The following is a 71,138-nucleotide window of genomic DNA, read 5'->3' on the forward strand; positions in this document are numbered from 1 at the left end:
TGTGAGGTCAGGAGGTGTACACGGTAGCCATGCTGTCTTCTAGCGCAGTAATATGAGATTGTATTTGCAGGCGGCCCTGATGCCAGAGCGGATGCAGTGCGAGAAATGATGGAGAGAATTAAGAGCGGAGTGATACTGCGGCCAGCGAATGACAGAAAGGTTCATCGCATCGTTACTCTTCTCCCCCCAATCCCAGAATCGTAGTATTTAGTCTCATTAACGTCTCAGTCTCACATTCCCAGAGCGGCAGCAGTTCATCAATGTTGCCAGACATTTGGCCTAGTGGTAACAGAATTTTTTGGGAATGGCTTCTCTTCTGCTCTAATTGGGCTAAATCTGCAAGAAAGAGCGAGACCGCTGAGCAGCTACAGGCCTTTCTATGGGTTGGCGGCTCTGTCCTATTGCCTTAGTAATCAGATTTTTGTACAACAAAAGCATGGTAAAATTCCTTTAAAGGGGATCTCCGGGAATAAGATATTAATGGCCTTTCCTCGGGATAGGACATTAATATCGGACCCTCGCGGATCAGCTGTTTGAGGAAACTACAGCACCTTCCAGAACTCTGGAGAGCACGGTCACCTCCTCACAGTTTACCAAGCACAGCGCCATACACTGTATAGTGGCTGTGCTTGGTATTGCAGCTGAGCCCCATTCACTTCAATAGGAATGAACTGCGCCTAGGCAATGTGACTGATGAACATGATTTCACTGGCCTAGGAAGAGGTATTCTGCTCCCGCTCTACGCGTGAGAAGTCTCTGATGAGTGTGAGTGGCCATCTCTTAATCATACCCCTAGCAACACCATTGCATGTAGAATTCCAATGAGGGAGATGCAATGAATATATTTACTGAATAAACCTTGAGAGGTGATAGAGGTTAAAGGAAAATCCACTCTCCAGCTCAGTCTTGAATGTCCGACAGGCAAACAAACAGGAAAAGACTGCAGGACACAGGATGTGAGCTCACAGAAGAGGAAGAGCTACAAGATGAATAACATAATGAAATACAACCATAGCTAACTTCATAAAACCAAACATAACAATGGCCACTAGATGGCAGCAAAGTAAAATAAATATAGATTACAATTATTAAGAATTCTACTTTCAGAAGCCATTAGCTGGGACAGCACCAGAGGCCTGAGCGCTCATGAGGTGCCACTGCCTCTTCCTACAGCTGATCAACGGGAGTGTCAGGAGTTGGACACCTGCTGAGCTTAGATACACTAATGACCTATCCTAAGGGTATAAAAATCCTGGAAAAACCCTTTCCATACTTAAAAGGCTATGAACACCTTTTGGGAGAAAATTTTCTATTACTGTATTTTACTCATGTTTTCAATTGTTTTTTTATTTAAAAAATTCCAACAGTTTTTCCTCTATGTTGTTCATTTTCTCTATTGCACTCAGCTTTACAGTGAATCCGTCAGAGAACTGATCTGTGGCCCTCATCTCTGAACTCCTGACAGCTCATAAACACTCTAAAATTCTTATCAAACTGATATAAGTACAGAAAAGGGCTACAGGTGCAGCCATCAGAGCAGCTCTCTGACGGATTCAGTGTGAGGTAGAGAGCAAGAGTCTGTAGAAGCTCTAGAGGAAAAACTGTAGGAAATTGTTAATAAAGATTACTAGACGAATGCATTACAGATTAAAGGAAATTACCATAATTTGGGAATTATTAAACTGACGATGAAAAAAAAAATCTATTTAATTTTGTTTTTTAAATTTTTATGGTTTCACCAGGACCAGGCTGCAATGACCAGCAAACGTAAGAGCGCCATCAGTGAGCTCCAAGGAATATTATTGGTAAGTGTCAGTAGAATGTGTCTGATCTGTGGTATGGTGATGGCGGCACACAGCCCTCTATAAACTATCACTATATCACCACATAAACACCATACAAACACTATATGCACCAGATTACACTGCATAGACACACTAAACAAGCTGTGGTAAGAGGTGACGTAACTAAGATTGACAGCAGAATTCTGAATACAGCTCTGGATGTGACTGAAGTATTAAAAATGTCACCGATTTCCTGAAAAATCTGCCACTTCTAAAGCTCATTCTCCCTTTAGCACACAGTGAGAAAACCAGCACGGAGAGCAAGCCGCCACCGAATGAGCCGCAAAGCCAAAGATGGCGAATTGGAGTCAGTTCTACAGAGGCGTCGGCGAATAGTAGATACTCCTCAAAAGACGGAGAGCGCCCCAAAGACAGGAAAAAACTCAGGGAGTTTGGGAAAAAGTAAGTCTGATACCAGCAGCGCCTGTCCAAATGTTTTAGGAAGCAGAGACTCTGCCCTTGCTCTGCTAATCTATATTATTGTACATAAGAGCAGTATTATAGTAGTTATATTCTTGTACATAGGAGCAGTATTATAGTAGTTATATTCTTGTACATAGAAGCAGTATTATAGTAGTTATATTCTTGCACATAGGAGGAGTATTATAGTAGTTATATTCTTGTACATAGGAGCAGTATTATAGTAGTTATATTCTTGTATATAGGAGCAGTATTATAGTAGTTATATTCTTGTACATAGGAGCAGTATTATAGTAGTTATATTCCTGTACATAGGAGCAGTATTATAGTAGTTATATTCTTGTACATAGGAGCAGTATTATAGTAGTTATATTCTTGTACATAGGAGCAGTATAATAGTAGTTATATTCCTGTACATAGGAGCAGTATTATAGTAGTTATATTCTTGTACATAGGAACAGTATTATAGTAGTTATATTCTTGTACATAGGAGCAGTATTATAGTAGTTATATTCTTGTACATAGGAGGCAGTATTATAGTAGTTATATTCTTGTACATAGGAGGCAGTATTATAGTAGTTATATTCCTGTACATAGGAGCAGTATTATAGTAGTTATATTCCTGTACATAGGAGCAGTATTATAGTAGTTATATTCTTGTACATAGGAGCAGTATTATAGTAGTTATATTCTTGTACACAGGAGCAGTATTATAGTAGTTATATTCTTGTACATAGGAGCAGTATTATAGTAGTTATATTCTTGTACATAGGAGCAGTATTATAGTAGTTATATTCCTGTACATAGGAGCAGTATTATAGTAGTTATATTCTTGTACATAGAAGGCAGTATTATAGTAGTTATATTCTTGTACATAGGAGGCAGTATTATAGCAGTTATATTCTTGTACATAGGAGCAGTATTATAGTAGTTATATTCTTGTACATAGGAGCAGTATTATAGTAGTTATATTCTTGTACATAGGAGGCAGTATTATAGTAGTTATATTCTTGTACATAGGAGCAGTATTATAGTAGTTATATCCCTGTACATAGGAGCAGTATTATAGTAGTTATATTCTTGTACATAGGAGGCAGTATTATAGTAGTTATATTCTTGTACATAGGAGAAGTATTATAGTAGTTATATTCTTGTACATAGGAGGCAGTATTATAGTAGTTATATTCTTGTACATAGGAGCAGTATTATAGTAGTTATATTCTTGTACATGGGAGTAGTATTATAGTAGTTATATTCTTGTACATAGGAGGCAGTATTATAGTAGTTATATTTCTGTACATAGGAGCAGTATTATAGTAGTTATATTCTTGTACATAGGAGCAGTATTATAGTAGTTATATTCTTGTACATAGGAGCAGTATTATAGTAGTTATATTCCTGTACATAGGAGCAGTATTATAGTAGTTATATTCTTGTACATAGAAGGCAGTATTATAGTAGTTATATTCTTGTACATAGGAGGCAGTATTATAGCAGTTATATTCTTGTACATAGGAGCAGTATTATAGTAGTTATATTCTTGTACATAGGAGCAGTATTATAGTAGTTATATTCTTGTACATAGGAGGCAGTATTATAGTAGTTATATTCTTGTACATAGGAGCAGTATTATAGTAGTTATATCCCTGTACATAGGAGCAGTATTATAGTAGTTATATTCTTGTACATAGGAGGCAGTATTATAGTAGTTATATTCTTGTACATAGGAGAAGTATTATAGTAGTTATATTCCTGTACATAGGAGCAGTATTATAGTAGTTATATTCTTGTACATAGGAGCAGTATTATAGTAGGTATATTCTTGTACATAGGAGGCAGTATTATAGTAGTTATATTATTGTACACAGGAGGCAGTATTATAGTAGTTATTTTCTTGTACATAGGAGCAGTATTATAGTAGTTATATTCTTGTACATAGGAGGCAGTATTATAGTAGTTATATTCTTGTACATAGGAGGCAGTATTATAGTAGTTATATTCTTGTACATAGGAGCAGTATTATAGTAGTTATATTCCTGTACATAGCAGCAGTATTATAGTAGTTATATTATTGTACATAGCAGCAGTATTATAGTAGTTATATTCTTGTACATAGGAGCAGTATTATAGTAGTTATATTCTTGTACATAGGAGCAGTATTATAGTAGTTATATTCCTGTACATAGGAGGCAGTATTATAGTAGTTATATTCTTGTACATAGGAGGCAGTATTATAGTAGTTATATTCCTGTACATAGGAGCAGTATTATAGTAGTTATATTCTTGCACATAGGAGCAGTATTATAGTAGTTATATTCTTGTATATAGGAGCAGTATTATAGTAGTTATATTCTTGTACATAGGAGGCAGTATTATAGTAGTTATATTCCTGTACATAGGAGCAGTATTATAGTAGTTATATTCTTGTACATAGGACAGTATTATAGTAGTTATATTCCTGTACATAGGAGCAGTATTATAGTAGTTATATTCCTGTACATAGCAGCAGTATTATAGTAGTTATATTATTGTACATATCAGCAGTATTATAGTAGTTATATTCTTGTACATAGGAGGCAGTATTATAGTAGTTATATTCCTGTACATAGGAGGCAGTATTATAGCAGTTACATTCTTGTACATATGAGGCAGTATTATAGTAGTTATATTCCTGTACATAGGAGCAGTATTATAGTAGTTATATTCTTGTACATAGGAGGCAGTATTATAGTAGTTATATCCTTGTACATAGGAGGCAGTATTATAGTAGTTATATTCTTGTACATAGGAGCAGTATTATAGTAGTTATATTCTTGTACATAGGAGGCAGTATTATAGTAGTTATATTCTTGTACATAGGAGCAGTATTATAGTAGTTATATTCTTGTACATAGGAGCAGTATTATAGTAGTTATATTCCTGTACATAGGAGCAGTATTATAGTAGTAATATTCTTGTACATAGGAGCAGTATTATAGTAGTAATATTCTTGTGCATTATCTGCAGTTACAATGCTGTTTTGTTTGCAGGCAATTTTCTGCCTCCATTGGTGACAACATTGCAGCATGAGGATAAGCTCAGTCCTGAGACACAAATGAAGAAAACGTTCGACCAACAGAATAGCCAGAGATATGACAAGCAATATGGCAGTAATATAACCACAGATTTGATGTGATCTTTGAAAAGTTGTAAATTTGAACTGAGATAAGAGGCTGCAGAATGCCAGGATCTGGTGCATCCAACCAAGAAGACATAGGCAACATAACCTGGCCCAGCACCAAGGGATCTGCTAGGGAAGCGCTGCCATGAGGGAGATGCAGGATAAGACGCCACACAGTGATGTCCACCTGAATGACATGAACATACAACTTCTGCTCCTTTCATGTAAAATGGGAACATAATGTAAAATAAACCTTGTAATTCTCAACCAGTAATGATGTTGTGTCTGCAGTGTATGTGGCTAAGGACCATCCAAGGTCACAGTAACATATCTGATAAGGTCCATCAAGTATTGATGCAGAGGAAGGCAAATGTCAAAGATAAATGCCCCATATTAGAGGAAATATTCCATCCTGACTCCAGATCTGGCAATTAGAATAAATCCCTGGATCTACGATCCCATCTCCTGACCATGACTTGTAGATGCTGCCCTCTTCTCATGATTAGAAAGATCTCTGTACATATTTGATATGCCTTGACTACAGCTTCCTGGCACTGGTCCATAAAGTTGACTATCTACCAAGTCAGTTTCTATGGCATTTTTCCTATAGATCTTTATACTATTATCATAGACCACTTATTAGTGGGGGTCCAACCTCTGGGATCTCACCCGGGGCTTCTGGAGTCAAAATGTCCCATTGTCTTCAATGGTGAGTGTTCAACCACTTGTATGTCACGTAGGGGGACCAAGCACCCGATTCTTGAGAGGACTGACCCCCAGAGCTAACATATCAAGTTAAACCTTTAGGATAATGGTGTTTATTTTTCTCATTTATCAGCTTCTTTTTTTAACCCCTTGTTGACCACCAATACAAATTCTTACGACGGCCCAGTCTAAGAGCTGCAGCGGAGTGTGGGGGATAGCCTTCTTCTCTAATGGCCACACTGGAAGGAGCACCGATCCAAGCCATTTTATCCTTAGAATTGCCGCGGTCATTAGTAGTTGCGGGGTCTCAGCGGTTACAGAGGGAGATCTCATTGGCACCCCACGAATGAGATCAGAAGGTGCCGATGTCTTGGCATATCAGCCTAGGGCCTTCTGAAGGCCCCAAGTTCTGTATTCCTAGCTGGCCGTGCCTCTCTGGGACAGCCTGCTGGTGGATGTCGGTATAGCACTGACAGAATAATACATTGCATTGCATAAGCAATCCAATGTGTTAGAAAAGTGCCTGTTGATGTCCTCTAGTAACTAGTAAACAGTTAAACAAAAAGTAAAAACATTTTTTATTAAACAAAAACAAATGACAAGTAAAAAAATTGCCACAATAAAATTCCCTCCACTTGTTTGGCATCACCGCCTCTGTAACGACCCGCACTACACAATTATCGTTGCATTTTTCCCATACTGTAAACGCTGTAAAATTGCTGTTTTTTGCTTTATTCGCAAAAAGCATTCAAAAAATTTTATGTACCCCAAAGTGATACAAATAAAAAGTCCAAGTTTTCCCACAAAAATCAAGCCCTCGCTCAGCTTGACAGCAGGAAAATAAAAAGTTATGGGTTTTGGGAGTTCTAGCTTATGGAAGGCGAAGACGAAAAAATGCAAACAATTACTTGGTCACTAAGGCCCAAAACAGGCTGGTCACTAAGAGGTTAAAGGAACAGATTCAAGAAATTGTCCTAAACATGCTTCTACAAAAGTCAGGAATGTATGTAGGAGACCTGCGGGTAACCTTTAGGCAGTAAATGGACCAACTCTGTATACCGAATTTCGAGTGAAATGGTGAGGGCATCTCAGATGTAATGTCTTCGCTCTTCATTTAGTGGTCAATGTCCTGTGGAGCATGAAATGCGTGGTTACCACCATAGCAAAAGCCTGGAAGATGTGGAGTGACATGCAGCAGATATTGTATATTGTTCACAGTGCGGTGGATCGATGAAGTACATAGGTCCCTGGGATTGATGGTGACGGATCAATAGCAGAAACACAAGCCAGGAACATCTCTCCTTACGCTCCCCGGTCACTTGTTCTCACAAGTAATAAGGGATCACGATGAATAACCATCACAACGTGCTCATCCTCCACCTTGTCAATAATGAAGGCATCACTCAGATTCAGGGTGGCAGGTTCTCTGACATTTCCTCCTGGCGCAACGGGTTTCACAGATATTTTTACTGATGCTCAAATATTGAGGGGTTTAAATGCCATCCTCGTGTCGCCAGGTAGACAGGACAGGAAGGAGAAGTCAATGAGGTCACTGAAGGAAAGCTATGATGAAGTATCCAGCCAAGTTCTCAGGTTGTTTCTTAGTTTTATCTCTTCCTGGGAAAGCTGGGTCATTACTGGCAGCACATGGATGGCATCCTTAAAATCTTATAATGCAGGCTGCATAAACTGTCACAGCAACAACAGGCAGTGGTGGAACGATGGACGTAGGAGACACAGCTATCCAAGGGGTTTTTGGTAGATCCAATGGTGAATATCTATGTGTACTACTTTCCCATTCTTCTAGATTTTCCAGGAGTCTCCTAAAACAGGTGACATCTCCTGAACTTCCTACAGAACCAGTGGAGATCTCCTGGAAGAGCCTGCATATCTCCCAGATCCCTCACATAATTTCAATACTTATCCCAGATCTTCCCTCTGCATCCAAGTTCTGCCGCAAAATCCTGACATTGCTTGCAGCAGTGACTGGGAGGGAAAGAGAAGGAACTGGGAGAAGTGTGCATCTGAACATCTGGTCTGAGCTTTGTAAAGGGCTCGTTTGTGGTCTGCTCAGAGATCTGTAGACATGGAGTTCTGAGGTCTGCACACTGCAGCATCTGGTCTGGGGTCTGTGAATAGGGGCTTCTGGTCAGGGGTCTGCAACAAGGGAGAGGTCTGGTTTGGGGTCTGTATAGAGAGTCTTAGGGGGTTTGCAAACTGGGGGGGGGGGGGGTTCTGGTCTGGGGTCTGTATTTAGGGGATCTCTGAGAATATTTATGTGCCTGTATTTTGCTGGGAGTCAGTTCCAAGGTCTTAAACTGGATGAGGGGGAAGTGTCTGGTACTGTGTCTGTATACAGAGGGGGCCGCTCTGGGGTCTGTATACAGAGGACGCTGCTCTGGGGACTGTATACAGAGGGTGCCGCTCTGGGGCCTGTATACAGAGGGTGCCGCTCTGGGGCCTGTATACAGAGGGTGCTGCTCTGGGGTCTGTATACAGAGGGTGCCGCTCTGGGGTCTGTATACAGAGGACGCCGCTCTGGGGTCTGTATACAGAGGACGCCGCTCTGGGGTCTGTATACAGAGGACGCCGCTCTGGGGCCTGTATACAGAGGGCGCCGCTCTGGGGTCTGTATACAGAGGGCGCTGCTCTAGGGTCTGTATACAGAGGGCGCCGCTCTGGGGTCTGTATACAGAGGACGCTGCTCTGGGGACTGTATACAGAGGGTGCCGCTCTGGGGACTGTATACAGAGGGTGCCGCTCTGGGGCCTGTATACAGAGGGTGCTGCTCTGGGGTCTGTATACAGAGGGTGCCGCTCTGGGGTCTGTATACAGAGGACGCCGCTCTGGGGTCTGTATACAGAGGACGCCGCTCTGGGGCCTGTATACAGAGGGCGCCGCTCTGGGGTCTGTATACAGAGGGCGCCGCTCTAGGGTCTGTATACAGAGGGCGCCGCTCTGGGGTCTGTATACATAGGGTGCCGCTCTGGGGCCTGTATACAGAGGGTGCCGCTCTGGGGTCTGTATACAGAGGGCGCTGCTCTAGGGTCTGTATACAGAGGGCGCCGCTCTGGGGTCTGTATACAGAGGGTGCCGCTCTGGGGCCTGTATACAGAGGGTGCTGCTCTGGGGTCTGTATACAGAGGGTGCCGCTCTGGGGTCTGTATACAGAGGGCGACGCTCTGGGGTCTGTATACAGAGGGCGACGCTCTGGGGCCTGTATACAGAGGGCGACGCTCTGGGGTCTGTATACAGAGGGCGACGCTCTGGGGCCTGTATACAGAGGCCGACGCTCTGGGGCCTGTATACAGAGGGCGACGCTCTGGGGCCTGTATACAGAGGGCGACGCTCTGAGGCCTGTATACAGAGGGCGACGCTCTGGGGCCTGTATACAGAGGGCGACGCTCTGGGGTCTGTATACAGAGGGCGACGCTCTGGGGCCTGTATACAGAGGCCGACGCTCTGGGGCCTGTATACAGAGGGCGACGCTCTGGGGCCTGTATACAGAGGGCGACGCTCTGGGGCCTGTATACAGAGGGCGACGCTCTGGGGCCTGTATACAGAGGGCGACGCTCTGAGGCCTGTATATATGTGTGAAGCATACGGAAATCTTCTTGTTGACTTTTATCAAAAGTCAGCATGTCTGACATTATGGGGAGACGTCTGCGCTGGTGCGGAGTGTATGATGGATGTGTATATGACTGATGTATATGGTATATGTGTACAGGATGTATATGGTATATGTGTATGGTATATGTGTACAGGGTATATACGGTTTACGTGTTCATTGTATGTGTACAGTATCCTACCTCCCGGTGGGACAGTCCCGGATGTCGCTGTACGGTATATGTGTCTGTTTTATATATTTGTATACCAGATTGTACAGCAGGTGTGTTAGCGTGTGCACGGTGTGTCCATACATCTTGTGTCTGACATTATATGTGTAAGAGGCGCTGTGTGATCACCGGTCACTTACCTGTGCAGTCTCTACACATCACGCCTGGCTGTCTCTGTGTAATCACGACACAGGCTGTTGCTTGGTGACTGTTGTGTAGTGGTCAGGGCTGCTGTCTCTTCTGCTGTAACTGCTCAGGGCTGCTGTCTCTTGTGCTGTAACTGCTCAGGGCTGCTGTCTCTTGTGCTGTAACTGCTCAGGGCTGCTGTCTCTTGTGCTGTCACCGCTCAGGACTGCTGTCTCTTCTGCTGCAGGGCTGCTGTCTCTTCTGCTGCCTCCGCTCAGGGCTGCTGTCTCTTGTGCTGTCACGCTCAGGGCTGCTGTCTCTTGTGCTGTCAGCGCTCAGGGCTGCTGTCTCTTGTGCTGTCACGCTCAGGGCTGCTGTCTCTTGTGCTGTCAGCGCTCAGGGCTGCTGTCTCTTGTGCTGTCTCTGCTCAGGGCTGCTGTCTCTTGTGCTGTCACGCTCAGGGCTGCTGTTTCTTGTGCTGTCACGCTCAGGGCTGCTGTCTCTTGTACTGTCTCTGCTCAGGGCTGCTGTCTCTTGTGCTGTCACGCTCAGGGCTGCTGTCTCTTGTGCTGTCTCTCCTGCATATAGAGGTTATGGAGTGAGACGCGGCTGCCATGTCCTAGAGGTAAGTCTGGCTCCAGCAGAGTCTGGGTGTGAACACGGCTCAAAACTATGCATTTAGTGTGGGAGGGAAATGTTACTGTAACTGGCGCCGGATTATAGGAATGTTATGGTAAGCGGTGCCGGATTATAGGAATGTTATGGTAACTGGCGCCGGATTATAGGAATGTTATGGTAAGCGGTGCCGGATTATAGGAATGTTATGGTAAGCGGTGCCGGATTATAGGAATGTTATGGTAACTGGCGCCGGATTATAGGAATGTTATGGTAAGCGGTGCCGGATTATAGGAATGTTATGGTAAGCGGTGCCGGATTATAGGAATGTTATGGTAAGCGGCGCCGGATTATAGGAATGTTATGGTAAGCGGTGCCGGATTATAGGAATGTTATGGTAAGCGGTGCCGGATTATAGGAATGTTATGGTAAGCGGTGCCGGATTATAGGAATGTTATGGTAAGCGGCGCCGGATTATAGGAATGTTATGGTAAGCGGTGCCGGATTATAGGAATGTTATGGTAAGCGGTGCCGGATTATAGGAATGTTATGGTAAGCGGCGCCGGATTATAGGAATGTTATGGTAAGCGGTGCCGGATTATAGGAATGTTATGGTAAGCGGCGCCGGATTATAGGAATGTTATGGTAAGCGGTGCCGGATTATAGGAATGTTATGGTAACTGGCGCCGGATTATAGGAATGTTATGGTAAGCGGTGCCGGATTATAGGAATGTTATGGTGACCGGTGCCGGATTATAGGAATGTTATGGTAAGCGGTGCCGGATTATAGGAATGTTATGGTAAGCGGTGCCGGATTATAGGAATGTTATGGTAAGCGGCGCCGGATTATAGGAATGTTATGGTAAGCGGTGCCGGATTATAGGAATGTTATGGTAACTGGCGCCGGATTATAGGAATGTTATGGTAAGCGGTGTCGGATTATAGGAATGTTATGGTGACCGGTGCCGGATTATAGGAATGTTATGGTAAGCGGTGCCGGATTATAGGAATGTTATGGTAAGCGGTGCCGGATTATAGGAATGTTATGGTAAGCAGTGCCGGATTATAGGAATGTTACTGTAACTGGTGTCGAATTATAGGAATATTAATAAGCGGTGCCGGATTATAGGAATGTTATGGTGACCGGTGCCGGATTATTTGAATGTTATGGTGACCGGTGCCGGATTATAGGAATATTAATAAGCAGTGCCAGATTATAGGAATGTTATGGTGACCGGTGCCGGATTATAGGAATGTTATGGTGACCGGTGCCGGATTATAGGAATGTTATGGTGACCGATGCCAGATTATAGGAATGTTATGGTGACCGATGCCAGATTATAGGAATGTTATGGTGACCGATGCCGGATTATAGGAATGTTGTGGTGACCGGTGCCGGATTATAGGAATATTAATAAGCGGTGCCGGATTAGAGGAATGTTATGGTGACTGGTGCCGGATTATAGGAATGTTGTGGTGACCGGTGCCGGATTATAGGAATATTAATAAGCGGTGCCGGATTATAGGAATATTAATAAGCGGTGCCGGTTCCGGGGTCATGTGATAACGCTCTCGCACACATCTGTCAGGAATAGTCCATTAGGCTGTACACACAGCTGACCCCCCGGTGACCGGGTAATCTCCGGCTCTACCAGGATTACAGGGGAATAATTTAATGAAACCATCTAGAGGATTACTGGATCCACACGATTCCTCCGCACTGCGGTCACTGCTGCATCGTATCCCCTGGACGGATTGTAAGCTCTTCAGGACAGGACGGTGCTTCCATAGATGCTGTCACCAGGATGTCCCTAATAGTCTGGATACCAGAAAGCAGGGCTGCCTCACCCCAATGGACGCACAGTAACGGGGCGTCCTGGATACTGGTGCCGTCCAAAAGACTTGCATTGACCGCGTCGGTCCACTGTTTTAGCGCCACTCCAAATTAGATTTACTGTAGAAAGAGTTAAACAATGCCAATAAGTTACTGCTCTATGGGACATCGGTACCGTTATAAAAGCGTGGAGGAGCACAGGAAGAAATGGATATATACATCAAGGAAGAAGTGCCCAAAACAGAGCCCCCCGGCCGGTAATGATGGCGGCTGCCAGAAGTCCAGCGTCTGGTCAATATTCTGTAATTCAATGGACACACAGCACTCAACACGTTTTGGGGGTCAAAAGCAGTGCCCCCTTCCTCAGGAGTAATACAATATACACATGAAGGCTAGTATTTATACCCTCTAATGGGGCTGTACCTATGTCCTCAACCCAATGTATTCAGAGAGGCCACGTCCCCAACCAGGCTCGGACTGGCTCACAGGGGAATCCCCCGGTGGACCCCTGAGAAAGGTGGGCCCCCAGCACAGCATCTCATATAATCTACATCAATATAAAAAACTAGGTAGACAATCCAGTTTTACAGAAGGTTAAGATGGCCTCTAGGAACAGAGGGAGGCCAGCCATTATCTTCTCTTCCCTAGGACCCACCTTTTGAAGTTGTTGCAGGGACCCCCGTAGTCAATCATTTAGTTGCGTCTTGTTGCTGTCTGCCTCTGTTTGGGCAGGTAATATTTGCATGTTGTTGTACAGTGGGCCCCCAGAATGTGTTTTACTGGTGGTCCCCAGGCATCCCAGTCCGACACTGCCCCCAACCATGTGCCATGTTCTCAATAACTGACCCCTCCTAGAAATGCCTGCCATCAGAAGACGGTCTACAGAAATATGGCCGCTCCTACCTGTACATGGCGCACATCTAATAGGAGTCTACAGAAATATGGCCGCTCCTATCTGTACATGGCGCACATCTAATAGGAGTCTACAGAAATATGGCCGCTCCTATCTGTACATGGCGCACATCTAATAGGAGTCTACAGAAATATGGCCGCTCCTATATGTACATGGCACACTTCTGATAGGAGTCTACAGAAATATGGCCGCTCCTATCTGTACATGGCACACTTCTGATAGGAGTCTACAGAAATATGGCCGCTCCTATCTGTACATGGCGCACGTCTGAGATTGGTCTACAGAAATATGGCCGCTCCTATCTGTACATGGCGCACGTCTGAGATTGGTCTACAGAAATATGGCCGCTCCTATCTGTACATGGTGCACGTCTGAGATTAGTCCACAGAAATATGGCAGCTCCTATCTGTACATGGCGCACGTCTGAGATTAGTCTACAGAAATATGGCAGCTCCTATCTGTACATGGCGCATGTCTGAGATTGGTCTACAGAAATATAGCCGCTCCTATCTGTACATGGCGCACGTCTGAGATTGGTCTACAGAAATATGGCCGCTCCTATCTGTACATGGCGCACGTCTGAGATTAGTCTACAGAAATATGGCCGCTCTTATCTGTACATAGTACTAACAGGCTCAGGCAAGGCACTAACAGGCTCAGGTGAGGCACTAAAAGGCTCAGGCGAGGCACTAACAGGCTCAGACAAGGCACTAAAAGGCTCAGACGAGGCACTAACAGGCTCAGGCGAGGCAATAACAGGCTCAGGCAAGGCACTAACAGGCTCAGGCAAGGCACTAACAGTCTCAGGCGAGGCACTAACAGGTTCAGGCAAGGCACTAACAGGCTCAGGCAAGGCACTAACAGGTTCAGGCAAGGCACTAACAGGCTCAGGCAAGGCACTAACAGGCTCAGGCAAGGCACTAACAGTCTCAGGCGAGGCACTAACAGGCTCAGGCAAGGCACTAACAGGCTCAGGCAAGGCACTAACAGGCTCAGGCAAGGCACTAACAGTCTCAGGCGAGGCACTAACAGGCTCAGGCGAGGCACTAACAGGCTCAGGCCAAGTTCACATAGCGTTTTCCCGTCCGTTTAACATATACAAAAAACGTATACGTTAAACGGATGCCTCAGACTGATGCTGTACGACGTGATCCATCATAGAGTTCCATTGTATAAAAAACAAATACTTTTTTTTACCAGACTCTGCAGGATACAATGAGGTGCGCTGCATTTTTGCATCTTTTTTTCTAACGTATACGTCAAACGGAGGCACAAAATGTGATGTGAACCCCCTTGCCCCTTTTTGTGGATCTAACCGGCCTCCATGTGCTGGTATGAGAATCCTCTATCTGTACTCACTGATCCACGTCCTAACAGCCCGGTACTGATATCATATAATCTTACTTTGTTTTCTACAACCTACAGGGTGGTCTCCCTAGCGGCAGGCATCCATCTTCTGCTCCATTCTTTGTACTGGTTTCCATCAGAAATGGTTCCACACTGTCCATAGAGGAATGTGGTGACAACTAGTGACGGACAAACATCGGCCGGGACGGTTCGCGAACACGAAAGCGCGTTCGCGATCAAATGGCAGGCGAACCTGAAAGACCTTCAGGTCATATTTGCAGCCACCAAATACTTACTAGAAGTGCACAAATAGTCCCACAACATGGACAGTGACATACCAGAGGGGGATCAATGGCAAAAATTTCAGTCCATTTTTATGCGTCTTAAAGGGAAACTCTCAAAAATGTGCCCTGCTGGAGCCTAGAAGTTTTTTATTTTAGGCCACAGGAATACAGGCCTCAAAAATTAGGCATTCACCTGACAGAAAAGAAATTGTGATTATGTGGCTGGAGGTACATTAGGCGGTCACTGGATAAAAATTTTACTGTAGGCCACTGGAGTAGAGGCCCCAAAAATTAGGCATTCACCTGACAGAAAAGCCCTTTTATGCCACTGTATATACATAAGACAAGGACAATTCTTTGTTCTGGGTGGTGGCGGATATGTGTGGGCTGGCATGAGGAAATTCAATTACATGTGGTCATCACAGGTGTTGAATTCCTCCGAGATCTATGCCTCGTGATGTAGTCCACACTGTCGTGAGCTAGGCGAGTGCGCTTATCGGTCACGATCCCCACTGCTGCGTTAAATGTCCTTTCGGACAGGACACTCGACGAGGGGCAAGCCAAGAGTTTCATGGCAAATTGTTCCAGCTCTGGCCACAGGTCAAGCCTGCACACCCAGAAGTCCAGGGGTTCCTTGCTTCTCAGAGTGTCCACATCGGCCGTTAACCCAATGTAGTCGGACACCTGTCGGTCTAGGCGTTCCCTGAGGCTCGATCTGGAGGGCGGCTGTTGATGGGTTGGATGCAAGAATGATCTCATATCCAAAGTGACCAACACATCTTCAAACCACCCTCTTCTTAAAGGCGCGGTAGGATTGGTACCCGCACGTGTTTCGCTGTGGGTGGAAATTCCTCTGCCAGCACCCGCAACACTGCAGCATCTCTCGCAGCAAGACCTGGAAATGCTGCATTCTGCCAGCCCTCTGTGATGCTGGTAACATGTCCGCCATTTTGAGTTTGTACCGGGGGTCTAAGTACGTTGCCACCCAGTACTGGTCCTTGCCCTTTATGCTTTTTATACGGGGTCCCTCTTCAAACACTGGAGCATGAAGGCCCCATTTGCACTAAATTGAAAGCGGTGAAGCGCCCTGGCTCCTGCTTATTGCCCAGGAGAATTTCGTCCTCTGTCTCCTCCCCCCAGCCACGGACAACACCAGGGGTCCCCAAAAAGTTTAAAGTCCTACTCTAAGCCTGCTCTTCTTGCTCCTCCTCCACCTCCCCCCAGCCACCATCCTCCTCTGACTCCTCTTCAGACTCCTGTTGACTTGTCTCAGATGGAGTAGCCCCCCCAGGAACTAATTCAGCATTGCGATTTCCTCATCTTCCTGCTCCTCGACGGCTTGATCAATGACACGATGCAATGCATGCTCCAGAAATAAGGTGTAAGGTACGATGTCACTGATGGTGCCCTGGCTGCAACTGACCAGTTTGGTGATCTCATCAAATAGCCGCAGAAGTCTGCATGTGTCGCACATGAGCAGCCACTGGCGCGGTGAAAAGAAACCAAGCTCCCCAGAACCTGTCCTGCTGCAGAGTTCGTACAGGTAGTTGGTAATGGCACATTTCTGCTGGAGCAGCCTATCAAGCATATACAAGGTGGAGTTCCAGCGCGTCGGGCGGTTACAAATCAGACGTCTGACGGGCAAGTGGTGTTGCCGCTGAATGTCAGCAAGGCGAGCCATGGCCGTGTAAGATCTTCTAAAATGGCCAGAGATTTTCCTGGCCTGCCGCAAGACATCCTGGACCCCGGGGTATTTGGCAACGAATCGCTGCACGATTAAGTTCAGGACGTGTGCCATGCTGTGTCATTTTGCCCTGTTTCAGCACGCTCAGCAGATTGGCACCGTTGTCGCACACCACTTTACCAACTGTCAAATTGAGCGGGGATAGCAACTGATCGGCCTGTGACCGCAGAGCTGAAAGCAGTGCAGGACCGGTGTGGCTCTTGGCTTCCAGGCACAACGGCCGCAGTACAGCATGGCAATTTGTCACCTGGCACATCAAATAGGTTCTGGGGAACTTGGGGGTCGCAGCTGAAGAGGCGGTAGCAGTGGAAAAGGAGGAGTCAGCCGAGGAGGAGACGGAGGATGGAGTAGGAGGAGGAGAAGAATAGGCAGGCCTGCATGCAATCTCTGGCGGTAACACCAAATCCACACGGGTGCCACGGGTTGCATGCTTGACGGCCGTCAGAAGGTTCACCCAGGGGGCAGTAAAAGTTATGTACCTTCCCTGCCCGTGTTTACTAGATCACGTGTCTGTGGTCAGATGTATCTTGGCAACGACACTGTGTGCCAGAGATATATTCACTTGCCGCTGAACGTGGCCATATAGCTCTCGGATGCCCTTCTGGGAGAATCCATTGCGGTGTGCCAATAACCAAAAATCCGTCGTCCCTAGGTGAGTGTTGGGCTTACCGCGACTTATGCATTAACAGCACAGGCTGCAGATGGCAACACTATTGTCAGCAGATGACACGTTAAAAAAGCCCACACTGTGGATGACCGTGGATGGTGGATGGCTCACTCCAGATACATTTGAAGTCTGCTTTTTGCCTCCTGTGCGCTGCAAACTCTGCCTGCTTCTCCTCTCTCTTCTCCCTCTCTGCTGCTCCGTCTCTCCCTCTGAACTCCCCTCCTCTTCCTCTCTTGTGGGCACCCACGTGATGTCCATCGACACATCATCATGGTCACCTTCACCACCATGACATTTGAGATCTCAGAGTAGGCAGCAACAGCGGAGACCTCCCTCCTTGGGCTGATCTGGGTACTGTCGTCAGACAGCTGGGTGGCAGCGCATCGGTAAGGTCTGGGAATGGATGTAAAAATAATTCCTCTGACTCGAGTGGAGGGGCTATGGTGGTGGTGGTGTATTTGGGGGTGCACAAAGCAGAGAGTGAGGAGGGTGCAGATAGAGAGGATGAGGAGGGTGCAGAAGCGGAAGGGTGAGTGAGCCACTCAACCGACTCTGGTGCGCCCTTTGAAGTAATCGCACAAGCCTTCTCCAACTTCCCACTTAGGCTCTGGCTTGGTGCACCTGCCCGACCCCTACCACCCCTGCGGAACAGCCTGCCTCTTCCTCTGTCTGTCATTTTCAAAACGACCCTGTGCCTAAGTCCCTAGAGAAGAGCAGTATTTGTGGAAGCAGGTATATTGCACACCTCAATCAATATTTGGTGGAAACAGGTATATCGAACCCCTTAATCGGTACTTTGTGGAAGCAGGTATATCCCAGCCCTCAATCAATATTTCGTGGAAACAGGTATATTAATCCCCTCAATCAGTATTTTGTGGAAGCAGGTATATCGCAGGCCTCAATCAGTATTTTGTGGAAGCAGGTATATTGAACCCCTTAATCAGTATTTTGTGGAAGCAGGTATATCGCACCCCTCAATCAGTATTTTTTGGAAACAGGTATATGGAACCCCTTAATCAGTATTGTGTGGAAGCAGGTATCTAGCAGGCCTCAATCAATATTTGGTGGAAACAGGTATATCAAACCCCTTTATCAGTATTTTGTGGAAGCAGGTATATCACAGCTCGTAATCAATATTTGGTGGAAGCAGGTATATCACAGCCCTCAATCAGAATTTTGTGGAAGAAGGTATATCACACCCCTCAATCCGTTTTTTGGGGGGCAACAGGTATATCACACCCATTGCAAATAGTTGTTCCAATAGGGCTTGTCCCTCTATATCGCAGCAGAACCGCACACAACTGCTGCACAATACAAATGCACTATATACTATGTTAGAAAGTATATTATTAGTATATCACACCCCTCAGTATGTCACACCTATCGATAGCAGACCTATACCAGTCCTTAATGACTTCTGTGGCCCTATTAGCTAGCGTTTGGTGTCCCTAACAGCCTGTCCCTGCTCCACACAGCAACCTCTCCCTACACTGGCAAAACACTGAATTTAAAATGGCTGCCAGATCGGGTTCTTTGATAGGGTGGGGGGTGTCCATGTGCTGAAACTTCTCAATTGGCTGTCCTGTCCCACCTAATGGATGTGTCATGGGTCAAAGTTCGGCGCAATGCAAGAGAATATGGCGCCGGCGGACATCGCCATATGTTTGGCAAACTCGCAAACCGTTAGGCCATTTCTAGTGACAACTTTGCACCTAGTTGTCTAGCTGTGTCCAGCTGCTGGAGGCTTCTCCTGGTCACCGGTGCTGTGGAGTCCATAAGCTGAGACTTTCCCTATATCCATGGTTATTCTGGTCTGTGCTAGGTAGCTTCTGATAACTTCTCCAAACTCCCTCCGCCTGGCCAGATCCACGGGGGCTAAAGTGGTGGCTTCATGGTGGACATGTCTGACTCTCCTCTTCTCACTGTACTATTAACTAACTTCCTATGTCTAGCCTGACCGTTATATATGGAATGGACCTGCACCACCTAGTGGTGACTAATGTGTAGTGCTGTTTACCAGCCTGTTAAAGGAGCTGTCTCATCACAGACAATGGGGGCATATTGCTAGGATAGGCCCCCATTGTCTAATAGGTGCAGGTCCCACCGCTGAGACCCGCACCTATATCGAGAACGGATCCCCGGAAGTTTTGGAGGGCGCAGTGCACATGTGCAGCCGCCCTCCATTTTCTATGGGGCTGCCAAAAATAACCGAGCTGTCTCATAGAAGTGAATGAGAGCTGTGACTGGTCATGCGCAGTGCCCTCCCATTCACTTTTATGGGGAGAGCGCTTGGTGGTGGATGGACCACCTTGCGGGGCTCCATTCCTGATATAGGTGCCGGTCCCAGCGATATGCCCCCATTGTCTGTGATGAGAGAACCCCTTTAAAAAGGAATTTACAGCTACATATACATAAAGCATGCAAAGACATTCTTAAAGGTACAGGCCCCACTACTAATACCGAGTAGGACACTGCACCATCTGTACATGGCTTACATCTGAGAGGAGTCTACGCAAATATGGCCGCTCCTATCTGTACATGGCTTACATCTGAGAGGAGTCTACGCAAATATGGCTGCCTCTATCTGTACATGGCTCACTTCTGAGAGGAATCTACGCAAATATGGCCGCTCCTATCTGTATATGGCTTACATCTGAGAGGAGGCTACGCAAATATGGCCGCTCCTATCTGTACATGGCTCACGTCTGAGAGCAGTCTATACAAATATGTCCGCTCCTATCTGTACATGGCTTACATCTGAGAGGAGTCTACACAAATATGGCCGCTCCTATCTGTACATGGCTTACATCTAAAAGAGGAGTCTACACAAATATGGCTGCTCCTATCTGTACATGGCTTACATCTAAAAGAGGAGTCTACACAAATATGGCCGCTCCTCTCTGTACATGGCTTACATCTGAGAGGAGTCTACACAAATATGGCCGCTCCTCTCTGTACATGGCTTACATCTGAGAGGAGTCTACACAAATATGGCCGCTCATATCTGTACATGGCTCACTGCTGCAGGTGTGATTGGCTGAGGCAGGTCACTTCTGCAGGTGTGATTGGCTGAGGCGGGTCACTGCTGCAGGTGTGATTGGCTGAGGCGGGTCACTGCTGCAGGTGTGATTGGCTGAGGCGGGTCACTGCTGCAGGTGTCATTGGCTGAGGCGGGTCACTGCTGCAGGTGTCATTGGCTGAGGCGGGTCACTGCTGCTGGTGTGATTGGCTGAGGAGGGTCACTGCTGCAGGTGTGATTGGCTGAGACGGGTCACTGCTGCTGGTGTAATTGGCTGAGGCGGGTCACTGCTGCAGGTGTGATTGGCTGAGGCGGGTCACTGCTGCAGGTGTGATTGGCTGAGGCGGGTCACTGCTGCAGGTGTGATTGGCTGAGGCGGGTCACTGCTGCAGGTGTGATTGGTTGAGGCGGGTCACTGCTGCAGGTGTGATTGGCTGAGGCGGGTCACTGCTGCAGGTGTGATTGGCTGAGGCGAGTCACTGCTGCAGGTGTGATTGGCTGAGGTGGGTCACTGCTGCAGGTGTGATTGGCTGAGGCGGGTCACTGCTGCAGGTGTGATTGGCTGAGGCGGGTCACTGCTGCTGGTGTGATTGGCTGAGGAGGGTCACTGCTGCAGGTGTGATTGGCTGAGGCGGGTCACTGCTGCTGGTGTGATTGGCTGAGGCGGGTCACTGCTGCAGGTGTGATTGGCTGAGGCGGGTCACTGCTGCAGGTGTGATTGGCTGAGGCGGGTCACTGCTGCAGGTGTGATTGGTTGAGATGGATCATTGCTGCAGGTGTGATTGGCTGAGGCGGGTCACTGCTGCAGGTGTGATTGGCTGAGGCGGGTCACTGCTGCAGGTGTGATTGGCTGAGATGGATCATTGCTGCAGGTGTGATTGGTTGAGGCGGGTCACTGCTGCAGGTGTGATTGGCTGAGGCGGGTCACTGCTGCAGGTGTGATTGGCTGAGGCGGGTCACTGCTGCTGGTGTGATTGGCTGAGGCGGGTCACTGCTGCAGGTGTGATTGGCTGAGGCAGGTCACTGCTGCTGGTGTGATTGGCTGAGGCGGGTCACTGCTGCTGGTGTGATTGGCTGAGGCGGGTCACTGCTGCTGGTGTGATTGGCTGAGGCGGGTCACTGCTGCTGGTGTGATTGGCTGAGGCGGGTCACTGCTGCAGGTGTGATTGGCTGAGGCGGGTCACTGCTGCAGGTGTGATTGGCTGAGGCGGGTCACTGCTGCAGGTGTGATTGGCTGAGATGGATCATTGCTGCAGGTGTGATTGGCTGAGGCGGGTCACTGCTGCAGGTGTGATTGGCTGAGGCGGGTCACTGCTGCAGGTGTGATTGGCTGAGATGGATCATTGCTGCAGGTGTGATTGGTTGAGGCGGGTCACTGCTGCAGGTGTGATTGGCTGAGGCGGGTCACTGCTGCAGGTGTGATTGGCTGAGGCGGGTCACTGCTGCAGGTGTGATTGGCTGAGGCGGGTCACTGCTGCAGGTGTGATTGGCTGAGGCGGGTCACTGCTGCAGGTGTGATTGGCTGAGGCAGGTCACTGATGCAGGTGTGATTGGCTGAGATGGATCATTGCTGCAGGTGTGATTGGCTGAGGCGGGTCACTGCTGCAGGTGTGATTGGCTGAGGCGGGTCACTGCTGCAGGTGTGATTGGCTGAGGCGGGTCACTGCTGCAGGTGTGATTGGCTGAGGCGGGTCACTGCTGCAGGTGTGATTGGCTGAGGCGGGTCACTGCTGCTGGTGTGATTGGCTGAGGCGGGTCACTGCTGCAGGTGTGATTGGCTGAGGTGGGTCACTGCTGCTGATGTGATTGGCTGAGGCGGGTCACCCTTGAGGGTATTGGCTGAGGTGGGTCATGGATGCAGGTACTGATTGGCTAATAAGTGGTCACATTTCCTGTGGACAGGAACCAGGAAGGAGGACTTGAGAAGAATCGGAGCAGTAGTGGCGAGGCATCGGTTAGAAGAGATTTTCACAACAGTCTTTTTTTTACAGCTCCCAAAAACATACTTAAAGTATATGGACACCTTTGTAAAAATATATATATTTTTACACTAATTAGTTTATTTTGTGGAGAAAATAATTTCCCCAATTGGTTCTGTTCATCTGACAGATTCTCTGTAACCACCTCTTGCTCCACCCGGGAGTACGCATTGTCTCTCTCTCCCTCCTCCCCTTCAGGATGGCAGAGCTGACAGTCTGCTTCAAACTGCAGACATAACCCCTTCAATGCCACGGTCCTTAGGGACCGCTGTATGGAAGGGACTAACCATCGGGCAGCTGCTCTGCTGTGGCAGCGGCCCAATGCCGTCACAATTCTCTCCCCCCCTCCCCACCCAGCACTAAAAGGTAACCCACCAGCCCTAAGGGCTAACCATTGGCCACTGTTTTGCCCCCTTCCCCCTCACGATGGCTGAGCAGTGTGGCACAAATCTAGCCCGCCCTGTTCAGGATGGCAGAGCGGCACAAGCTTCCCCTACCCCCCCCCTTTCAGGGTGGCAGATTGGTAGCTGACATTGTACAGTGCTTAAAACGGGTTTGAGCCCTTAGGGACCGCTGTATGGAGGGGCTAAGCATCAGGCCGCTGCTCTGCTGTGGCAGCGGTCCGATGCTTGAAGGGTAAACTGAGGTAAGGAGGTCAATCCCCCATCGGGCTGCTGCGCTGCTGTGGCAGCATCCCGATGGTTACCATAGCAACCAGATCCGGCTAGCCATGGTATAGCTAAGCCTGATCACACTGTGAATGACAATACACTGCAGTACACTATATAGTGTACTGCAGTGCATTGTAGAGGCATCAGACCCACTGGATCTTCAAGAACCAAGTGGGTCTGGGACAAAAAAGTGTAAAAGAAAAGTAAAAAAAATATCTAACTTCTTCCTATCCGCACATACAGTGCTGCCCATAATTATTCATGCCCCTGCCAAATTTTTACTTAAAGTTACTGTTATTCAACCAGAAAGTAATTTTTTGACGGAAAATGACATAGGTGTCTCCCAAAAGATAATAAGACGACGTACAAGAGGCATTATTGTGGGGGAAAAAAAAAAAACATTTCTCAGCTTTTATTTACATCTGAGCAAAAAGTGTCCAGTCCAAAAATATTCATACCCTTCTCAATAATCAATAGAAAAGCCTTTTTGGCTAGTACAGCGATCAAACGCTTCCTATAATTGCAGACCAGCTTTTTGCAGGTCTCCACAGGTATTTTTGCCCATTCGTCTTTAGCAATGAGCTCCACATCTTTCAGGTTGGAGGGTCTTCTTGCCATCACCCTGATCTTTAGCTCCCTCCACAGATTCTCCATTGGATTCCAGTCTGGACTCTGGCTGGGCCTCTCCAAAACGTTCATGTTGTTGTCTGCTAACCATTTCTTCACCACTTTTGCTGTGTGTTTTGGGTCATTGTCATGCTGAAATGTCCACTGGTGCCCAAGGCCAAGTTCCTCTGCAGACTGCCTGATGTTGTCGGTGAGAATCCTCATGTATTGCTCTTTTTTCATGGTGCCGTTTACGGTGATTAGGTTCCCTGGTCCATTGGCTGAAAAACACCCCCAAAGCATTAGGTTCCCACCACCATGTTTGACAGTGGGGATGGTGTTCTTTGGGTTGAAGGCTTCTCCTGTTTTACGCAAAATGAAGGAAACATCATTGTGACCAAACAATTCAATTTTTGTTTCATCTGACCATAACACAGAAGACCAGAAGTCTTCTTCTTTGTCCAGATGAGCTTTTGCAAAGGCCAAGCGAGCTTTTGTGTGCCTTATCTGGAGAAGTGGCGTCCTCCTTGGTCTTCATGCGTGGAACCCAGCAGTGTGCAGTGTCTGTTGTATTGTCTGCCTTGAGACCTTTCCACCAGCAGAGCCCAGATTCACCAGGATGGGCTTGGTGGTGATCCTTGGATTCTTTTTCACCTCTCTAACTATCCTCCTGGCCAGCACAGGTGTCACTTTTGGCTTCCGACCACGTCCTCTGAGATTTTCCACAGTGCGGAACATCTTGTATTTTTTTAATAATACTTTGCACTGTAGCTACTGGAACTTGAACACATTTAGAAATGGCCTTGTAGCCCTTTCCTGACTTGTGAGCAGCCACAATGCGCAGTCGCAGGTCCTCACTGAGCTCCTTCGTCTTAGCCATGACTGTCCACAAACCAACTGCAGAGAGCTGCTGTTTTTCACCTGTTGAGTTGATTAGAACATCTGTTCCCAATTAATCAGGGTAATTAGGACGCTTTAGAACAGCTTGGACTATTTTGAATGGTATAGAACTTTTGATTTTCCCGCAGACTGTGACAGTTTGTGAAAGGTATGAATAATTTTGGACTGGACACTTTTTGCTCAAATTAAAATAAAACCTGAGAAATGTTTTTTTTCCCACAATAATGCCCCTTGTACATTGTCTTATTATCTTTTGGGAGACACCTATGTCATTTCCCGTCAAAAAATTACTTGCTGGTTAAATAAAAGTCAAAATTTTTCAGGTGTATAAATAATTATGGACAGCACTGTAGAATAGTTTTTTGTACCAAAAAAATAAAAAATAAATAACCTTCCCCTGCATTACAGAAACCCCCCAGTGACCGCCCGAATCTCTGAACCCCAGAAGACATGAATGCGGCAAGAGACCAGTCAATGGCGGCCTCCATCGGGAACGTGGACTGGCTACAGCTCTGTATGAAGACAGCAGACTCTCAGGTCAAGGCAGATGGATACGTAAGTGTCAGCTCTTCTGCCGAGGCTAGGTGATTACGTAATGGCCCGGCTCTGCTACCTCCAGAAAATATTAAATGCTGTGAAGGCAGCAAAGCTCAGCTAATCCGCTCCTCCCCAGTAATCCGCAGCCATCTGTCCCTGTTACATTATACGATTGGAGAGAAGACATCATGTGAAGAATGGTCACTTCATGGAATTAGGATCATTTTTACCCAATTTACTGCTTAGAAATACACTACAAGTCCCAGCAAGCTCAGCAATTTAGATTGGAAAATTTACTCCGCACTCACAGTAAACTTCAGGGTACGGCCACGCGAAGTGGAAAAGTTGCAAGGGATTCCCGTTCCTTAATATTTTACAGAGCCAGGGTACGTCCACCGGGGAATCCACCAGGGATCTGCCACAGGAGGCACCTAATTCACTGCAGAAAACCTGCAGATTTACAGGGTCAAGTTATGTGCGGATGCAAAGCAGATATTTTCCGCAGCTCGTGGATGAGCTGTGGTTTTTCCACATGAAAATCTGCAGCATTTCAGCCACGTGGGGACGTACTCCAAAAGAAATGTCATCCACACGCTGCGCAAAATGTCTGCAGTGAATTTGCACATGAATTGACATGTGGTTGCGGATTTTGACTCTGCGGATTTCTTAGCTGTGCAGAGGAAGAAATCCATGGCAAATCCACAGCCAAATCCAATGAGTTTTCTATGGATTCCTTGTGGACTTTGCCACAGACCCAGGACAAAATCTTCTGCAGGGAGGACACACCCTGAAATTTAAGGGGGGGGGGGGGGGGAGTACAGTCATTTCTACCCTTGTTATTAGAGGCTGAAAATTTCTGGGGTTATCTCTTCTAAGGCTGCGACCATCAAGAGTGGCAGGGAGAGTGGGGCATCTTTAGCAGAGACTATAATAGTGAGAATGATCTTCAAGTCCTCTCGAAGGGCAGCAAGTGATAGATCAGTGACATAGGATACACTGAGGACAGCAGTTCTATGTGATGCAGCTTCAGCCTGTCTTCCCTGCCTTCTGCTTGTGATGGGTTCTCTCAGTCAGCTGTTACAAGCAGGAGATGAGGGAGAGCAGTGTAAAGCTACATCTCATAGGATACACTGGAGACTATGTAAACAGCACAGATATTATAGACAGACAGTGTGAGTCAGTGGGAGCAATGTGTCGCTGCATCTCATAGAATATTTTACATATTCAGCACACACAGATTGTATAGTCAGTGTGAGTCATGGGAGAGAAGTGTAAAGCTGCATCTCATAGGATACACTGGAGACTATGCGAACAGCACAGATATCATAGACAGCCATTATTAGTCAGTGGGGAGCAATGTGAAGATGCATCTCATTGGGTACACTGGAGAATCAGCAAACAACACAGATATTGTAGGCAGTGTGAGTCGGGGTAGAGTAGAGTGAAGCTGCATCTCATACACTGGAGATTCTGCATACAGCACGCACAGATAATATAGACAGTATGAGTCAGGAGAGAGAGGTGTTAAGGTGCATCTCATAGCATAGACTAGAGATTCAGCACACAGAGATAATATAGATATGCTGTGTGAACCACCAGAGAGCAATGTGAAACTGCATCTCACATGATACACTGGAGGCTCTGTAAACAGAAAATGCAGATAGTATAGACAGGCAGTATGACTCAGGAAAGTGAATGGTGAAGCTTTATCTCTAAGGAGTATACTGGAGAGTCAGCACACACAGATAGTACAGACAGTATGAGTCAGGAGAGAACAGTGTGAATGTGCATCTCATAGCATACATGGAAGAATCAGGGCAAAGAGATAACATAGATATGAAGTGTAAGCCATGGGAGAGTAGTATGAAGCTGCATCTTACTCTGCACACAGAAAAAGCAGATAGTATACACAGGCAATGTGACTCATGAGAGCACTGTGAAGCCGAATGTCATAGGAGTACACTGGACATTCTGCACACAGCACTATCAGTATACATAGGCAATGTGGGTCAGGGGAGTTTTATAAACCTGCAGCTAATCACTGTATGTACTCACCGATTACTGCACTCCCGGTGTATCAGAGATGGCGGAAATTATATCTTCAGTACCAGCTCCCAATGGGGAGGACATACAGAGGAACAAGGAGGGTGATCTGTGTGGGGAGGGATCTAACAGCTGCTGGGAAGGAACTGATAGATGATGTAACCCTGTAGTTCATCAGAAGGCAGCCACATAGGACAGACTGACAACCTGTCCACTCAGGAAAGCATGCTACGGACTGGTGGTCAGATTGTTGTCTGATCACATGACCCAGATGCCCACACTGACAGGGTTCAAAATGTATGGATGCAAGTGTGCTGGGAATTACAGTGCTAGAATATTGCTGGAGTGCTAAGTATTGCTATACAGTTCACTCTATTACACTCTTATCTGAGAGTATTCTTCATCCTGAGCACCATGGTTCATAAATAGAATGCTAGAATCACAGTGAAGACTGACACACAAAGCAGAAGGGAGCATGCAGGGGATATATACTGAACAGACACCTCACCCATGGGGGTGACCCAGGAAGTATCCAGGATGTTCAGCATCATGTGACAGTACAATGACAATGGTGCAAAAAGCTTACAATCTAATGACCTCTCTGATGGGTGATTGTTTCTGTGCTTTGATCTGCAGGGATTTACCACCCTGCACATGGCGGCCCTACACAGCCGCCTCCAGTGCCTAAAACTCCTGCTGGAAGACTACGGCATGGATGTCAACGTGCCCAGTGTGTACGGGTGGAGGGCGCTGCACCTGGTGATGAATCGGAAGAGTGGGCAGCGGGCAATGCCATGTCTGCGGTATCTGCTGCAACGAGGAGCCGACGTGAACGTGTGAGTCACCACATAGACGTGTAAACCCAGAGGTCAGACCGGCTTCTTATCTACAGGGTGTTCTGTGTAACCAAAGGGCCCCATAGCAAAACGTAGAAGGGGCCCGCTCATCAATGACCAGGACTAGCAGCTCATGGAAACGTTATTGTGTTTTACCTGCTTCACCTTTATGTATTATGAATTACAATACTATAAATCCTACTGACGAGGTTCTGCAGCAGCTGAGGTGTGTATCATGATGTTCTTCAGCAGCTGAGGTGTGTATTAGGAGGTTCTATAGCAGCTGAGGTGTGTATTAGGAGGTTCTATAGCAGCTGAGGTGTGTATTAGGAGGTTCTATAGCAGCTGAGGTGTGTATTAGGAGGTTCTATAGCAGCTGAGGTGTGTATTAGGAGGTTCTATAGCAGCTGAGGTGTGTATTATGATGTTCTCCAGCAGCTGAGCTGTGTATTATGATGTTCTGCAGCAGCTGAGCTGTGTATTAGGAGGTTCTGCAGCAGCTGAGGTGTGTATTATTATGTTCTGCCACAGCTGAGGTGTGTATTAGGAGGTTCTGCAGCAGCCGTGGTGTGTATTATGATGTTCTGCAGCAGCTGAGGTGTGTATTATGAGGTTTTGCAGCAGCTGAGGTGTGTATTATGAAGTTCTGCAGCAGCTGAGGTGTATTATGAGGTTCTGCAGAAGCTGAGGTGTGTATTATGAGATTCTGCAGCAGCAGAGGTGTATATTATGAGGTTCTGCAGCAGAAGTGGTGTGTATTATGAGGTTCTTCAGCAGCTGTGGTGTATTATGAGGTTCTGCAGCAGCTGAGGTGTGTATTATGAGGTTCTGCAGCAGCTGAGGTGTGTATTAGGAGGGTGTGTTCAGATCCAATATCTGCATTTCTATAGAAAGAGCCAGAACCTGACGACCCCCCTGCACCGGGCGGCCAGCGAGGGTCTGGAGGACTGTATAGCTGTGCTGGTGGAAGCTGGAGCTGATGTCCACGCCAGGGACTCCGAGGGCAACAAACCCATCGACCTGTGTCATCTCTGGTGCCGCCGATCCTCAGCCAGGTGAGTGGGGGCTGCATCTGTATCCTGATAAATCTAGAAGAACATTACAGCAGTGTACTTCTCTTAGACTATACAGGCTTAGATACACAGGACAGTAACACACATGGCAGGCTTGGATACGCGATACACTGTAACATGTGATGAGCTTAAATATGCTATACAATATCACCGTTATCTAAGGTGTAGATATACCAGACAATCTTACACATGATAGGTTTGGGTACTCGAGTATCCCAAAAACACTAGATAATATCAGACAATGACGACTTATATACACCAGACAGTATCACATATGAAAGGTTTGGATACTCTAGTATCACATAAGATTAGATACAGTGAACAGTATCACTCCTGATAGAATAAGACACTGGGGGTAATCAGTAGAAGTCCTCCAGTATTCCTCCATGATGGCCACTCTTCTCTTTGTAGGTTCCTCCGCAGTGCGATGTGGAAGAAGGACAAGGAGGACGATGCGCGGGAGCTGAAGACATTGGTAGAAATCAGACGAAAGATTGAGAAACTGGATAAAAACATCTTCTTACAGATGACAGTGAGACAGTCACTTGCTGGACTGTGTGTAGATTATCATCTAGCCAACTGCATCCTGTCTGACCATCTACTATAGTTGGGTTCCCGGGGGTGTTTGTGAAGTGTTTTGGCAGCGAACTTTCATCTCAGTGCTGCATCCATTTCCCCAGTGCCAACCTTGTGGTGGGACGGTGGCAGGAACAAGCTCCATAGTTCTCCACTAAGAGGCCTCCACATCTATATATAGACCAGCCTAACACACTAAAATGTTTGCATGTTTTGGGGTTTCACATGGGTACAAGGTGGTGCGATTAGATGGTTTGAGGTGTCACATCACCCTTATGTGGGGGGAAAGTGCCTTAGTGGAGGTGGGCTAAAATCCATGGCAAAATCTACGAAGGAACCTGCATAACACATAGATTTTCTATGGATATGTTGCATAAATACAACAAAATCACGCAAATTAGTATGTGACTTAAGGGTGGATGGACAAATCAGCATGTCTTATGGGCTTGCTGTGGATTTCACCTTCTGCAAAGGGAAACATTTTACCAAAATGGCATCAAGGATTGGACCTTGGGGTAAACCTCCACTCTGTGTGAACATAGTCTGATAGGCACCCTAATTTAAAAGGTTCTCCTCAACATAGTTGTAGTAACCTCATGCTGTCCTTCCACAGATTCCATCTAACGACTCCACAGAAACCAAGAAAACAAGTATGAAAAGGGAAACTTTTCCAAGGTCTGGAGCAGCTCATCATGGTGCGGACTCTAGATACTGTCGAGGAGGAAAGGCCAAGCAGATGAAAACAAGATTCACTGGAAAAGAAAGTAACAAAAACGCAATAGTACCCAAAGGGAGAGGAAAGCAAGTAAGCGAAGGAAGGAAGTCAACATCTAAGAATTCTTCATGGAATCCAAGCACCAACCCACATAAACCACCAACCTTGTATATTAACCGGTCCCCAACACTCTGGCAGGGTATTTACCAAGAAGATGTCACCAAAAAGGACATTAGCTCTAAAGTTTTGCTCACTAAAGATGAGCAAGGGCAACTGCAAATCCAGACTTTACAACATCAAGTCTTCTCTCCACCAAACTTGCCATATGAAGTTATCGAGAGGTGCCTGTTCCCGAAGAGAGGTCCTCAAGACAGGATCCAGATTCCCAAAGATTTCAAGGCCACTCATGTTTTCGATGTACCAAGAAAGCAGCAGCCCCCAGAATCCCAAAAGCCGGTGTCAGAAATCTCTCTTCACTTAAGGCGAAACCTCGACTCGAAGTTCAGGAAGTCGCCTAAAGAACCGGCACCACTGAAAGCTGTTCCCTTATAGCTGAGTAAGGTCCATTAAAACTTTCCTGTCGTTATGAGAGCACTTGATCTGAACTATATGGACAATTGTTTGGTAGCACAATCTGATCACTTAATAATCTCTCATTTTCAAACTCAAGAAGATTCATAATTCAGATGAGTAATGCAATGTATAAAAGTGGAACAAAGTTTCCCTGAAAACAGCTCTCCTCGTGGGTAATTCTGGTAGCTTAAATGCTACGGAAACATGATATTTATATCTGTTAGGGGTTACATTTATAAGTTGCACTCATTTTCCATCTACAGTATTTCCTGAGTCATTTTCAGACCCCCGATGTGCAGTTTGGAACCTGCTCCTAGTTTCAGACTTTTCTCATCTGGACGTGTCCCTTCCAGTCATGCATGCTGGATGGGATCTGTGTGTCTAGGATGCTGCTGTCTTTACTAGTTTTCATGTATCATCACAGCTTCATTCCAGGACTGATTTCTCTTTCTAAAGCCTATGAGGGATCTCCTCTCCCTTGTACTGATGGTCATTGATTCTGAGAAGTGTATTATTCCCCCTCCCTCCCCCCCCATGCATATTTTGCTATATGATCCCCCTTCAGACTTCCATAGGTGTGCATTCCCCTGAAACTGCGCTCTGATACAGTCCTCTGCGTGGACTGCCCTTGCGCACACTTAGGAGGTTGTACATGGCTCATCTGTCATTGCTTCTATTAGCCACGTTAACTCTGGACGTAGTACGACAGTGGGTTTTAATGAACCAAACTCACAGCTTTATAGATCCCTATGATGCTATGAGTTCGGGTCACTAAACCTGAGCTTGGCCCGGGTTATGGACTTCAGAAACGTGAATCCAGCCTAACACTGAGCAAAGGGTGAGTAGAAAGTAAGGGAAAGTAGAGAACTGATACACCTAGATCTATATCAGAAGTGGCAGTACATCCAGCTAGGTGAAGGAATTACACACGCTCTACCACAGTAGAATGGTGAGAAATTTACAAAGAAGACTATTTAGATTTTTTTTTAGCTTTGCTTTAATTTTGTTGAGCTTATATACCGCACCCACCCTGTAAGGGCTCATGCACATAATCTGCATTTTTGCTGGTCGGATGCAGACCCATTCACTTCAATTGAACCGCAAAAGATGAGGACAGCACATCGAGTGCTGTCCGCGTCCATATGTCTGTTCCGTTGGCCCTGCAAAAAAATAATGATAGGACTGTTCTAGGAAGGTCAGGATGTTCCGTTATGCAAAATGCAGAACGCACATGGCCGGTATCCATGTTCTGCGAATCCGCAATATACAGACCACAAAACAGGCTCTGGTCGTGTGCATGAGGCCTAACAGGTGTTGCACTGTATTATGTCAGAAAGCAGCCATGTTTTTCTAATCCGGGACAACCCATTTAAGGTAGGATACAAAATAAAAGTTGCATTAATGGTTAGATGAAGACAACCTCAAGACGACGGAGTTCTTTTTATCAAGATGGATACACATTTCGAAAGAATGCAGCGTCTCGTCCTGTGGCCAAAGCCAACTCCATTCAGTCCCCCCAGCGCACGGCCATTCATGTCTGTACTGCGAGCACTAATTATGTCTAACAAATTCTGTATTTACGGATAAAGCGGATGAAAAGCAGGAATCAAATAATTGTGGGTAAACGTAAGGTTAAAAGTTTACATGCAGCTTAGCCTTTAAGAAGATCACTCCTGGGCGAATCCATTATCGACATTCACAGTCATTAATGCTGATGTCAATCTGCTGAACGGAAGGCCATCGTTTATGAAACGGAGAGTTGAAGTCAAGGCTGTAAATCAATGAGTCAGCCTTACGATCGATGAAGCTGTTTGGATAAAGTCCATGGTCATAAGGACAGTAGGAAAAGTGCCACAAAGGACAATGAGTTTGAAAGAGGACTATTATTTGGTCCGATGCCCGATCATAGCCGGTGGGTGAAGTTATCAGTGGTGCACAGCAGAGGGCTCGAACAAACATCAGCATTCCCTCATCATCTCCCACCAAGACTACTGCAACCCCTTCCTTTCCACAAAGACTAGACTCCCAACTATGCACCCAAGACTTGTCCGGCCAATGAGCTTTAAAGGGGTTGTTGCAGTCAAGTGACATCAACAGATGACATCCTCCATAGCATGCATCAAAATTCTCACATAGGTCTGCAGTGACTCGGACGAGAACATCCACACTAGTCCTCTAGCCAGTCTAAGGACCTGTAAAGAAGGAGTCCAGGCAGTCACGCGGCCCCCCACCCATCACACAATGTGAAAGACTGAGCCAAAAAAAAAGCCAGATGGAAAATATAGCAGTAGATAATATGAAAGTTTTATTTTTGGGGGGCCACGGCTCTCCCCTTCGGTGTTTTCCATACCGTATGGCCCTCCGATAATCCAGAACCCGTTAGTGGGTTGTCTCGCTTTGGGTACCTGCCCCACGGTCGATGGAAAACATTACTAGTAAGAAATAGTGATTTTATTTCACAGGAACCGCACTGGTAAAAGTGCAGAAAATTCACAATATTGGCCAGTCCTGTCAGACACCATGCTGAAAACATATATATGGGTGGAGCTAAAACCATCAAAATGGGGGGAGGGGCACCTGTTGGCACTAATGTATTCAAAAAATCATCTAGAAGGTCTTCCTCCGTACAAGTGTTGGTTGTCCTCCTTGTAATAGTGTCTCTAATAAGTTCATCCACCGGGTTCAGGTCTAACAAGAGAAAGCTGCTGAGCGTCTGCAGATGCCAGGCTGCCTCCGTCTGATGCCCTATATCCGCCCAATCCCGCCGCTCAGATCCACAGACAATGCTCCGTCCGCAGTCTCCGTCGTGTGATTCAGCATGGCGGCACGACCCTGAGCTCAGTACATCTTCTGTCGGCTGGGAAGGATGGCCTCCTTAATGAAGGAGAAGATGACGAGGATTCCGGAGCGCTTTCCTCTCTTGCCCTTTGTGAAGTAGTTGGACACCACGTCATCTGTGGGGCACAGAGAAGAGTGAGAGAGGACATGCCACAAGACCATATCCAAGGACCTGCAGAGCTTCTGATGATTTTGAGACTGCAGACTTGGTACTAAAAGTAAATAATGTGTGATCGCTGGGGTTTTCTGACTGTCCGGGACCACCCCTGTGTGAATGGAGAGATAGCCAGAGATAGCCGAGCACTGCACTTGCCAGTGCAGTGGTCGCTCCATTCACAAAGGGGTCTTGGAGACCCTCACTCATGATCTATCACCTATCCTGGAGATATAGCATTCTTATACATAGTATCTGTGACCAACTGACAAAAAACACATCTCCAAAGCTACCAAAATGGCTGCCTTGGGTGGTTGCTTCTCATTTTCAGGTACATTAGTGAGGGCTCCTCTGAAGCATCCGCAGCCCCCTTATTCTCAGGTCACCTCTGGGACCCCCGATTATCATAAAGTGACGGCATATCCTAATGATGTGAGATGGGAATATACCCCTTTAAGCTCTTACCTCCGTGCTGTACTGTGGATGGCAGCACGTTCTCCCCAGCGGACAAGGACACAAAGAAAGCGAAGGGAACGAGCCAGAGGCAGAAGGTGAAGTAAGCGAGCACCTGTGCGGGAACACAACATGGCATCAGATGGAGGATTCTCTCCATCCCAAACCCCCCCCCCCCCAGGTATTTTGGGGACTGGTGGGTGTCTCTGTGCTGTGGTCATCTATGGGACCAGTACTTTCAGTATGCCCTATGATAGCAGCTTCTATAGGCCTAAAGCTTGAGGCTGCACTACTGAGACATTGCGATGACGTGTATCCTGGAGACCCTGTGTGTGTGTCTCCATATACAGAGCTGTCCCTCTACATGACCCCCCGGCTCCAGAGCAGCAGTGCGGAGATCTGCCTGATGAGGATGAAGCGGATAACACGGGATTATGTCACCGCCCGGCCATCAACAAATGAAGAGCATTTCCTATTGGGAACTATATCCTGGAGAGATGACTGGGTTGTGACGCCACCATCTGTCTTTCACACCATTACGTTAGGTCAGGCGGGGGGCACAGCCATAGTGGCCGGCCGCCCAGAGTTCACACCAATTACCGCAATCAGTGTCCTTGACAGATCAAAAGTAAATCCACGGCTGAGCTTTATTTGTCTGGAGCAAGAGGATTGTGACGAACCCTCAGCGAGCAGCTCATCTCATTTCTAAAAAACCTGAACCTACCCTTACCACACAGTATTTGGACATCATTTTGCAGGAGCAGATACTAAACTACTCTCTGTCTTTCTTCAATCCACCCTTCATCTTGGCTTAAAGAGGGTTTCCAGTTTTTGCACATTTTTAGATTTGAAGCCAAGCCTGTCCGCTGCCGGTCCCAGCTTACTTCTGTGGTCTTCTGGTCTCCGTCTGTAGACCTCCAGATGGACGGGGTCAAGTGCACCACTGACTGGCCTCAAGCTGGGGACATGTCACTGCTGAGGCCAGTTTTTGGCTGCAGCGGTGCACATAACCCCATCCATCTGGAGGCTTACAGGTCGGGAGACAGAAAGGAGCACCAGAAGGCAGGTGAGGATACCTTGTGTTAGGCTTGGCCTAAAATGTAAAAACACTTTAAATATGGATCAAATACTCTACCATAAATGCTGCATGTGTCAGTCCTCACCGACTTCCTGGCATTCTGCTTGTCAACTAGGAAGGTTAGGATGAACAAAGCTACAGATACCACACAGATGTGGAGTGTCGTAAGGCGAGTGTGAGAGGGAGGACGAACACCCAACTGCTTGAAGGGGTTGTCCCATCTGGCAAATATGACATCAATGTCAGACAGGTGGGAGTCCCTAACTCCAGAATGGGACCAAGCCACGCACACGTGGCCTTCCTCCAGTCATAGCTGTGGGAGTTCTGAAAATAGCCCGGTTATTTTTGAAGCCCCATAGTAGTGAATAGAGAGGACAGAGCTTCACTTCGAGGGCCCAGTTCTGGAGATATGAGTGGGCTCCAGAGCTGGGACCCGCACCTAGTGATACACCATAAAGGTCCCAGATCAGACAACCCCTTTAAATGTGATCTGTCTGACGTTCATCAGTCCTCAGGTTCACTCCGTAAATAGGAATGTGACTTCCCACAAGGCGAGTACTCACTGCCTTTCGCGCAGATACTTACCTCTGAGAACGGGTAGTATTCTTCTGCAAAGTACTGGAAAGCCAAGTAATGATTGAGCACCACCAGAGCTGCCGGGAAGAGAGAAGACGATGAAACCCTGTACAGTCACCGTTCTCCATCACAGATGAGGTTGTGGGAATCTATGTCCAGAGGAGCCGTCGAGCACTTACCACAGGAGAGGATGAAGTTCGGAGATGTCAGCATAATAAAAGGGAACGTCTGCAACAGCCCAAAGTACACGACGTTGGTGAAGAGCCCCACGCCGATCATAACGAGGGGGAACTTCTCAAACAAGTAGAGGCCGATGAGCACTGCCGTGGAGAACTGCAAAAGAGGAGACAGCCGATCGTGGTAAACCTCGGATCTAATATTCCATAATACACGGGAAAAACCCTGGCAAAATACGAACCCTACCATCATATGCTGCCTAAGAGGAACTGAAGACAACAACTGGCATCATCATCTACCCCGCGACCGCAGGCAATCAACCTCATCATCTACCCCGTGACTGCAGACAAACAGCCTCATCATCTACCCCGTGACCGCAGACAAACAACCTCATCATCTACCCCGTGACCGCAGACAAACATTCTCACCATCTACCCCGTGACCGCAGACAAACAACCTCATCATCTACCCAGTGACAGCAGACAATCCGCATCATCACCTACCCCGTGACCGCAGACAATCGGCCTCATCATTAATCCCTGGCCTCAATGCAACACCAGGCCTCTACATCCTGGGCCTCCCTCACTGGGTGGAAAATACCGCAGTGAATGCACATCAATCACCTAGACTAGCAGCTCTTTACCCCGGGAGACATCTCAGGTCTACATCTCAGGTCTACATGTACCCCCCCCCCCCCACCCCATCGGTCTATGTGACATCTCAGCTGCAGGACATCCAGGAGCTCAAGGTGACCACGCGGTGACATTTAGCTGCTGCTGGGTCCTGGCCAGTCTATGTCATGAACTCACCCAGATCATGTACTTTATGATCCTGCTGGTGGCCACCGTGTACTCTTCTATCAGCTCTGCCAGGTAGTACAGGCCCGCAGCTGGAAAGACAAGACCACACATCAGCAGAGAGTCAGAACAGGGGCGAGAAGTAAACTAACGACACCCACAAAACCTGACCGGACTAAAGTCGTCTGTGTTACTGTAAAGGTTTATTATTTCTGCATCCAGTGTTTATTTCCCTTGGCAAACACCTGCTGGATGACGCCCAGGAGACAGGTGGCACTGAGCTGCTCACAAATACTGCACCTGGCACCTTTTGGGTGAGCAGTCTGCAATGATTTGCCCAAAGTTTTTGCTGATGGACCAAGGACCGGAGGGCATGACTGCCTTCTTCTTAGAAACCCTCATTTCCATCACCGGTGGGCGAGAAGGTTTGGTTCACCCTCAGCACCCAGTTCCTCTTAGTACTGGATGGAGATGAGGATTACCTTGGAGAACGTTGTCAGCTATAAGAGCAGTCCCAAAACTGTATATCTCTGAAAGATGGAGAATAAAGAACTTCTCCCCCATCAAACCAGTGATGAGGAAGAGGTTCTCCACGGCACATATCAGTTGAGCCAACACCTGGCATTTGGTGATTTTAGATAGATCTGGAAACCTCCGCATATTGAGCTCCTGATGAAGCTTACAGAGATATTTTGGGGCTCAGCATAGAGCAGAGATGGTCTTTAGTGCTGATGCGTTTCAGTCCCAACTACTAATCCCTACACAGCTTTCACAGCTGGCCTGTCCTCGCAGGTGCTCAGAGCGGTGGCACCCGATAGCACGTCGCCTGCCATTCGTCGGCACGGCCATGACTGTGTCATGTCAGGAAGTAACATACAATATACAGAGCAGTGATGGACGGGGACTGTCTGCAGGGTTTACATGGACAGCGCGAGATCTTCATCTTCATCCATGACGCTCCTCCTCCAGGAACACACACACACACGAGAAGTACTTTGGAGAAATCATTCATCTCAGAACTGGTGAGCAGATGCAGAACTTTACTCATCTGAGGAGAAGCAGCAGCCGGGAGAATGCAGTGAGACCTCCACACCTGTATCTCTACCTGTGTACCCCCCAAGAGGCGTCACCACACACTGCCTATGTACAGGAGACCTCCTCCAGACCATAGATAAAGAGGCAACTGTACCGACACATTGTATCAAACACTCAGCACAGGACAGAAGCTGGAGTGGAGATGTGAGAAGTATTAGGCCTGGGGTATAAACAGGATGGTTTCATTCACTGACAGCAGACGGACCTATTAAAAGCGGAGAGGAACCGGCCCACAGGGCGTGTACGTGAATCAGCTTTATTGATACACAACCAGTGGACAAAGCGGCGGCCAGGCCCTGGTGATGGCGGAGCTCGGGCAGTCACACCGCAGACAACTCACCTATGGCCAGAGTGACAAAGGCCACCTGGATGAGCAGGGACAGCCAGCTGAGCGCGTAGATGAACCACATCGTCCCGGGGACCGCCGATCCTGCGCTGCCTGGTGATGGGGGGGGGGGGGGGGGGGTGTCGCTGTCCCCAATCTGCTCTCTAAGGGAGGCTCTGCACCCCCTCCAAACCCCTAAACTAGAGGTGGGATACCCAACTATGCAGGGTCGGCAACAACGTATCACTAATCTGCACAGCAATGCAAGCTCTGCAACAATGTATCACTGATCTGCAATGCAAGCTCTGCAACAACGTATCACTGATCTGCAATGCAATGCAAGCTCTGCAACAACGTATCACTGATCTGCACAGCAATGCAACAACGTATCACTGATCTGCACAGCAATGCAAGCTCTGCAACAATGTATCGCTGATCTGCAATGCAAGCTCTGCAACAACGTATCACTGATCTGCACAGCAATGCAAGCTCTGCAACAACGTATCACTGATCTGCAATGCAAGCTCTGCAACAACGTATCACTGATCTGCACAGCAATGCAAGCTCTGCAACAATGTATCGCTGATCTGCAATGCAAGCTCTGCAACAACGTATCACTGATCTGCACAGCAATGCAAGCTCTGCAACAACGTATCACTGATCTGCACAGCAATGCAAGCTCTGCAACAATGTATCGCTGATCTGCAATGCAAGCTCTGCAACAACGTATCACTGATCTGCAATGCAAGCTCTGCAACAACGTATCACTGATCTGCACAGCAATGCAACAACGTATCACTGATCTGCACAGCAATGCAAGCTCTGCAACAATGTATCACTGATGTAATGTAAGCTCTGCCACAGCCTATCCCTGCCCCCTGACTGCTCTGCTAATCTCTGCGCCCCAGTCTCCAGCGCCCTTATGCCACCCTGTATCAGCCCTGAACCCTAAATTTCCCATGCGCCGCGACCAGCGCCCCCTATCTCGTGTAGTCCCCCCTCCGGGAACCCCGCCCGACCCGTTCCACTTTCCCTCCGGTTGACTCTCCCACCAGCAGTACAGCCAGACACTGGAGACTCCTCCAGGAACCATAGAGACGCGCAGCGCCGACACTTCCGGTAGACGTTGCGCTAAGAACCATAGAGGCGTACGCACGTAGAACGTCGCGAGTGAGGGAAACACCCCACGCCATGATTGAAAAGGGCAGATCTAACTGGATAAAGCGCAGTCGGTGCCCGTGCTTGATGGATAGATTTGTAAAGCGCACTCTGATTGGCTTCCTGTGTTACACGCTGGTCTTGTAAACGGAGCTGCCATTGGAGGACTTGTTACCATAGCAGCACTAGCTTGCCAACGAGGCAAACAGTCACCGCACGTAGTCCCCGTGTGACCCGCCGCCCCCAGTGCAGAAAATAATGGGAAATATGTTAAAAATAAAAGAGAAAAATAAACTACAAAAAGAAGTGTGCGCTCTAATGTAAGAATTGCCTAAATCACCAGCCTGTCCGACCTGAGTGGTGTAAATGTCACTTTTTACATCCCTTCTTCATAAATATATTTTTTGCCCTGAAAACAATGTTTTTCAGTGTTTTTGGCCAGAAAATCCTCTGCGTTTCGCTCTCACATACACAGTATGTCCGAAGTATAGCGAGGTATGCGCACACGTGACACACGTCGCCCATTGTAGACTACAAATAAATATTACCGCACTTGGATGTCGCTTCACAGAACAGCACAGGCTCCAATGTGATGTAAACCGAGCCTAAGTGACAGCGCCCGCTACGTGTCATCACCATCCTGTCACCACACAGTCATCATGCCCCCATTGTGCCCCTCAGATTAATGATGCCCCCGACAGTACCAATGTCCCCATAGGTCTTCTCCTACAGTAACAATGCCCCCCCTCTGCCCCAAAACGGTGCCCGTCACATTAAGAATGCCCCATTAGTCCCTCCACACAGTAATTATGCCCCCTTTGTGCTGCCCACAATAAGAATCACCCCTCACAATAGTATTGCCCCCTTACAATAATGTTGCCCCCTTACAATAGTGTTGCCCTCTTAGTGCCCCCTTACTATAGTGTTGCCCCCTTACAATAGTGTTGCCCTCTTAGTGCCCCCTCACAATAGTATTGCCCCCTTACAAAAGTATTGCACCCTTAATAGTGTTGCCCCTTTCGTGCCCCCTTACAATAATGTTGCCCCTTAGTGCCCCCTTACAATAGTGTTGCACCTTTACAATAGTGTTGCCCCTTTAGTGCCCCCTAACTATAGTGTTGTCCTCTTATAATAGTGTTGCCCCCTTAGTTCCCCTTTACAATAATATTGCCCCCTTACAATAGTGTTGCCCTCTTAGTGACCCCTTACAATAGTGTTGCCCCTTTAGTGCCCCCTAACTATAGTGTTGCCCCCTTATAATAGTGTTTCCACCTTAGTGCCCCCTTACAATAGTGTTGTCCCCTTAGTTCCCCCTTACAATAGTGTTGCCCCCTTACAATAGTGATGCCCATTTAGTGCCCCCTTACTATAGTGTTGCCCCCTTACAATAGCGTTGCCCCCTTAGTGCCCCCTTACAATAATGTTGCCCCCTTACAATAGTGTTGCCCTCTTAGTGCCCCCTTACTATAGTGTTGCCCCCTTACAATAGTGTTGCCCTCTTAGTGCCCCCTTACAATAGTGTTGTCCCCTTAGTGCCCCCTTACAATAGCGTTGCCCCCTTACAATAGTGTTGCCTATTTAGTGCCCCTTACTATAGTGTTGCCCCTTCCAATAGTGTTGCCCTCTTAGTGCCCCCTTCCAATAGTGTTGCCCACTTCCAATGGTGTTTCCCCTTTAGTGCCCCCTTACAATAGTGTTGCCCCCTTACAATAGTGGTGCCCCCTTACAATAGTGTTGCCCCTTTAGTGCCCCCTTACAATAGTGTTGCCCCTTACAATAGTGTTGCCTCCTTAGTGCCCTCTTACAATAGTGTTGCTCCCTTAGTGCCCCCTTAAAATAGTGTTGCCCCCTTAAAATAGTGTTGCCCTTTTAATGCCCCCTTACAATAATGTTGACCCTTTGTGCCCCCTTACAATAGTGTTGTCTCTTTAGTGCCCCCTTACTATAGTGTTGCCCCCTTACAATAGTGTTGTCTCTTTAGTACCCCATTACAATAGTGTTGCCCCCTTACAATAGTGTTGGCTCCTTACAATAGTGTTGGCTCCTTACAATAGTGTTGCCCCCTTACAATAGTGTTGGCTCCTTACAATAGTGTTGCCCCCTTACAATAGTGTTGCCCCCTTACAATAGTGTTGGCTCCTTACAATAGTGTTGGCTCCTTACAATAGTGTTGGCTCCTTACAATAGTGTTGCCCCCTTACAATAGTGTTGCCCCCTTACAATAGTGTTGGCTCCTTACAATAGTGTTGGCTCCTTACAATAGTGTTGCCCCCTTACAATAGTGGTGCCCCCTTACAATAGTGTTGCCCCTTTAGTGCCCCCTTACAATAGTGTTGCCCCTTACAATAGTGTTGCCTCCTTAGTGCCCTCTTACAATAGTGTTGCTCCCTTAGTGCCCCCTTAAAATAGTGTTGCCCCCTTAAAATAGTGTTGCCCTTTTAATGCCCCCTTACAATAATGTTGACCCCTTTGTGCCCCCTTACAATAGTGTTGTCTCTTTAGTGCCCCCTTACTATAGTGTTGCCCCCTTACAATAGTGTTGTCTCTTTAGTACCCCATTACAATAGTGTTGCCCCCTTACAATAGTGTTGGCTCCTTACAATAGTGTTGCCCCTTTAGTGCCCCTGTTCTGCCAGATTTCTATAGTTTGCTGAAAGTCTATAGCGGAAGTGACGTGGTGCGCTGCGCAAGCGCACAAGCGTACTTCAGCGAAGCATTCCTGCTGCCTCCACTGGAGTAGTTCGCACACCGCGCGTGCGCAGACTTAAGGTTATAGCTTTCTTAAAGTGACAGTCATCTCCTATAATCTACATGAATTTGTACCCTCGTGGGCTCGCTTCGCTCGCCACGCATCGGGCTCGGCCTCGCTGCGCTCGGCATTTAGTAAAACTAACTCTATGCCGCCATTGATAGTAAAGAAGGAAACGGATGGTAAAGAAAGAGATGGATAGTCTCTTTCTTTACCATCCATTTCCTTCTTTACTATCAATGGCGGCATAGAGTTAGTTCTACTAAATGCCGAGCGCAGCGAGGCCGAGCCCGATGCGTGGCGAGCGAAGCGAGCCCGCGAGGGTACAAATTCATGTAGATGCTGTATTTTACTGGAGGTGACTGTCACTTTAAGGCGATGATTCGGATGATTTGTGGAAGTGCGCTTGTGCGCTTGCGCAGCGCACCACGTCACTTCCGCTATAGACTTTCGGCAAGCTATAGAAATCTGGCAGAACACCCCCTTACAATAGTGTTGGCTCCTTACAATAGTGTTGGCTCCTTACAATAGTGTTGCCCCCTTACAATAGTGTTGGCTCCTTACAATAGTGTTGCCCCCTTACAATAGTGTTGGCTCCTTACAATAGTGTTGCCCCCTTACAATAGTGTTGGCTCCTTACAATAGTGTTGCCCCCTTACAATAGTGTTGGCTCCTTACAATAGTGTTGCCCCCTTACAATAGTGTTGGCTCCTTACAATAGTGTTGCCCCCTTACAATAGTGTTGGCTCCTTACAATAGTGTTGCCCCTTTAGTGCCCCCTTACAATAGTGTTGCCCCCTTACAATAGTGTTGGCTCCTTACAATAGTGTTGGCTCCTTACAATAGTGTTGCCCCCTTACAATAGTGTTGGCTCCTTACAATAGTGTTGGCTCCTTACAATAGTGTTGCCCCCTTACAATAGTGTTGCCCCTTTAGTGCCCCCTTACAATAGTGTTGGCTCCTTACAATAGTGTTGGCTTCTTACAATAGTGTTGCCCCCTTACAATAGTGTTGGCTCCTTACAATAGTGTTGCCCCTTTAGTGCCCCCTTACAATAGTGTTGCCCTCTTAAAATAGTGTTGCCCTTTTAATGCCCCCTTACAATAATGTTGACCCTTTGTGCCCCCTTACAATAGTGTTGTCTCTTTAGTGCCCCCTTACTATAGTGTTGCCCCCTTACAATAGTGTTGTCTCTTTAGTACCCCATTACAATAGTGTTGCCCCCTTACAATAGTGTTGGCTCCTTACAATAGTGTTGGCTCCTTACAATAGTGTTGCCCCCTTACAATAGTGTTGGCTCCTTACAATAGTGTTGCCCCCTTACAATAGTGTTGCCCCCTTACAATAGTGTTGGCTCCTTACAATAGTGTTGCCTCCTTAGTGCCCTCTTACAATAGTGTTGCTCCCTTAGTGCCCCCTTAAAATAGTGTTGCCCCCTTAAAATAGTGTTGCCCTTTTAATGCCCCCTTACAATAATGTTGACCCTTTGTGCCCCCTTACAATAGTGTTGTCTCTTTAGTGCCCCCTTACTATAGTGTTGCCCCCTTACAATAGTGTTGTCTCTTTAGTACCCCATTACAATAGTGTTGCCCCCTTACAATAGTGTTGGCTCCTTACAATAGTGTTGGCTCCTTACAATAGTGTTGCCCCCTTACAATAGTGTTGGCTCCTTACAATAGTGTTGCCCCCTTACAATAGTGTTGCCCCCTTACAATAGTGTTGGCTCCTTACAATAGTGTTGGCTCCTTACAATAGTGTTGGCTCCTTACAATAGTGTTGCCCCCTTACAATAGTGTTGCCCCCTTACAATAGTGTTGGCTCCTTACAATAGTGTTGGCTCCTTACAATAGTGTTGCCCCCTTACAATAGTGGTGCCCCCTTACAATAGTGTTGCCCCTTTAGTGCCCCCTTACAATAGTGTTGCCCCTTACAATAGTGTTGCCTCCTTAGTGCCCTCTTACAATAGTGTTGCTCCCTTAGTGCCCCCTTAAAATAGTGTTGCCCCCTTAAAATAGTGTTGCCCTTTTAATGCCCCCTTACAATAATGTTGACCCCTTTGTGCCCCCTTACAATAGTGTTGTCTCTTTAGTGCCCCCTTACTATAGTGTTGCCCCCTTACAATAGTGTTGTCTCTTTAGTACCCCATTACAATAGTGTTGCCCCCTTACAATAGTGTTGGCTCCTTACAATAGTGTTGCCCCTTTAGTGCCCCTGTTCTGCCAGATTTCTATAGTTTGCTGAAAGTCTATAGCGGAAGTGACGTGGTGCGCTGCGCAAGCGCACAAGCGTACTTCAGCGAAGCATTCCTGCTGCCTCCACTGGAGTAGTTCGCACACCGCGCGTGCGCAGACTTAAGGTTATAGCTTTCTTAAAGTGACAGTCATCTCCTATAATCTACATGAATTTGTACCCTCGTGGGCTCGCTTCGCTCGCCACGCATCGGGCTCGGCCTCGCTGCGCTCGGCATTTAGTAAAACTAACTCTATGCCGCCATTGATAGTAAAGAAGGAAACGGATGGTAAAGAAAGAGATGGATAGTCTCTTTCTTTACCATCCATTTCCTTCTTTACTATCAATGGCGGCATAGAGTTAGTTCTACTAAATGCCGAGCGCAGCGAGGCCGAGCCCGATGCGTGGCGAGCGAAGCGAGCCCGCGAGGGTACAAATTCATGTAGATGCTGTATTTTACTGGAGGTGACTGTCACTTTAAGGCGATGATTCGGATGATTTGTGGAAGTGCGCTTGTGCGCTTGCGCAGCGCACCACGTCACTTCCGCTATAGACTTTCGGCAAGCTATAGAAATCTGGCAGAACACCCCCTTACAATAGTGTTGGCTCCTTACAATAGTGTTGGCTCCTTACAATAGTGTTGCCCCCTTACAATAGTGTTGGCTCCTTACAATAGTGTTGGCTCCTTACAATAGTGTTGCCCCCTTACAATAGTGTTGCCCCCTTACAATAGTGTTGCCCCCTTACAATAGTGTTGCCCCCTTACAATAGTGTTGGCTCCTTACAATAGTGTTGCCCCCTTACAATAGTGTTGCCCCCTTACAATAGTGTTGGCTCCTTACAATAGTGTTGCCCCCTTACAATAGTGTTGGCTCCTTACAATAGTGTTGGCTCCTTACAATAGTGTTGCCCCCTTACAATAGTGTTGGCTCCTTACAATAGTGTTGCCCCCTTACAATAGTGTTGGCTCCTTACAATAGTGTTGCCCCCTTACAATAGTGTTGGCTCCTTACAATAGTGTTGCCCCCTTACAATAGTGTTGGCTCCTTACAATAGTGTTGCCCCCTTACAATAGTGTTGGCTCCTTACAATAGTGTTGCCCCCTTACAATAGTGTTGGCTCCTTACAATAGTGTTGCCCCTTTAGTGCCTCCTGACAATAGTGTTGCCCCCTTACAATAGTGTTGGCTCCTTACAATAGTGTTGGCTCCTTACAATAGTGTTGCCCCCTTACAATAGTGTTGGCTCCTTACAATAGTGTTGGCTCCTTACAATAGTGTTGCCCCCTTACAATAGTGTTGCCCCTTTAGTGCCCCCTTACAATAGTGTTGGCTCCTTACAATAGTGTTGGCTTCTTACAATAGTGTTGCCCCCTTACAATAGTGTTGGCTCCTTACAATAGTGTTGCCCCTTTAGTGCCCCCTTACAATAGTGTTGCCCTCTTACAATAGTGTTGCCCCCTTAGTGCCCCCTTACAATAATGTTGCCCCCTGAGTGCCCACTTACAATTGTGTTGCCCTCTTAGTGCCCCCTGTAGGCAGATGGCAGGAATTGTATTGGACGGGGTGTATATCTCGCCCAGAAAGTTAAGCTGGGTGAGATATTAACAGCCGGATAGGGTTGTTTTGTTCAGTTTCTGAACTGTTGGTAAATGATACAATCTGGGCCAGCTTTGTTGGAGTGGTGAAGAGGTGGTGGTGGCGGCACTCACCGCTCCGCTACAGAGAGTGCGGGAAACTGTTCAGCTGAGGAAAAAGCGGGTCTCATTAGAGGTGTTTAATAGCCTGAGTAAACCAGTAGGGCTTGCTGGGAGAAGAGCCTAGCTGACAGACAGAGGCAGTCTGAAGGCTGGTAACAGGGCAGAGTCTTACCAACGTCCATGGGAGCGGGAGGCAGGACGCGGGAGGCGGGAGGCAGGAGGCGGGAGGCAGGGGGCGGGAGGCAGGGGACGGGAGGCAGGGGACGGGAGGCAGGACGCGGGAGGCAGGGGGCTGGAGGCGGGAGGCAGGAGGCGGGAGTGCGCAGTTACTACAGGAGCCGCACCAGGTGAACGCTGTTTGGTGCTGTTTCTGTTTTTTGTCTAGCTCGTCTGGAGCTGAAATAAAGCTTTACGTTAGTTTACTCGGACTGGTGCGTCTGTGTCACCGCCACGCGGCTCTATCACGCTTCCAAACCTTACACCCCTTATAATAGTGTTGCCCCTTAGTGCTTTCTTACAATAGTGTTGCCCCCTTTGTGCCCCCTTACAATAGTTTTGCCCCTAATAATAGTGCTGCCCTCTTTGTGCCCCCTTACAATAATGTTGCCCCTCACAATAGTTTTTCCCCCTTAATAGTGCTGCCCTCTTAGTGCCCCTTACAATAATATTTCCCCCTTACAATAATGTTACCCTCCTAGTGCCCCCTTACAATAGTGTTGGCTCCTTACAACAGTTTTGCCCCTGAGTTCTCCCTTACAATATTGTTGCCCTCTTACAATTGTATTCTGGCAACGGAACTGCCTGCCGGAATCCTCAAACGCAAGTGTGAAAGTGCCCTTAGTCTGTCAATGATTGTCAAAAGATCTGTAATTACCTTATTATAATAACAACATTCATTAATGTCCCCGTCCCTTTCCATTGCTCCCTTAAAAGACCGTTGCTAGGGCTTGTCTGTCTTCCTTTTAGTATAAACAGAAGACAGAGGGGCGGTCCTCCACACTGCATGGCTGCATTAGGCTTCAGAGTGAGGAGGCGTGTCTCTCAGTAATCCAATCTGATTGGCTGGCAGGGAGCTGCTGGCTACAGCAAGTGTGTATGGGACGTGGGGAAAGCAGTTTTGGCCTCAGAGAACTGGCAGAGGAGCCATCTTGAGAAGGTCCTCATATTGAAAATGTTTAAACAGCCGTAACTAAGGGAAAAACTCAAGGAAAACAGTGGTATGTGAAGAAACTAAAGATTGCTTTATGCATAATGCTGCTGCAGCAGTAACATGTGCTAAAACAGATTTTATGATGAAAACATGACAGTTACCCTTTAAGCCCGTTTCCTGTATCCGGTGTATTGCTGTTATAGAGGACTAAGAGACCCCTGGAGTAATACAGTTCAGTGAAGAAAGAGGCAGCACCGCCATGTCAGAGGTTTTTATTCATTTCCAACTCCATTCAGTGATTTTGGTGACGGACGTGCAGATATCAAGAAGTGTCATTTTCCTCCTGTTTTATGTGGACACAACTCTAGAGATGTCGCAAACATAAAATTTTCCGTTCGCGAACGGCGAACGCGAATTTCTACAAATGTTCGCGAATGTGCGAACCGGGCGAACCGCCATTGACTTCTATAGGCAGGCAAATTTTAAAACCCACAGGGACTCTTTCTGGCCACAGTAATGATGGAAAAGTTGTTTCAAGGGGACTAACACCTGGACTGTGGCATGCCGGAGGGGGATCCATGGCAAAACTCCCATGGAAAATTACGTAGTTGACGCAGAGTTGGATTTTAATCCATAAAGGGCATAAATCACAATCCCAAATTTTTTTTTTGAACAACGTGGTTTAAAACATCCAGTGTGTGTATACGATCAGGTATGATGTTGTATCGATCAGGTAGTGTAAGGGTTACACCCGCTTCACAGACATTGACAGACCAAACTCCCCTTTTAATGCACCGCAAACAGTCCATTTGCCCAACCGCAAACTCCCCATTTGCACAAGGTTGGATACCAAGCTAGCCATGTGCCGCTGATGTCATTGAAGGTTTCTTCCTCCACCCAGCCACGTACAACACCAAGGGTCCCCGAAAGGTGAATTGAATTGATTTTTCTAATGGGGAGATAATTAAAAAAACGCTGGCTCCCTCCCCTTTGTTTGAATCCACGGTCACTGCGCCTGCGCCGTGCAATTTACTGTCACACCCGATATGAGTGGTATTTTCTGTAGTTCTCTTCTCATCAGTTTAATCCCTGTTACGTCCCATATCAGGGATTGCCTTTTGTGAAAAAAAATTAGGCCGGGTACCTTGGACTGCCTTCACAGTGACAGACCAAACTCTGATACACCAAACTGAATTGATTTTAGGAACCGGGAGATGGAAAAAGCAGCTTGGTCGGTCCTCTTACTCCCAAGTTGGGGCACTGCGCGTGCACGGAGCAATGTGCTGTGACACCCTATATGAGTGGTGTCTTAACTAGTCCTATTCCTATCAGTTTAATCCCTGTTACGTCCCCTATCCGGGGCCGTGTGTCGAATTGATTAACCATTGTCGAATTAACAAACCATTACGACATCCTGGAATAATTTAGTTCTGAGCTTTGTACTTGCTTTGTATTGGAATTGTTGGGGATTTTTTTAATTGTCTGCATTATTTCTAATAAACTATTAAGAGACTTTATTATGATTTTCTTTATTTTATGTATTAAAAACCCACCCATACAACTTTAAAAAAGTAAAATAAAAAATTTAAGTTTTTTCTATGAAAAAACATCCGGCCGTCCCGATCGCTTTTGGTCTGATCATAATGAAGCAACGGCCTTATCTGGGGTGTGGCAACATTGCCAACACACTCATAGAGGTGATGATCGCTTCATTGTGATACGCAAGCCCCTTCCCCACAACAAGGTAACGATCATGAAGGGGGAATTGACACATGTATGTGCCTTTTTTTTGTATTGTTTTTGCAGCCACAGTGCAGCACCAGAGGCCAGAAAAATTAGGTATGTACACATGCCTGAAAAACAATGTTATTGTTGCAGCCGCTGTTGTAGCAGCGGACGGAAAAATTGATGTTTTCCAGGCAGAAATGTGACTAAAACATTGCGGCTTGAACCCTAGTTGGTGGCGGAGAATTCACGAAAGTCATCCGGTATGCAGACATTAAATACAGCCGCGTGGGGACCATTTTGAGGCCAAGGCATGTCATCAGGCCTTTTGTCAGTTAAACGTATCCCCTACTGTCAGTCCCTTCGGGATCCATGCCTCATTCATCTTAATCAGTGTTTCTCAAATAGTGGGGCGCGCCCCCCCTGTATTAGATATGCCCCCTCACTCCTAAATTCCTAATAGTACCTTACATCCTATTCCTAGGTTCTGTAATGCCGGCAGGTCGGGCGGGCGGCAGCGTAACTCCCTGGTGTCACGTGCCTGCGCCGCCTACTTTATGAATGAAGCAGGCGGCGCAGGCAAATTACGTCAGTGAGTGACGCGCCGGCCGCCCGCCCGCCCGGCCTGCCGCAATTGTACAGAACCTAGGAATAGGATGTAAGGTACTATTAGGAATTTAGGAGTGAGGGGGCATATCTAATACATTTGAATTGAATAAGACATTTTATATTTGAATACTGGGGGGCGGCGGGGGGGGGGGGGTTTAGGCTGATCCGTGGATGGCACAGTTAAGGGGGGGGGGGCTGTGGATGCCACAGTTATGGGGTGGGGGGTCTGTGGATGGCACTGTTATGGGGTGGGGGGGTCTGTGGATGGCACATATATAACAGTGCCAGCCACAGATCCCCCACCCCATAACAGTGCCATCCACAGATCCCCCCTGTAACAGTGCCACCCACAGATCCCCCCTGTAACAGTGCCATCCACAGATCCCCCCTGTAACAGTGTCCGTCATCCACAGATCCCCCCCCCCCCGTAACAGTGTCCGTCATCCACAGATCCCCCCCGTAACAGTGTCTGTCATCCACAGATCCCCCCCGTAACAGTGTCCGTCATCCACAGATCCCCCTCGTAACAGTGTCCGTCATCCACAGATCTCCCCCATAACAGTGTCCGTCATCCACAGATCCCCCCCATAACAGTGTCCGTCATCCACAGATCCCCCCCATAACAGTGTCCGTCATCCACAGATCCCCCCATAACAGTGTCCGTCATCCACAGATCCTCCCATAACAGTGTCCGTCATCCACAGATCCCCCCCATAACAGTGTCCGTCATCCACAGATCCCCCCCATAACAGTGTCCGTCATCCACAGATCCCCCCCATAACAGTGTCCGTCATCCACAGATCCCCCCATAACAGTGTCCGTCATCCACAGATCCCCCCCATAACAGTGTCCGTCATCCACAGATCCCCCCCATAACAGTGTCAGTCATCCACAGATCCCCCCATAACAGTGTCAGTCATCCACAGATCCCCCCATAACAGTGTCCGTCATCCACAGATCCCCCCATAACAGTGTCCGTCATCCACAGATCCCCCATAACAGTGTCCGTCATCCACAGATCCCCAGTAATAGTGCCGCCCACAGACCACCATTAGTTCCAAACCCACCAAAAGCACACCTTTTGGTTAAAAATATTTTTGTTGTAAATTGATCCACATTTCTTTCTTTTTTTATTCTCTTATACGTTAATAAGGATACAGTGTTATGCAGAGGTGTACTTATTAATTATAACAATTTTATAGACAAATTATACTATTTACAGTCGCGCGGGGGGGCGCGAAATGTTTTCTTCTTCCTAGGGGGGCATGACAGAAAATAATTGAGAAGCACTGATCTTAATGAAGGTGAGGTAATCAACACTTTTTTGACCGAGGCGACTTCTTTTGTCAGTGACAATGCCTCCTGCTGCACTGAAGGTCCTTTCTGACAGGACACTTGAAGCGGGGCAGGCCAGAAGTTCTATCGCAAACTGGAAGAGTTCAGGCCCCAGGTCAAGCCTGCACACCCAGTAGTCAAGGGGTTCATCGCTCCTCAGAGTGTCGATATCTGCAGTTAAGGCGAGGTAGTCTGCCACCTGTCGGTCTAGTCGTTCTCTAAGGCTGGATCCCGAAGGGCTGTGGCGATGTGTAGGAGTGAAAAAGCTCTGCATGTCCTCCATCAACAACACATCTGTAAAGCGTCCTGTCCTTGCCGCCGTGGTCGTGGTAGGAGGAGGATTACTTTCCCCTCTTCCCCTGTTAGATTCCCGTTGTGCTGTGACATCCCCCTTATAAGCTGTGTAAAGCATATTTTTTAGTTTGGTTTTGAACTGCTGCATCCTTTCTGACTTCCGGTAATTTGGTAACATTTCCGCCACTTTCTGCTTATACCGGGGGTCTAGTAGCGTGGCCACCCAGTACAGGTCGTTCTCCTTCATCCTTTTTATACAAGGGTCCCTCAACAGACATGACAGCATGAAAGACCCCATTTGCACAAGGTTGGATGTCGAGCTACTCATTTCCCGTTCCTCCTCCTCACTGATGTCATTGACAGTCTGTTCTTCCCCCCAGCCACGTACAAGACCACGGGTCCCAGATAGGTGACAACAACGAGCACCCTGGGATGCCTGCTGTGGTTGGTCTTCCTCCTCCTCAATGCCACATTCCTCCTCTGACTCCTCTTCCTCATACTCCTCTTGCAGCGTTGCCGCAGGTCCGGCAAGCGATGATGACAAGGCTGTTTCTGGTGGTGATGGTGACTACAACTCTTCCTCTTCCTCTTCACGCTCATCTACGGCCTGATCCAGCACTCTTCGCAGGGCACGCTCCAGGAAGAAAACAAATGGGATGAGGTCGCTGATGGTGCCTTCGGTGCGACTGACTAAGTTTGTCACCTCCTCAAAAGGACGCATGAGCCTACAGGCATTGCGCATGAGCATCCAGTAACGTGGCAAAAAAATTCCCAGCTCTGCAGAGGCTGTCCTAGCACCCCGGGCATACAAATACTCGTTGACGGCTTTTTCTTGTTGGAGCAGGCGGTCGAACATTAGGAGTGTTGAATTCCAACGTGTCGGGCTGTCGCAAATCAAGCGCCTCACTGGCATGTTGTTTCGGCGCTAAATGTCTGAAAAGTGCGCCATGGCTGTGTAGGAACGCCTGAAATGGCCACACACCTTCCTGGCCTGCTTGAGGACGTCCTGTAAGCCTGGGTACTTAGAAACAAAGCGTTGTACGATGAGATTCAACACATGTGCCATGCACGGCACATGTGACAACTTGTCCAAATTCAATGCCGCCAACAAATTGCTTCCATTGTCACACACCACTTTGCCGATCTCCAGTTGGTGCGGGGTCAGCCACTGATCCACCTGTGCGTTCAGGGTGGACAGGAGTGCTGGTCCGGTGTGGCTCTCTGCTTTCAGGCAAGTCAACCCCAAGACAGCGTGACACTGTCGTATCCGGGATGTGGAATAGCCCCTGGGGAGCTGGGGGGGTTCAGTTGATGTGCAGGCAGACGCCGCAGCAGAAGAGGACTCAGCCGAGGAGGTTATGGAAGAGGATGGAGTAGGAGGAGTAGAGGAGGTGGCAGTAGGCCTGCCTGCAAGTCGTGGCGGTGTCACCAACTCCGCTGCAGAGCCACGCATTCCATGCTTGGCAGCCATCAGCAGGTTGACCCAATGCGCAGTGTAGGTGATATACCTGCCCTGACCGTGCTTTGCAGACAAGGTATCAGTGGTCAGATGGACCCTTGCCCCAACACTGTATGCCAGAGATGCCATGACTTCCTTTTCAATCACCGAGTAGAGGTTTGGGATTGCCTTATTAGAAAAAAAAATTTGTCCGGGTACCTTCCACTGTGGTGTCCCAATAGCGACAAATTTTTTGAAGGCCTCAGACTCCACCAGCTGGTATGGTAAAAGCTGGCGGGCTAAGAGTTCCGTCAAGCCAGCTGTCAGACGCCGGGCAAGGGGGTGACTCTGACATTGGCTTCTTACGCTCAAACATTTCCTTTACAGACACCTGACTGTGGGCAGATGAGATGGAACTGCTCAAGGTGAGAGGCGGAGTGGCGGGTGGTTGAGAGGGGGCAAGGAGGACAGCAGTGGTTGACGTGGCTGAAGATGCTGGACCAGGAGGAGGATGGTGGCTTTGAGCTTGTGTGCTGCTTCTACTCGTCATCATGTGTTGATCCCATAGGCGTTTGTGATGTGCGATCATGTGCCTTCGCAAAGCAGTTGTACCTAGGTGGGTGTTGGATTTCCCACGACTCAGTTTCTTTTGGCACAGGTTGCAAATGGCATCGCTGTTGTCAGAGGCAGACACACAAAAAAAATGCCACACTGCTGAGCTTTGCAATGATGGCATTCTGGTGGTGGCAACAGCATACGTTGATTGGCGTGCTGTCTGGCTGATCCCGGGTGCCGATACATGCTGTCTGACTGTGCCACTAGCTCCTTGCGACGACCTCCCCCTGCTTCCAACTCGTCTCCTCCTTCTCTCTGTCTCCCCTTCTGAACTTTCCCCCTCTTCTTCTTCTCTTCGAGCAGGCACCCACGTGGCATCCACAGACACATCACCATCATCAACCGCTTCACTTGTATCTTGTAGCGGGTACAACATCATCATCATCATCATCATCATCATCACACTGTACGTCCATGTGTGTAATGCTGCCTGACTGAGACATATCCCTGTTATCTACATCCTCTGGCAATAATGGTTGCGCATAACTAATTTCATCCAACTGATGTGTAAATAACTCCTCTGAGGGATCAAGTGAAGCGGCTGTGGTGGCTGTGGTGGCTGTGGTGGTGGTGGTGGCGGCGGGCAGGAGAGTGGTGACCAAAGCTGAGCTGGAGGAGGATGGTGCGTCAAGGTTCTTAGCGGAAGCTGTTGAAGATTGGGTGTCCTGTGTAAGCCAGTCAACTATTTTCTCAGAATTTTTTGGGTTCAGGGTACGTGGCCTCTGAACACTGGGCATTATTCCAGGGCCAGTGGAAATCACAGCACCACGACCACGACGGCCCCTGCGGGGTGGCCTGCCTCTGCATGTCATTTTTTATTAGATAAGTGTTACTATGCCTGTAAGGAACTGTGCCACCCTATATAAGTGGTGGGCAGTGGGCACAGTACAGTTTGTGTGGGCCTGGCTGACACACACGGGCTTGCAAATGTGATTATATCACAGTTAAATTTTAAATATAATATATTTTTTTCTGAAAGGTATTTGGGTGAATGACACCCTGTAACGGTATGATTGCAGGCCTAGCCACTAGCCAGTAGGCACAGTACAGTCTGTGTGGGCCTGACACACACGGGCTTGCAAATGTGATTAGATCACAGAAAAATATTAAATAGAATTTTTTTTTATCTGCAAGGTATTTTCTGTCACCCCCTGTATGAATGGTGTGCACACAGTGCTGTCTGTGACTGAGCCTGCAGCCTCTCACACACGGGCAGCCAGGCAACTGCAATATATATATATATGAAAATTTAATTTAACTGATGTACCAGCCCTGAAAAGGGCTTTTTGGGGTGCTGTCTGGACGCTGTCCTTACAGCAGATGAGTCTGTGGACACAGAACACTGCCCTAGCTAACGCTTTCCCTATTGAATCAGCAGCAGCAGCAGCAGCAGCAGCCGCACTGTCCCTCCTCTCACTGTGAATGCAGCTTCCGAATGAATCTAAAATGGATGCTGTCCAGGAGGTGGGAGGATCTGGGAGGGAGGGTCTGCTGCTGATTGGCTGGAATGTGTCTGCTGACTGTGAGGTACAGGGTCAAAGTTTACTCAATGATGATGTATAGGGAGCGGACCGAACATCGCATATGTTCGCCCGCAGCGCGCGAACGCGAACAAGCTATGTTCACCGGGAACTATTCGCCGGCGAACTATTCGGGACATCACTACACAACTCCCACCCGGCTCTACCCAACCTGGACTCTCCAACCGAACCTAAAGGCTCAAGGCTGGGCAGATGAGCAGTTCTGAGGTCCACCAGCTGGAACCGTAGTCCCTAGGATGAAGTCCTATAGAAAAGCTGCAGATGACAGGGGCAGCCCCCTATTTCTGTTCCTCTGTCGCCATTTCAGTGCATTGGGGCCCTAGGGGATTGTGGGAGATGGCTGTGTCTGCCCCCCTACCCCACCCTATTGGTTCCCACCTCAACCTGCCTTTGGCTGAGTCAAGCACCCCTAGGTGACAACAAACTATATAAAAGTAACTCCTGGTCTGTCATATCCACTGTTTTCACGAATACAGGGGAGGGGAGGGACACAGTACTAGGCCTCAAGGCTAGGGAGAGAGAAAGGTCACCTCCTAGGAAGACCCTAAACCTGGCCCTGACTCCTGTCAGTATGTATAGACCCTAAAAGTGGTAAAATACATATGCCGGAACCTAGACCCTAGGAGCCCTGAAATGCCCTAGCTAGTGGCAGGTGAACAAACCAGCCTCTCCCTAAAGGCCTAGTAACAACAAGCACAGGGGAACAACCAAATACAAAGAGCAGTACAATTTATCTTATAGAAAATGGATGAGCAGGAATTAGATTAGAAACTAAATTAGATTAGAAACTAAACCACACAAGTGGGCCGGTGGGGTAACCAGCGATGTGTCCTCACAGAGGGGCTGCAGCAGAAGTCAGAGCTAAAGCATCAGAAACTCACACCATTCACCTCCGTAGAGAATACCCCCATGCAGGTACTGAACAAGGAGGGTGTGAAGACATGAGAGTCGGTGGATGCTCTCTATGAAGATCGTTCTGAACCAGGGCTTGTACCACCAACCACCTGGGCTTCTTTATCTGCGGGCAGAACACTACTCGGACAGCACAGGGTGACCAACAGGCAACAGCATATAGAACATCCCCAACCTGGACGTAGGCTAGTGCACATGACAGCGAATCACCCTTCTGCTAGCTCACCAGGGGTTAAACCTCTGCATTAGTGTTGGGCGCGAATATTCGAATCATGAATTTTAATTGCGAATATCGCCACTTTGAGAATTCGCGAAGATTAAGAATATAGTGCTATATATTCATATATTCTAGATTTTTTTTTCATCTGAACCCATGATCCCTCCCTGCTTCTTGCTTGTGGGCCAATGAGAAAGCTGCAATGTCTTTGAGCTTAGCCACATCCCTAGCAACTAATAGGAAAGTTGCCTACTAGTGTTGGTCGAGCACCAAAGTGCTTCGGTGCTCGAGTAGAACACCTCCTTTAATTACACATAAAGGAGGGCATCATACACAGTCTTGAAAAATTATGATTGATGGTCTGCTGGTGACCCCAGCAGCACTAAAGACCCGCTCTGAAAAAAACGCTGGCGGCATGGCACGCCAGTACCTCCAAGGCTGTAGAGCTCCAGTTCCTGCCACGTGTCCAGCTTGGACACCCAATAGTTGTAAGGCACAGAGGGATCATTGAGGACGCTGACACGGTCTGCTACGTACTCCTTCACCATCTTCCCAAATTTTTCCCTCCTTGTGACACTAGGCCACGCATCAGGGTGAGGTTGCTGGCGGGGTATCATAAAACTGTCCCAGGCCTTGGAGAGTGTTGCCCTGCCTCTGTTGGAACTGCTGTGTGTTCCCCTCGTATCCCCTCCTAGGTTGGCCAAGGTACTATGTACTCTGCAGCCAGCGTTGTCAGGTGAACAACCGACCAGGTGAACAACTTATTTTACACACTTTAAGGTTCCTCGCAAAACAAAGCGGATCACAGGGGACATACCTAGGCTAAACACCTAGAGAATGGTACCCACCCCTCTCCCAATAGCTGGCATTTGGTTGGTATATATGAACTATATTTGCAAGACTATATTTCACTGGACTTTCCGCCATTTTTGACCATTTTTATTATCATCGTATTTTGATCATTTTTTATCTACCTATTTTTCACCAATCTTATTCTTTTACTTGTTAACCTATTTTGAGATATCATATGAATTGGATGTTCTAAATCAAATAAATATTTTTATACAATATACTATCTCAGTGCACATTGTATCCAAACACCATATTGACGTATAGAAACACCCCTTCGCAGCTTCAGGTGAGAGAGTGCCTGTTCCACCTCACATACTTACCTGGTACATATCTGGCCATAACTACTGTGAGAGGCACATATCTATATTTAGGGGCCCTAAAGCGTGAGAAGACACTTTTTTGCAGCCTAGGTGGGCAAAGGGGCACACATTCCAAAGAGCACCTTTCGGATTTCACAGGGCATTTTTTACAGATTTTGATTTCAAACTACTTCTCACACATTAGGGCCCCTTAAATGCCAGGGCAGTATAACTACCCCACAAGTGACCCCATTTTGGAAAGAAGACACCCCAAGGTATTCCGTCAGGGGCAGGGTGAGTTCCTAGGATTTTTTATTTTTTGTCACAAGTTAGCGGAAAATGATGATTTCTTTTTTTCTTACAAAGTCTCATATTCCACTAACTTGTGACAAAAAATAAAAACTTCCATGAACTCACTATGCCCATCACGAAATACCTTGGGGTGTCTTCTTTCCAAAATGGGGTCACTTGTGGGGTAGTTATACTGCCCTGGCATTTTAGGGGCCCAAATGCGTGTGAAGTAGTTTGAAATCAAAATTTGTAAAAAATGGCCTGTGAAATTCTAAAGGTGCTCTTTGGAATGTGGGCCCCTTTGCGCATCTTGGCTGCAAAAAAGTGTCACACATCTGGTATCGCCGTACTCAGGAGAAGTTGGGGAATGTGTTTTGGGGTGTCATTTTACATATAACCATGCTGGGTGAGAGAAATATCTTGGCAAAAGACAACTTTTACAATTTTTTTTATACAAAGTTGGCATTTGACCAAGATATTTATCTTACCCAGCATGGGTATATGTAAAATGACACCCCAAAACACATTGCCCAACTTCTCCTGAGTACGGCGATACAACATGTGTGACACTTTTTTGCAGCCTAGGTGGGCAAAGCGGCACACATTCCAAAGAGCACCTTTTGGATTTCACAGGGCATTTTTTACAGATTTTGATTTCAAACTACTTCGCACACATTAGGGCCCCTAAAATGCCAGGGCAGTATAACTACCCCACAAGTGACCCTATTTTAGAAAGAAGACACCCCAAGGTATTTCATAATGTGCATAGTGAGTTCATGGAAGTTTTTATTTTTTGTCACAAGTTAGTGGAATATGAGACTTTGTAAGGAAAAAAATAAATAAAAAAATTCATAATTTTCCGCTAACTTGTGACAAAAAATAAAAAGTTCTATGAACTTACTATGCCCATCAGCGAATACCTTAGGGTATCTACTTTCCGAAATGGGGTTATTTGTGGGGTTTTTTACTGTCTGGGCATTGTAGAACCTCAGGAAACATGACAGGTGCTCAGAAAGTCAGAGCTGCTTCAAAAAGCGGAAATTCACATTTTTGTACCATAGTTTGTAAACGCTATCACTTTTACCCAAACCATTTTTTTTTTTACCCAAACATTTTTTTTTTATCAAAGACATGTAAAACAATAAATTTAGGGAAAAATTTATATATAGATGTAGTTTTATTTGAAAAATTTTACAACTGAAAGTGAAAAATGTAATTTTTTTGCAAAAATGTAGTTAAATTTCAATTAATAATAAAAAAAGTAAAAATGTCAGCAGCAATGAAATACCACCAAATGAAAGCTCTATTAGTGAGAAGAAAAGGAGGTAAAATTCATTTGGGTGGTAAGTTGCAAGACCGAGCAATAAACGGTGAAAGTAGTGTAGTGCAGAAGTGTAAAAAGTGGCCTGGTCAAGAAGGGGGTTTAAGCTAGGGGGGCTGAGGTGGTTAAGATGAATGAGGCATGGATCCCGAAGGGACTGACAGTAGGGGATACGTTTGACTAACAAAAGGCCTGATGACATGCCTTGGCCACAAAATGGTCCCCACGCTGCTGTATTTAATGTCTGCATACCGGATGACTTTCGTGAATTCTCTGCCACCAACTAGGGTTCAAGCCGCAGTGTTTTAGTCACCTTTCTGCCTGGAAAACATCAATTTTTCAGGCATGTGTACATGCCTAATTTTTCTGGCCTCTGGTGCTGCACTGTGGCTGCAAAAACAAAACAAAAAAAAAGGCACATACATGTGTCAATTCCCCTTTGTGATCGGTACCTTGTTGTGGTGAAGGGGCTTGCGTATCACAATGAAGCGATCATCACCTCTATGAGTGTGTTGGCAATGTTGCCACACCCCAGATAAGGCCGTTGCTTCATTATGATCAGACTAAAAGCGATCGGCTGGATAATTTTTCATAGAAAAATCATTATTTTTCTTTTTTTTTTAAGTAGTATGGGTGGGTTTTTAATACATAAAATAAACAAAATCATAATAAAGTCTCTTAATAGTTTATTATAAATAATGCAGACAATTTTAAAAATCCCCAACAATTCCAATACAAAGCAAGTACAAAGCTCAGAACTAAATTATTCCAGGATGTCGTAATGGTTAATCAATTCGACACACGTCCCCGGATAGGGGACGTAACAGGGATTAAACTGATAGGAATGGGAATAGTTAAGACACAACTCACATAGGGTGTCACAGCACATTGCTCCGTGCACGCGCAGTGCCCCAACTTGGGAGTAAGAGGACCGACCAAGCTGCTTTTTCCATCTCCCGGTTCCTAAAATCAATTCAGTTTGGTCTATCAGAGTTTGGTCTGTCACTGTGAAGGCAGTCGAAGGTACCCGGCCTAAATTATTTCACAAAAGGCAATCCCTGATATGGGACGTAACAGGGATTAAACTGATGAGAAGAGAACTGCAGAAAATACCACTCATATCGGGTGTGACAGTAAATTTTATAACAAGACACGGAGGCGAGTATTGCTTTAACCTTTCTTTACTTCTACCATAGCAGCAAAGAGAGAAAATGGTATACAAAAAAGAAACCATGGTAACAGACTCCTCCCCCTTATCCCAGTATATCCTTCCTTGTCTGTCTGAGCTCTTCCTCTTTCTTTGCTGCTACCAGGCAGATAAGTACTCTCCAGCTCTGTGGCATTGCTCAGGGTCTGGTATATTTGTATTTTTATGTGCTTGGATTATCGGTTCGTTCGGTTTCTTTATTAGATTCTGATTAGACTCTTATCGTAGATACATATTTCTCTCCTGTATATATATATATTTATTTATCTAGGGTACGTATATATATGTATATGTTTTTTCGTTCAGGTACTTCTGTGGCCGTTCTGCCTAGGGGTTTGTCCTTATAACAGTTTTTGCGGCTTCCCCGCTTTCCCCCCGTGTGATCCGTTTCTCTGCCCTGTCATCCTTGTCCCTCGTTACCTCAGACTGCGCCGCCATTGCGCGCGCTTTCTGCTTCTTCTTCCTCTCCTTCTCGCCCGAAGTCTCGCGAGTTCGAGATTTCGCGCGCGTTTTTTCGCATATTTTCGCATATTTTCGCATATTTTCGCATTTTCGCATTTTTTTCGCATTCGGCTGCTACTGACGGCGAGATCTCGCGAGATTTCGCCGTCCCTGTGCGTTTCCCCGCTCTGCACACACCGGACATCCCGCTCTGCACAGCGCATCTCCTGGCGGTCTTTTTCCACTGCTCTTGAGCCTTGTAAGTTCTGTTTTATTCCATTTCGTCTACCCACTAGCTGGCTATGATTCCTGGCTTCATTATCCCCTTTTCTCTTTTTCTCCTCTAGTGCTATTTTTGCTGCTCCGGTCGGGGTGACTAACCCCTGCCTTTTGCTACTTCACCATGTCTGTCAGAAAGAATTCCGTTGCCTCTGTGGCCCCTAGTGAAGCCCCCCAAGTAGATCAGGGTTCCCCTGCGCAGGATAGGAGGTCCGAGGTGATCCACCCGGACGACCATGAGGTGGCACTGCAAAGATCCATATCTAATGCCATTATAACCGCCATGGGTTCGATGTCATCTGCATTGACCCAGTCTATATCTCAGGCCCTTATGGCGCGCCCTGCTACTACTACCCAGTTTTTGGTCCCACCTCCAGGACCACCTCCTATTGTCTCCAGAACACCTCAGATTGATGGGCCATCCCCATCCCAAGACAACGCGCTTCAGTCGCGTAAACGAGCTTGTACCCGCCAGGCAGAAAAAACGCGGGCATGGAAGACTGCCAGGTCTCTACCTGAGCCTAGGTCAGACTCTGATAGGGAGTCAGAGGAGGAGACTCATGACAACGTCTATGAATTGACGGATGAGGTGGAGGACGATTTGGCGGATATTGCTGTGGATCCGGTTCGTAATCTAGACCCGGAAGCCCCGTTACTACAACAGGGATCAGCAGAGGATCTCTTATTGGATCCGTCTGGGGAACCGCTGTTTAACCCCGAGGAGCTGCATCATCCCCGCTCCGCGGAATGGATGCCCGCCACACATGTGGCGCAGTATATGGAGGCTCGCATACGCAATCCGCTTAGTAAGGAATCGCGTAATAAGTTGCGGGCGGAGTGCCCTCGTCCTTTAATACCACACAAAGTGTGCGAGACGCCATCAGTGGATCCAAAGATGGTCCAGTTTCTGGCGAAGACGGGGTTTAACCCCCGTAAAGGGCTAGACGCGGCCTTGAAGGCTGTCCAAGACAAGCTACTGGACATTACAGGTCCTTTAGCAAAGATTTTCGATTTGGCTGAGTCCGCTATCGCGGCAGGTAGCCAGGTAGACCCTATAGAATTGAGAGGTTGGGCCCAGCGAGCCATATGCGTAGCGGGTAATACCAATACCTCGCTCGCCATTGAAAGGCGGAAGGCAATACTAATTAAGATCGAGCCAAAGCTCTCGAACTTAGCATTGACTGAAGCGGGCAAGGACGCCCAGGGGTTGCTCTTTGGCGACTCTTTTATTAAAGAGCTAGGGAAATATGTAGGAGCTTTTACGGCTCTTGATAAAGCCCAGACTTCGATGCGTCGAGTCTTTCAAGGGCGTTTTTCCAACAGGGCCGGCAGTGCTAGGGGCCGACTGTCCGGCCGTTCCAACTTTCATGCCAGAGGTTCCGGCAGAGGCTCCTTTAATTATAGAGCATCCCTCCAGGATCAGAGACATCAGCCGTCCTTTTTTCCCTCACGAGGCGCTCCCTTCAGGTCACGAGGTTTCCGAGGGAATCCAGGCTCCCGTCGACCATTCGGTAAGTTATGTTCTTCGTCCCCCTCCTTTTTTAGACCATTTAGTCGGGGGCAGACTCCGATTCTTTTCTCATGTGTGGTCAGGCATAACCTCAGACCAATGGGTCCTTTCTACTGTGCAGGGGTTCACAATAGATCTGATTGCCGATCCGAGCTCCATCCCAGCCCCCCCTACGGTACCACTGTCCTATGCGGCACGGTCCCAATTTCAGAGGGAATTGTCGGATCTTCTGCAGAAAGGCGCGATCGAACGCGCACCGGAGAATCGTGGGGGTGTCATCAGCAGTATTTTCCTGGTGCAAAAGAAAGGGGGCCAGATGCGCCCGGTGATCAATTTGAAAGCCCTGAACAATTTTGTACAATACCGACATTTCAAGATGGAGGGCATCCATCTTTTGAGGGATCTGCTCCTTCCAGGCGATTGGTTGGCCAAGATAGATCTCCAAGACGCCTATCTCACGGTCCCAGTGTCCCCCTCTTCAAGAGACCTGCTGCGGTTCCTGTGGAACGGTCAGGCCTGGCGCTTCACCTGCCTTCCGTTCGGCCTGTCCTCCGCCCCCTGGTGCTTTACCAAGATCATGCGCCCAGTGGTGGCTTGGCTTTGCAGCAGAGGTGTTCGTCTGATCGTCTACCTGGACGATATCTTGATCATGGCCCAATCACGGGCTCTCTTGTTGAGACACCTCCACTTGACGGTGACGCTCGTTTCCGACTTGGGGTTCATTGTCAACCAGGAGAAATCCTGTTTGACCCCCTCCAGATCCATAGAGTTCTTGGGTTTCCAGGTGAACTCGGAAGAATTATCCCTCAGTCTTCCACTCTCGAAAGTCAAGGCTATCCGCAAGGAGTTGAAGCATGCTCTACGCCTACCTCAGATGTCGTTGCGGCATTTGGCAAGGATAATCGGACTTCTGGCCTCCTCAATACAGGCCATTTTCCCAGCCCCCCTCCATTATCGTGCGTTGCAGCGCCTCAAAATTGCTCACCTTCGGTCGGGGGCCTCTTACGCAGATTTGGTCTCATTAGATGCCGAGACGACGGACGAGATGAGATGGTGGATCCACAACCTGTCAGTGTGGAATGGCAGAGCGATCGTGGGTCCCCAACCGGATCTGATCATAGAATCCGATGCGAGCCTGCACGGATGGGGAGCACATTGCAGTGGTGTGTCCACGGGCGGTCCATGGTCTCCAGAAGAATCCCATCTTCACATCAACGCCCTGGAACTCCTAGCAGGGTCGTTTGCCATTCGCAGTTTTGCCAATGGTGTGGTCAGCTCAGCCATCAGGCTCCGCATGGACAATATATCTGCGGTCAGGTACGTCAATTGTATGGGTGGCACACGGTCGGTGGTTCTGACCCATTTGGCGAAGGATTTTTGGGAATTCTGTCTCGACAGGAACATCTCTGTGGTGGCCGAGTACCTTCCAGGCCTTCACAACACTCTGGCGGACTGGAGTTCTCGCTACATATCGGACTCCAGCGACTGGAAGTTAGACGAGACGGTTTTTTCTGCTATTTCTTCTCTGTGGGGTCCCTTTGCAGTCGACCTCTTCGCTTCCCGTTTGAATACCCAACTGCCCAGGTTTTTCAGCTGGAGGCCGGATCCCTTGGCGGAGGCAGTGGACGCTCTGCTTCAACATTGGGGAGGAGCGTTGATGTACGCATTCCCTCCCTTCGCGCTCATTCCACGAGTGCTCCTTCAGGTTCGTCAGCAGTTGGCGAACCTGGTTCTGATTGTTCCGTTTTGGAGGACCCAGTCCTGGTTCCCTCAGATCCTGGAACTTCTAGTGGACTTTCCGTTTCTCCTTCCCACTCAGGTGTCACTACTCCAAGGGCCTGCAGGAGAAGTTCACCCACTCCTGCAGAACGGGTCGCTACGCCTCCTAGCTTGCAAGATATCGGGAGTCCAGGAGGAGGCGCTGGACTTTCAGGAACAGCTAGGTTCTTATTGGACTGCGCTTGGGCGCCCGGGACGAGACGGGCTTATCGAGCCGCCTGGGGTTCTTGGTCTCGCTGGTGCGTCGACCGGACTCTGGATCCCGTTACGGCCCCTGTCAATTCCATCTTAGCCTTTTTATCCTCACTTTTTGAGGCAGGGAAGGCTTACCGCACCATCAATGTCTTTAGGTCAGCAATTTCCTCCAGACACAACGGTGTCGACGGCCGTCCAGCGGGTCAACACCCCCTGGTCTGTCGTTTACTCAAGGGTTCACGTTTGGCCCGACCACCTCGGCCACGGTTTTCGTCTACCTGGGATGTGTCGGATGTCTTGCAATTTCTAGTCAGTTGGCCCTCAAATGAGCTATTGTCGTTACGTCAGTTATCGGCCAAATTGGTCACTTTATTCTGTTTAATCTCCTGTAAGAGAGTTTCGGATGTGCGTGCTTTGGATTGGGACGCCAGATCCTTCACCCCGGAGGGGGTCCACTTTAACATTTCCCGTCGCATGAAAACCAGTATCCGGTCGGTCTCTTACCCCCGTTTTCCGACTTCTCCACAGCTATGTCCTGTAGCGTGCTTACGCGAGTATGAGGACAGAACCCGTCCACTGCGGTCTCTTTCTCTCCCCCACTTATTCATTTCGTTTCGCAGCCCGTTTGCTCCGGTTACCAGTGTTACGTTATCTCGCTGGGTCAAGTGGATTCTATCCCTTTCCGGGATTGATACGTCTATCTTCACGGCACATTCGGTCCGCAGTGCGACAGCTACGTCCATGACGTTATCTGGGGCTCGTTTGGAGGATGTTATGAGATTGGCGGATTGGTCCAGATCTTCCACTTTCCGGGAGTTTTATTTCCGACCGGCTTCGCATGCTTTTGATTCTATAGTGGCTCAGCTTTAAACAAGCAATAGGAGCCTCCGTGTCTTGTTATAAAATTATGGGATTTTACTAAAGTATGACGTAAAGTCATGATTTTATTAAAGACACGGAGGCGAGTATTGCCCTCCCTGGACCCACCCCTTGGGGTTTTTGACGTAAGTATGTTTTGTTGATTTACCGTATGGTCAGAATTTTAAAGTTGTTACTGTGTTTCCAACTAGTGGATCCTATGTTTCTATGCACTGGATTATGCTCTTAGAAGGTTTTTCTCTTATTTCCTTTTTTCCTAGGTTGAGAGGCTTACGGCTTCATGTTTTAGAGTTACACAGTTCCGGTCGGAGGTCCAGTTGTGGCGGTCCAAGCCGACGAGTTCAAGGGGTTTTTTCGTTACCCGGTGGTTTCGGCGTCTGTTGTTCCGGTTGACCAGCGCTGTTTGAGACACAAAGAAAGAGGAAGAGCTCAGACAGACAAGGAAGGATATACTGGGATAAGGGGGAGGAGTCTGTTACCATGGTTTCTTTTTTGTATACCATTTTCTCTCTTTGCTGCTATGGTAGAAGTAAAGAAAGGTTAAAGCAATACTCGCCTCCGTGTCTTTAATAAAATCATGACTTTACGTCATACTTTAGTAAAATCCCATAATTGTACGGCGCAGACGCAGTGACCGTGGCGTGGATTCAAACAAAGGGGAGGGAGCCAGCGTTTTTTTTAACCATCTCCCCGTTCGAAAAATCAATTCAATTCACCTTTTGGGGACCCTTGGTGTTGTACGTGGCTGGGTGGAGGAAGAAACCTTCAATGACATCAGCGGCACATGGCTAGCTTGGTATCCAACCTTGTGCAAATGGGAAGTTTGCGGTTGGGCAAATGGACTGTTTGCGGTTGTTTGCGGTGCATTAAAAGGGGAGTTTGGTCTGTCAATGTCTGTGAAGCGGGCGTAACCCTTACACTACCTGATCGATACAACATCATACCTGATCGTATACACACACTGGATGTTTTAAACCACGTTGTTAAAATTTTTTTTTGATTGTTAGGTGATTTATGCCCTTTATGGATTAAAACCCAACTCTGCGTCAACTATGTGATTTTCCATGGGAGTTTTGCCATGGATCCCCCTCCGGCATGCCACAGTCCAGGTGTTAGTCCCCTTGAAACAACTTTTCCATCACTACTGTTACTAGAAAGAGTCCCTGTGGGTTTTAAAATTCGCCTGCCTATTGAAGTCAATGGCGGTTCACCCCTTTTGCGAACATTTGCAGAAATTCGGAAAATTTTATGTTCGCGACATCTCTAGTTATTAACTACCATGGGGCTGTGGTGAACTGGCAGCGGTGCAATGGTACCAAAACAAAGGACTCTGTCCTGAAATGGTTGAATCCACTGTAAGGGTCCCTCAGCAAAATCAAACATGGCTTGGCAGGCCTACTCACAGGTATGTATTATATCCACTAGGGTCGTCACTGGTGGTACATCCTGGTTCTGCTAGCAGACTGGGCTGGACACGAGGATACATGTATGACTGGGCCCACAAAATGGTGTTTGCTGGTAGTTGCAACATAAATGGGCCTCTTACGGGTATAGGCCCCATAGGTCTGGGGGTGAACACTGCAGGAGGCCTTAATGCTTCAGGAGGCTCGCTGGACCTGGGTGGCGCTGGCTGTAGGCGACAGACCCGGCTCCTTGCATAAGTGAGTCTCTCCGGTGCCGCGGCGGCGGGCGTAGTAACAGGGGTCGCCCAGCTGGCAGGGACAGGAACTCTGACCGCAGGCTCAGGGGCATCTGAGTCCTTAGGGGAATCCTCTTTATCCAGTGGCTTAGGAGCTGCTCTGGATGCAACAAGTCTACGCAGGCTATGCAGGTGAATCTCTAACCTGGCTATTTGGTCCTCCAGTTTCTCGGGCTCTGCGTCGCTGCAGGTATCTGTCACAACTGCCGCCGGTTCAGGTACGGGATTCGGGTTCTCTGGCACGGTCACCGCAAGTTCCGGCGCCGGATCCGAACTTTCCCCTTTCCTTAGGGCATCAAGTGCTGCACGGATCTTCTCGAGATTCTCCAACATGGTAGTGTCCATCATCTGGACAGCAGGTGCGGCAATTAAATCGGAGCAGTCTTCGCTCTTCAACATGCGCGATCCTTCTCTGGAGAGCGACAGGGCGGCACACATCAGTTCAGTCAAGACCTCCCACTCCTCTGGGAGGCCGCACCCCAGGTACTCCAACATAGGGGAGGCGGAGTCCATTTTAGCAGACATGCAAATTTGTAGACAAGGCGGTGGCGTTGACATACAGTCTTTCCCGCTCTCCTAGCAGAAGGCACCAATTTTTCCCGCCAATGCAAGACAGCGATGGCGCAGCAATAAATTCAATCAGTTCTAGGCGGCCATCTTTGAGCACAAAGGCTGTTCATTCACTGACAGCAAGCGGTGACTTAAATAAGCGGCAAACAGTCCATACAATACAGTTTTTCACACCGCAATTTTTTTACAGTTCTTTGGCCCAGCAATTTTAAATAAACAGATAGGGCTTTATCACTTTATGGGCAAATAACGGCACACAGTTTAAATTCCACAATGGCGCAGGAATAATCGCATCCTGTTCGTGACGCCAAAATATGCAGTACGCAGCCCTGCGGGGTATTGCGATGCTGAGGTCACGGTTAATAGGCAAACGAGGGTTGCTCTTGGTTACTCACAGTTTATGGGAGACCCTGGGCAGGCGTACACCAGTGATGGAGAGGCTGGCACTTGGATCCTCTGGGGCACTCTCTGTATATAGGGACCAGGCCTGATGGTAGATGAGGTGCCCTGGATCTTGCAGGTTTAAAGTGCCGGTGGCAAGATCCCTTTAAGATTCGTGACGCCAGTGCCTGTAACGCTGGCACACCGATTTATGATAGGAATAATTGAGGAACACGATGTTGTGGTGAACCAAAACTTCCTTTACTGGAAACAGTTAACTTTGTACAGTCTGGGTTCAGTTCCACATGGCAGTAGCTATTACAAGCAGGCTTTTACATCAATGGCAGGTACAATGTTCTTTGCAAGATACTCAGAGGGTTAAAACACTTACAGATCAGGCTGCACCTTTCCACAGAAATCCTGTGCACTATTCCTCAGAACTCCTGGCTGTCTTGATCCCAGGAACCGTCCTCGGGTATATATGTATATCCTTGCATTTAGTAGATCCTCTGCCCTTCAGCCCTCAGGTTGGCTGGCTACACTTCTGCTCTGCTCTGCACTTTGTCCTTGGGAACTGCAGGTTTCTCAGGAGGCAACTTCTTCCCCTGGTGGACAGCCAGAAGCCTGGGCTGTCTAGCTGCATGTCAGGAGGTGGCCCTCGGCTCCTCTCTGGCTAAGGTGCACACTCTCTTCTGCTCTACACAGACTCCTGACTACACAGACCCCTTCCCTGCACAGGACCTAACTATTTATACTAGGGGTTCCCTAGCTCCCTCTACTGTCTAGGAGGAGGAACTACACCCTGATAGGCCTGATACACAGATTACAGGGAAAAATACACATAAAAGCATAGCAATACACATTAAAATGGACTGTTAAATACAATGCCACTGTCCCACAGGAGGTGGAGAACAACGTGGCCCAATTGACCCTTGTGTGGTGCTCACATTTACCTAGTGGGACACTACAAGACTAAGGGTAGGTGGCCAGGTGAACCGGCTGTACCCAACCTGGACTCTCCAACCGAACCTGAAGTCTCAAGGCTGGGCGAATGAGCAGTTCTGAGGTCCACCAGCTGGAACCGTAGTCCCTAGGATGAAGTCCTGTAGAAAAGCTGCAGATGGCAGCCCCCTATTTCTGCTCCTCTGTCGCCATTTCAGTGCATTGGGGCCCTAGAGGATTGGTGGGAGATGGCAGTGGCTCCCCCCTACCCCACCCCATTGGTTCCCACTTCAACCTGCCTTTGGCAGTCAATCTGACTGACATCAAAAGCAACAACAAACTATATGAAAGTAACTCCCGTTCCGTCATATCCACTGTCCGTGGCGGGAGGACACGGCCCCGGCGAAGGGCAGCAGGTAAGAACAGGTGGGGTAACCAGCGATGTGTCCTCACAGAGGGGCTGCAGCAGAAATCTCATCTCAGCTAAAGCATCAGCAATGTGACTGCAGCTCTGGATGTGACTAGAGAATTAATCTCAGACAACACAACCAGATTGAAGTTACTGGTCCGCATCCCTATAAATAAAGCTCATTGAATGAAAGGTTCTGCACCTTTCTGACATGTATTTCCATTACTCACTGTCCCAGCCCATGAACGCCCAGTTCATGTCAGCCCCAAATATTTTCGGCCCGAATTCGCCGGGAAATCAGGGACAGTCCTGCCAAATTCAGGACAGTTGGCAAACCTGCACTGATGGGCTGGTTACAGTGTAGACGAGAGAGACCAGGAAAGATTTGTGCCGTTGCTACATTGTAACGAACCCTGCGCTGTGAGAAACAGGGCAACCGGATGACTATAGGTTTCTAAATGCAAATTGTGGTCAGTGATAAACTGATGAGGGAACGGGCAGCGCCACCACAGGGCGAATGAAGTATTACATGCTGCTGATGTGTGATCCGTGCCGTGGTGTGGCAAGTTCACATGTTACGGATTTCATCAAGTAGAAACTTGGGGCACAGCCACGGTCGCGGGTTCGTGAAAAAATCAGCGCCAAATTGTGTGGATTATTTGCCACCGCAGGTCAAGTTATGTGTGGATTTTCTTGTGGAAGATGGAGGAGGTTTGTTAACATCAGATCCACTTGTAATTGCTGTGGATTTACTGCCAGCAGTTCCGCTGTGTGATGTCCGCGCCGTTTATTCTACGTGTGGCCGTTCCTTTAGGCCCCATTCACATGAGGGTTTCTTGGGCACCGGATTTTGGCATGAAGTCCACACCAAAAGCCACCACCGTCAGGAATCTGCCTCCTATTGCTGTAGCCGCGACCACGCTGAGAAAAGACATGGATGGACCACTCTGGAAACCACGGCGGGAGTCGGCTGCATTCAGTGGAGCAAAACCACAATCAGGTCTGGTTCAAACTGAAAGAAACAGCAGCGGTTACTGCAGCAAAATACGTGGCACAATCTGCAGTGTGAACCTTCCCTGAGGGTGGGAGTCACATGTGGTGGAAACACCGCAGATCTGACGTTGTGGATTTTCATCTGGAAATCCGCGGCATTGCACAGTGCCAGAAGAGGTCCAAAACCAGTTCATTGCTGGCAAGACTACCTCATCTGAGTTTTTGAGTCAGCTGATGGCCACCCCCATGAGGGACATGCCACCCAGCCGTGTCCCTACCCACAGACAGCTGGCACCACTGCTCAGAAATGCCAAGCTCCAATATATGGGTCCACCAGGTAGGTGGTTGAAACTTGCTCTACTTAAGACCTCCCCAGTCCTCATCTTTTATACCCCCTCACACTACTCCTGGCCAATCAGCTGTCTATAACATCTCCACAACTAAATGACCTATTGTCTCCAGGACCTCTCTCCATCCTCCAACCAACTCCATTTTGCCCACCCTGCACCTGCATTTCTCTAACCTCCAGTAGGGAAATCACAATGGCTTCCTTATGGCTCCTCGCACTGAGTTCCCTGCACTTGTTGCTCTTTCAATGTGTATGGGTTCCTTAAAGGGGTTGTCCGGGTTCAGATCTGGGCCCAGATATACTCTTATTTTCATCCAGGCAGGCCCCCTAATGTCCTGCTCCGATAAACAACCTTGCCCTGCGCTGGATCGCGCAGGGCAAGGGCTCTTCCATTTACAATAACACACTGCCGGGCAGAGGCTTCCGTCCAGCAGTGTGTTCGATGACGTCACCAGCTCTGATGGGCGGGCTTTAGTGATGCCCTAGCCGTTTTACAGGCTAGGGCAGCGCTAAAGCCCGCTGATCAGTGCCGGTGATGTCAACGGGCTCACTGCAT

The 71,138-nt window shown here is 47.7% G+C and overlaps 4 protein-coding genes across 5 annotated transcripts in view; 3 read left to right on the plus strand and 1 right to left on the minus strand.

The window, feature by feature from the left end:
• LOC122938829 (shootin-1-like) overlaps positions 1-5,698 on the plus strand; it is a 49,893-nt gene extending 44,195 nt beyond the window's left edge. The window contains exons 13-16 of the mRNA XM_044294659.1: positions 71-159; positions 1,743-1,805; positions 2,078-2,246; positions 5,294-5,698. Coding sequence (XP_044150594.1) covers positions 71-159; positions 1,743-1,805; positions 2,078-2,246; positions 5,294-5,439 — 467 coding nt within the window. The 3' untranslated portion in view covers positions 5,440-5,698. The remainder of the gene's footprint in view (positions 1-70; positions 160-1,742; positions 1,806-2,077; positions 2,247-5,293) is intronic.
• A 4,657-nt stretch (positions 5,699-10,355) lies between these two features.
• On the plus strand, positions 10,356-31,163 carry ANKRD53 (ankyrin repeat domain 53). 2 transcript variants are annotated; one of them, XM_044302445.1, is made up of 6 exons: positions 10,356-10,716; positions 25,079-25,225; positions 27,887-28,086; positions 28,977-29,141; positions 29,571-29,691; positions 30,349-31,162. In XM_044302445.1, the coding sequence occupies exons 2-6, from the start codon at positions 25,121-25,123 to the stop codon at positions 31,000-31,002; spliced, it is 1,245 nt and encodes a 414-aa protein (XP_044158380.1). In that variant the 5' UTR covers positions 10,356-10,716; positions 25,079-25,120; the 3' UTR covers positions 31,003-31,162. The 2 variants fall into 2 exon arrangements, with proteins under 2 accessions (XP_044158380.1, XP_044159150.1); XM_044303215.1 differs by lacking the exon at positions 10,356-10,716 and adding an exon at positions 17,833-17,881 and having other exon boundaries at positions 30,349-31,163.
• Positions 31,164-33,308: 2,145 nt separating this feature from the next.
• Positions 33,309-39,610, minus strand: TEX261 (testis expressed 261). Its single transcript, XM_044294670.1, has 6 exons — positions 38,532-39,610; positions 37,109-37,188; positions 36,302-36,455; positions 36,132-36,199; positions 34,481-34,583; positions 33,309-33,977 (listed from the first exon to the last, which is right to left on the minus strand). Exons 1-6 carry the CDS (start codon positions 38,599-38,601, stop codon positions 33,862-33,864), a joined length of 591 nt encoding a protein of 196 aa, XP_044150605.1. The 5' UTR covers positions 38,602-39,610; the 3' UTR covers positions 33,309-33,861.
• A 20,614-nt stretch (positions 39,611-60,224) lies between these two features.
• Positions 60,225-65,773, plus strand: LOC122938847. Its single transcript, XM_044294689.1, has 2 exons — positions 60,225-62,689; positions 62,732-65,773. The coding sequence occupies exons 1-2, from the start codon at positions 62,244-62,246 to the stop codon at positions 64,455-64,457; spliced, it is 2,172 nt and encodes a 723-aa protein (XP_044150624.1). The 5' UTR covers positions 60,225-62,243; the 3' UTR covers positions 64,458-65,773.
• The last annotated feature ends 5,365 nt before the right edge of the window (positions 65,774-71,138 follow it).

Source organism: Bufo gargarizans, chromosome 1 (assembly GCF_014858855.1).
Source record: "Bufo gargarizans isolate SCDJY-AF-19 chromosome 1, ASM1485885v1, whole genome shotgun sequence".
Classification (NCBI taxonomy): domain Eukaryota; kingdom Metazoa; phylum Chordata; class Amphibia; order Anura; family Bufonidae; genus Bufo; species Bufo gargarizans.

Bases quoted from the DNA above. Each gene is read 5' to 3' on its own strand.
- ANKRD53 (XM_044302445.1), top strand. From the start codon at position 25,121: ATGAATGCGGCAAGAGACCAGTCAATGGCGGCCTCCATCGGGAACGTG. The intron at 25,226-27,886 runs GTAAGTGTCAGC...TTTGATCTGCAG, and splicing joins AGGTCAAGGCAGATGGATAC to GGATTTACCACCCTGCACAT. The intron at 29,692-30,348 runs GTGAGACAGTCA...GTCCTTCCACAG, and splicing joins ACATCTTCTTACAGATGACA to ATTCCATCTAACGACTCCAC.
- TEX261 (XM_044294670.1), bottom strand. From the start codon at position 38,601: ATGTGGTTCATCTACGCGCTCAGCTGGCTGTCCCTGCTCATCCAGGTG. The intron at 37,189-38,531 runs GTGAGTTGTCTG...TTGTCTTTCCAG, and splicing joins CTTTGTCACTCTGGCCATAG to CTGCGGGCCTGTACTACCTG. The intron at 36,456-37,108 runs GTGAGTTCATGA...CCTCTTTTGCAG, and splicing joins TCATAAAGTACATGATCTGG to TTCTCCACGGCAGTGCTCAT.
- LOC122938847 (XM_044294689.1), top strand. From the start codon at position 62,244: ATGCCAGAGGTTCCGGCAGAGGCTCCTTTAATTATAGAGCATCCCTCC. The intron at 62,690-62,731 runs GAAAGGGGGCCA...TTTGAAAGCCCT, and splicing joins AGTATTTTCCTGGTGCAAAA to GAACAATTTTGTACAATACC.